Raw genomic sequence first — 51590 nt, 5'->3', positions numbered from 1 at the left:
AGATAGTAGGAGCTCAATAAATATTGGTCGAAGGCATCAAGGGGGATTTTTACTTTCTGTCCCTCCTAAGCTGTCACAGGGCAGAAACTCCAGGGTACGCAGCTGCACTCACTGTGAGCCAAAGCTCATTCTGCCTCTGGTGCCTGATGGCACCCCAGCACTCCCGCCCCCTAACTGCCCCCCCACCCCCCAGTCTTCTGGACAAAATGCAGCTTGCACCCGTCTCCAGCAGGGGGCGGGGTGAGTAAGCCTCACCTCTTTCACTGCCCCACCCCTTTATTACAAGCTGGAATGGGAATTACAACCTGAGGAGGGAAGAGATCGCTGGCCTCTGCATGCGACCTTTCCCTTAGTGCAAGGAAAAGGCACCCTAAATAGCACTTCCTGGAAAAAAAAAAGAAAAGGTGCACACAGGAATTGCCGGTACTGCTTTTTCAAAACAGTTTCATTTCCAGACTCCATCCCCGGAGATTCTTAGTCATTTGTTTGGGCTGAGGACTGTTTTTTGTTTTGTTTTTTTTTTTCTCCCCAACTCTTCTAGTGATTCTAATGTTGAACCAGGGTAGGGAATCAGGGCAATTGCCTGGGAAGCCAGGCAATACCCTGGCTGGGTTCTGGTATCCCTTGATGTCCCAAGTTTTGCCGAGCACCCAGAGTGAGCACAGGTGCCCAAGATGCCAAATCTTGGCAATTCACTGGGGGAATGGTGGGTGTGAATGGATATTCCTCAGCTCATCTCACAGGTAGCTGTTCGTGAGCACACACACACACACACACACACACACTGTGCTGCCAAAGACCAAACTAATTCTCAGACAGGGCACAGCCACAACTAGGATTTACAAACTCCAATGCCGACTAGAACCACGCAGGGAACACAACTGGCTGTGGCAAGTGTGTTGTTGAGATTTGGAGAGCCACGGACTTCTCGTGAGGGCAGCTTTTTTTTACTCTGTTATGGCCTGTTGTCAGGAGTGGATGCAGGCTTCGTGGTGCCAGATTTTGTTCTTTGTCTTCCTCAAGAGAAATTAAAATTCAGGAATTAAAAAAAATTTTTTTTCTTAATGTTTTTATTTATTTTTGAGAGGGAGAGAGAGAGCCAGAATGCGAGCAGGGGAGGGGCAGAGAGAGATGGAGACACAGAATCTGCAGCAGGCTCCAGGCTCTGAGCTGTGGGCACGAACCCCATGTGGGACTCGAGCTCGTGAACCACGAGATTATGACCTTTAACTGACTGACCCTTAACTGACTGAGCCACCCAGGCACCCCTAAAATTCAGGAATTTAAAATGAAATAGCCCGTACTATCATGTAAAAATCCTGAGGCTGCCAAATGCGTTGCTAACCCCAGTTATAAGGTTGTTGGAAGTCCATTATTTTGCAAGGCTGACCCCTCTTACAACGGGCTTGGGATTTCACGTGATTGCTTTGGGGCAGGGTCCACCCTCCTTCACATTCAAGCTGGCAGGAGATGGCTGCTGGCTCCCGAACCACACGACACACGACACACGACGACGCTTAACGGCTGCTCCCTCAGCTCTGCCAGGACTCCCCTGGAGTTTTACAATAAAGGCTTGTGGCGGCAGTGTGCTGGAGTCAGTTCCCACTGGCTCGCCAAAGTCAATTGTGCCCATCTCTCTTTTTTTTTTTTAATGTTTATTTTTGACAGAGAGAGAGAAGCAGAGAATGAGCAGGGGAGGGGCAGAGAGAGAGAGAGGGAGACACAGAATGCGAAGCAGGCTCCAGGCTCTGAGCTGTCAGCACAGAGCCCGACGTGGGGCTCGAACTCACAGACTGCGAGATCATGACCTGAGCCCAAGTCGGACGCTCAACCGACTGAGCCACCCAGGCGCCCCTATTGTGCCCATCTCTTCCCAACTCCACGCCCAGTGACATGTCACATTAGCAGCTTAAAATCAGTCACAGCGAGAGTGTTTCCACCTCATGCATTCGGCAAGTGCTACAAATCAGAATGTTTTTCTTCCTAGAGGACCAGTTATTAAACTTACCAGCACAGGATTACATACGAGGATTCAGATTCTGCCAAGGGCTGGTAGGGAACAGTGGAGAAGGGAGTCGTTTTGTTTTCTAGTTACACAAGAATTCGTGTGAGTGTGTGCAGTAGACATTTTGATGGCACCTTCCCCTGGATACCCACTACGAGGAAACAACAATCTTAGTCCTGAATATTTTTTCCTCAATTAAGAAATAATGGTCACACAATAAAATGCCCGGGTTTTAAGAGTACAGCTTGTGAGATTTTCCTAGCGTAGCCACGTGTGTAATCACCATCCCAACAAAGATAATGCATTCCTACGCCCCCAGAAAATTCTTCATGCCTCTGTCCAGCCATTCCTCCCCCAAAGGTAATCACTGTTCTGATTTTTATCTCCAGAGATTAATTTTGCCTGCTTAAGGACTTTATATAAATGGAACCATACAGCAGGTGCTCCTTTTTTTTTTTAATGTTTATTATTATTATTATTTTTTTTTTGAGAAAGACAGAGAGTAAGCAGGGAAGGGGCAGAGAGAGAGGGAGATACAGAATCAGAAGCAGGCTCCAGGCTCCGAGCTGTCAGCACAGAGCCTGATGTGGGGCTTAAAGTCATGAACCATGAGATCATGGCCTAAGCCAAAGTCAGACACCCAACCGACTGAGCCACCCGGGTGCCCCAATGCTTATTTATTTTTGAGAGAGAGAGAAAGTGCGCATGTGAGTAGTGGGGGGAGGGGCACAGGGAGAGGGAGACAGAGAATCAGAAGCAGGCTCCGTGCTGTCAGCACAAAGCCCGAAGTGGGGCTGGCCTGACACGGGGCTTGAACCCATAAACCGTGTGATCATGACCTGAGTGGAAGTCAGATGCTTAACCGACTGAGCCACCCAGGCGCCCGTCCTTACTGCCAGTTCTTATTGCAGACCTGGGGAAGCCGAGGTTCAGAGAGGCCATCAGGGCCACACAGCTGTGAGCGACAATGACAGGATTCAGAGCCAGACATTTGACTCCAGACTGCATGCTTCCTATACCAGGTAGGCTCTTTCTAGAGAAGTCAGCAACTGTGGAGCTCCAAGGCTGGAGACGGCCCGCAGAGAGGGTAATCCCAGGGGTAGAGTGATGACCCTTTAAGGAGGGGCTGTCTCTACACCAGGCATGAATAAATAAAGAAGGAGGACGGGAGTGAGCCTGGCACCAGCCTGTGAACCCCTCTGGTTCACATGGGTATGGTGACTACCTCGGTATCGTTAGGAGCTGTGAGCTGCCAGAGTGTGTGTGGCGAGTGCTGAAAGCTTGCTCTCTCCTCGGACCATGGATCCAGAAGGCCTTCACGCCAGCAACACCCTTGAAGTGACCGGCCTGCCGGGGGCAGCCTCTGGAGGCCCAGGGTCATCACTCTGGACACCTGTCCATTTTCTGCGTTTGACCTCTGTTTAAGAGCGTGTGGTAGCAGACTTAGGCAGATTCCGACCTGAATCCTGGCTCTGCTTATTAGCTGTGTGACCCTGGGTGAGTTAACCTCTGGGTCTCTGTTTCCTCATCCGTGGAAATAATCATCTGAGGGTAATTATCATAGCCCTGGCCTCATATCGTAAAAACAAATGGAGTTGATACTTGGAAGCCAGGAGCAACAGTGTCTGGTGGGACCTTTGGAGGTACGGCTCACTTCCCTTTGCAGAGGAGTCCCTGAAAAGGACAGCTGCTTGAATTTAGCTCTTGAAACTGCTCAGTAGAATCCTACGTGTTTTGGGGCAGGGTGGGGTGGGGTGCCAGAACTTAAATTGGGCTCCTTTTGTAGCTTGGCCTCTGGGTGGGGTTGATGTCTGGGTATGGCTCCCCAGGGATCCATGACAGAAAAGAGGCCGGGGCTCCCCACTCCCACCCAGAGTGAAGAGAGTGAACAGAGACAGTAGCCAGAATGTTCTCACCCAGAACTAGTAAACCAGCCTGCGTCCAGAACAAGCCCATCTTCTTTACAGCTGCATAAATTCTCCAATATCTGGTGTGCCTTGCCCCTCGGATGTGAGGCCTGAACTCTCATGCTGACCTTGGCATGATCACCTCCAGTTCCCTCCTAGCCTGTTTACTGTGATGTCAACCTAGTTACAACTAATGGCTACTTACTATTTCGTATTCTCTTTTCATTGTAACATTAGTTCCCCACAGGACTCCAGGGATTGGTGGTTTATATACTTGGCAATTCTCAAGGTCTACAAGGCTTATTTCTTATTCATTTTCTGCTGTTTGATCCTTCTTTGGGGCATATGGGTCTTCCTAAAGTTTTCATTCTGTACGCGGTGCTACTGTAAATAACTACAATTTTTTAAAAGTACTTTTGCTTATTCATTCATTTTCTAGAAAATATTTAGTCGGTGTCTACCATGTGCCAGGCACTATGCCAACATGAACAGAACGGCCCTGCTCTCAAGGAATTTACAATCTGAGTGGCTCAGTCGGTTGAGCATTTGACTCTCGATTTCATCTCAGGTCATGATCCCAGAGTTGTGGGATTGAGCCCCGTGCCAGGCTCCACACTGGTCATGGAGCCTGCTTGGGATTTTCTCTCTTTCTCTGCTCCCCTCCCTGGCTCACTCTCTCTCTAAAATAAAACAAACCAAAAACAGAATTTACAATCTAACAAGGGAGACTGACCAGAAAGCAGGCAGCCCCCGTACAATGTGGTAAGTGCAGATGGTAATGAGACCACAGGGGGGCCACTAACCCAGCCCAGAGCTAACTGAAGTACTATTAAGTAGAAGTACTTAAGTATAGTTCTAAGTACTACTGCTAGGTTGCTCAGTAGAGGGAATGCTGAGCAAGATTTTCTGTCATTCAATCATTTCCACGAGTATACTTCTCATTTCTAAATGATTTGTTTGATTTGTTCAAATATACCTGTTTTTTTCACACTGTCCTTTTTTCCAGTACTTTCCATTCTTTATTTTGGCCACCACGTGAAAACTACATTTCCCCCCTTAAAGTTTCTTTCAGATTGCCTCATTACATCAAGTTCCCAGGAGTATTAACCCTCCTCTTTTCCCCATTCACTTTCACGATGGAATGTGGTTTTGAGTGGTTCATAATTTTTTCTGTGTGATTTTCCCCCCTCTGGGTGTCCCTATGAGCCATGGGTTGTGGAAATATGGCTTTGGTGCAGTTTACATTTGTTGCTCCTCAGTGTCCTAGAGTTATAATTGCTTTAGTTGATCTATTTTTACTTTAATTTCCTCGCTTAGGGAAATTGTTCAGTCACTTATAACCAATGTACTGTACGTACATCCCCATATTTGGTGCAAGATAACAATGTAGCTGCCTTATGGAACCACAGACTCAAAGGACCCAAATACACACAAAAAGTTAGGTGATCATGTAAATGAGACAGAGTAAAAGGCCTAGTGGTGAACACCCAGTCAAGTTCAGAAGGAAAACCAGGTGGAGAAAGATGATGAGGAAAAACCCAGAAAAGGAGAAGGTTTGTGTGAAGAAGTTTCAGAAGTAAAGTGAAGTAAACTGCCCGCCCCCCCACGTCCCCCAGAGCCCTGACTTCTTCTGGGTGGAGAGTTAATGTACTGCAGTTATCATAGGCTGTGGGTGAACTTGACTTTAAAGCTTCCCATAAGAAAGTGAAATCAGAATCCAGGCAAAAGGAGGTCCTTTAAAGTGCTCCTGGGGGCTAGAGGTAGGCTTGATGAAGGTTATGTTTCAAGGGGGAAGCACATACCTTGAAAGGGCTAGAAAGCTTTGTATTGACTGAGACCACAACAAGCCTGGGTTAGTGAGCCCAAGGAAGGAAGAGAGGAAGGGAGGGAAGCAGGCAGGCAGGATTTCAACGTGGGCAGTGTATGAAGTATTTATTGTCAGGAGTGGCAAGGGGAGAGTTGACTATTTAGGGGGCAAGGCAGGAAGGGAGTCAGGAAGGGCAGACTGCAGGAAACCTGGTCTAAGTGGTCAGAAGGCATGTGTCTATTCTAAAGAACTTTCTCACAATGAACACAGGATAAGTACAGGCAAAGGGACAGGTGCCCCACTGCTGTGTCCCTGCAGACCCCGGGATACTCTATTCTTTTCCATATAAACAGAAACGTTTATTGAGCACCTCCACAGCCAGCAGGGCACTGTTCTAGGTGTTGCTGGGGTGAGGGTGGGCACGTTTACAAACAGGGACAAGGCAATTGCTGTAGTAAGTACCTTCCTCGCAGGGTTGTCATGAGGATTGTTCTTAACACGTCGTCGCAAAGCACTTGACCATGTCTGGCACATAGTAAGTGTGACTGAAGGGCCAGTTATCACTACCCATTTAACTATAAGACTTTCGGAGCCTAGCCCAGGACCTGCGTATGCTCCCAAGAAAAGACAGATTAAAACCCTCACCATCTAGTGAGGGAGATACGCAAATACTTTAGGGCCACTTTCCTAACCGTGGGCTCTAAGGGACGTTCGCAAAGGCTCAGTTGCAAAGCAGGACGGCCACAGTCGTTAAGGGGCGCCTGGATTTGGTCTAGTGAGGAGGGCAAAGGGATAAGACACGACTGGAGACCGCGGAGGGGCTCAAACTGGGGGAGGAGGTCTCGCAGGCCACAGTGTCTGCGCTCTGGGCCGCAAGGAGGCGGGCCCAGGACTGCGGAGAAAACTCCCGAAGCCGGGGAGGGGGTTTGGAAGCGTCTAAGACCATATTGGGGGCGTCTGGCTGGCAGAGCCGCCGAGCCCCGCCCCCGCCGCCTTCCTGGGGGCTCCCGGGGGAGCGCCCCGGCTGGCGGCAATCTTCACACTCTCCGAACCTGCGGCTCGGGCCGCTCGCGACCACTGACGCCCGGCCTGCAACCCAGCGACGGTCCAGGCCCCAGTCCCGCCCCAGGCCCACATCCGGCGCGTACCACCTGCGGCGCCACACAGCCGCGCTCCCCCGCAGCCGCGAGTGGTATGGCCCGGCCCCGCCCCCTTACGCCACTAGGGGCGGGGCGTCCCCCGTCACGTGACGGGGAGTGACCTCGCCGCCCGGCGCCATGGGGGCTTCGGACCCGGAAGTGGCGCCCTGGGCTCGCGGCGGTGCCGCGGGGATGGCGGGAGCCGGAGCAGGAGCGGGAGCTCGCGGCGGAGCGGCGGCGGGGGTCGAGGCTCGGGCTCGCGATCCGCCGCCCGCGCACCGTGCACACCCGCGCCACCCTCGACCCGCGGCGCAGCCTTCCGCCCGCAGGATGGACGGCGCGTCCGGGGGCCTGGGCTCCGGGGACAACGCCCCGACCACCGAGGCTCTTTTCGTGGCGCTGGGCGCTGGTGTGACGGCGCTCAGCCACCCGCTACTCTATGTGAAGCTGCTCATCCAGGTGGGGGCCAGGGCGCCGTCGGGAGATGGGGGCTGCTGTGAAGGTGACAGGCCGGGATCTGGAGGAGGATGGGGGCAGGGAGCCTATGGTGACGGATTTGGGAAGAGGGGCGGAAGACGGCAGGTTTGGTGAGCTGAAGGAATGGGACAGAAAGGAAGCGTTGATGGGTCTGGGGGTGAAGGGATAGAAGCCACAGATTTGGGAGAGGATGAAAGGAACAAGGCATTTGGCGGGTGCAGGGGAGGGGTCGAAGGGATGAAGGAGAGGATTTGGAGGTTGAAGGAAGGGAGGTGATGAACTTGGAATTGGAGGAAAGGGGCAGCATTTGGGGGCGAGTAAAGAAGCAACAGAATGGGGGAGGGGCGGGAAGTTTTGGCGAATGGGCGGGGAGGAGGATTGGGGGGCCAAAGCAAAGTATTTAGATGAAGAGCACATATTTAGAGTAGAGGGGAGCAAGAGCTCTGGATTTGATAGAGATGGATTTAAAGCTGTTTGAGGGGACAAAGGACTGGAGGCCAGGGCCAAAAATTTAGGAGAGAAGGAAGAAAGAGCATCAGCCTCGGGGGAGGGAGGTGGAGAGGAGAAGGTGGCGTTGGATTTAATGGTGAGGGAATTTGGTGGGACAGGGCGAAGGCAGAGGATTTAGCAAGGGAACGCTATGAGTTTGATGGCGACGACAGATTTGGTGGGAGGAGGGGACAAGGTGACGCGTTTTGAGGGAGGGGAACAGATAGGGCGACGCAGTGGGGGAGGGGTGTGATGGCGATTCTTATGGAGAGGGGAGCCAGAAGGAGGCTTTTAGGGAGAAAGGGATGACGCACTTGGGAGAGAAAATGAAAGTCACAGTTGGGGTCGGGAGGTGGGACTCAACAGTCCTTGTATGGGGGGGATGGGTTATGGAAGTATTGGAATTAGGCAGGAGGGGCGGTTGGGACTTAAGGTGGCAAGATTGGTAGAGGCTGGCAGAAACTGAGGCCAAGGTGGGGATGACTCTGGAATGGAGCCATGCAGGGGCACTTGGCATATGGTGGTGGCCAGCAAGACCTTGCAGATGAAGTGGACTGCTTGAGAAAGAGAGAGAGATTGAGCTGGAAGGAGGCTGGGTGGAGGGGGTGCACTTGGCAGAATTAGGTGGGTGGCTAAGATAGGCACTGTTTAGATGGGGGTGATTCCAGCCTGGACTGGAACTGAAGATTTAGCCTAGAATTTTCCAGTTAGGGGAACGGCGGCAGGGCGGGGGTGTGAAAATTGAGATGGAGACCAACCAAGATTTGAGGTTTGAGTCGAGGCGAATGGGTGTTAGATTTACTATCTCTTTAACTGGGCTGAGAGATTGGTGGGGGGGAGGGGGACGTTCGGTTGGAATGGGAGCAGTTGGAATCTGGGCTCTGAGGAATGGGGCAAGGGGTTTTTAGGTGTGACCGGGAGTATGACAAGGAATGAGGAGATTCGGTCGGGGACATCAGGGTGCCTGACTAGCGTCTAATTGTGACTGAGATTTGGAAATGGCTGGTGGGGGGAGATTGGGACTGGCATTTGGTTGTGTTTTGGGAGTGAGGGCTGCTTGATTTGGGGGATTAGGATTGTATTTTCAGCAATAGAGATTACAGGTTTGGGAGAGAGAGTGGGGCTTTGGAACTGGTTGTTACCCGAGATGAGAAGTAAGGGTCCCAAGAGCTGAGTTTTTCCTCTGACGGAGTGAGATTGGGTGAGGGTTGTGTTTTTAGGGTGGGAGATAGGAGAGTCTGTAGAGTGGAGGGTGCTGAAATGCATAAGGAAAGGGGCGGGGGGAGGGTTCATTGTTTGGACCTTGGTAGATGTGGTTTACTGGTTTGAGGAGAAAATTGAAATACAAGCGATTCGAAGAGGGAATTGGGAATGAGGAACACCAAAGCACTGGGTGGGGGAGGATGGGTGAGCCCACTTGGGTGGTCTATCTGATTTGAACCCAGCTGGTGCTGAGTGTAACGTGTTTCAGGGTGAAACCTTAGTAGGTAGAGCTCGGGAGTCAGCAGCAGTTTGCAGAAAAGGCAGAACCTGTTTGAGGGGGCAGGTGGCAAGATTGGAGTGGCAGGTCTGGGGGTTGACTAGATCAAGTGACTAAGAACGCAGGGCCTCATATCAGGGTTCGTCTGTGTTAAGTTTCGGGAGTTCGGGATTTGAGGGTGATGAACTGGCCCCACCAGTGCCTGATACAGAGTTACAGCTTTGGCTGTGGTTGGGACTGGGGAAACAGATTTGGGGATGAAATAGGGTGAATGGGACTTGGGCACAAATAACGAAAACTTGAGAATGAGGGGAATAGGGCTGCGATGTGTGCCTTTCATAATCTCAGGTGCAAGCACAAGAAATAGACTCAACAAACTGGGGGACTATGGGGTGAGGGGACACAGCAGACTTAAAGGTGCGCTTGGAATTACTCGGACTCCCAAGTTGTGACTAGACGGAGACAGCAACAGAATAGTAGCTCACGCTTGGGAGTTGAAGGTGTGAAGGGAATACCGCCTATCGAAGAGAACAAAATCAAAACTTAAGTCAGAACCTTTGAACGTTTATCCAAGCAGGAGAAAGGTCTAGCAGGGGAGGGCTCACTGCACGGGTCAGCTGGCTCATGTCTTTCCTTCAACTCCCCTGGGCTGGAATTTGTTTTTTAAAGAAGGTCACCGTCGTGGAGGGTTTTTCATCTATAGTCCGTAATCTCTCCGGTAGCTCAAAATCACATCGACAGGGGACAGCCAGAACTTTCAAAAACACTTGACTAAGGTGAAGAAGGGAGGAAATTAGCCTAGGAAAGCCCTGGAAGCATACCTAGTCCAGTTTTTAAGACAGAACATCCCAACTCTGCCATCCCTGCTCCCTTCCTCATCCTAAAGGAGCTGCTGTGGTGCAGGGGCTTGGCTGGCCTCCTTTGAGGGTCACGGCTTGTGTCCTGGAAGGGGCCTTCTCCTATTCCACTCAGGTGCTGGTCTCCCAGGCACCTTGCTTTCTCCCTGACAGCAGAGTCTCTCTCCTCATCAGTTGGCAGCATAATAAATGGCCTCACCCTTCAGGAGAGAGACCCCACCTCCTCAAAGGTGTGTGGGTGGCTATGTCCTTCCCTCCCCCCGGCACCCCCCATCGTGCCATGAGTTTAATGGCTACTGTCATCATAACCTGCATCTATACAGCAAGAATTATGATAGCCCTACAGAAATGAGGGGGGTCATTCTGTCACAGGGCTATGAAGTGATCAAGATTAGAATACAGATGAGGAATTGTTTGAGGAGCAGCCGAGTTTGGAGGTAACGGTTTGCTCGGCCTGGGAGCGAGAGCGACTGATTTGTCAGCGTCTGCGTTGGGTGCAGAAAGGAACCTGAGTGTGGGCCGCACTCTGGGGTGGAGCTGAGCTGTCCTGAAGTTCAAGACCGAGGTGGGGGTGGGATGTGTTTTGGAGTTGGCACACTGGGGATTGAGGTTGGACTGAAGTTTTAGCCCAGAGATGGGACTTAACTGAGATTTATTCTGAGATGAGTGCAGGGTTTGAAGCACACAAAAACACTGGAAATGTCTGGCATTTGAAGGTGAGAATGTTGGGGGATGGGGTGACTTGGATTATGGTAGAGGGTAGGGATCTGGGACTGTACACTTCCGTTCATTGGGAGCTTACATGATGCTGACGGTTCTAGATTCTGATGACGTTTCTGGTATGTTTTGCTGGGGAAACCAGCAAGAGCAGCATTGGAATTTGTAGAAGAGGCAGAGGCCTGGGGTATGAGAAGCGGTGAGCCGGACCACCATAGAATCTGACCTTGCTTTTGTATTTGTTGATTCTGAAGGTGGGTCATGAGCCGATGCCCCCCACCATCGGGACCAATGTGCTGGGGAGGAAGGTCCTCTATCTGCCCAGCTTCTTCACCTATGGTGAGTGTGCTTTCCAGGCAGGAGGGCCCGCGCCGACAAAAAAAGCGCGTCACACGTCACAGGGGGAGCAGGCCCAGCTGGCCCCCCGGGAACACACAGGACAGCGCGACACCCACGCTCAGAACTGGCGGGGATCAAAGAGTGACCAGAGGCAGCAGGGTTGCTGGGGCGGGAGCAGGTGAACAATGCAGCTTTGGGCCAACTCCTCTGCCAGCAGCTGCCAGCCGTCAGCCCAGGCAGCAGGAGGGGCCGGGCCAGGACACTGGTCCCTGTCATCCCTGCCGCTCCAAGTTGTGCCTGGAAGTGTTGAGGGGGGGGGGGGTCCGGGAGGTTTCCTTTTGATTTCTGAGCAGTCTGGGCTGTTACCAGTTTTCCTACTTTCCTTTTAGTCCAGGAGGAGGCCTGTCGGGGGCTTCCTGGGTTCTTTTCCTTCTTCCTCCTCTTTCCCCTGCATCCCTCAGGCAGTGGACCCCACTCAGGCACCTCCACACAGGGGGCACAGGGCGGCCAGCACACGCTGCATTGCGCTTCACGTCTGGCATGCCCCGACCCGCTGCACGAGCTCGGGCAGATCGCTTCACTGCTCTGGCCTTGTGCTTCTAGTCTGCAAAGCTGTGTCTGCTTCTTCATCCGGGCCCCTCAGGCAAGCAGCCCCCAGCCCCCTCCGTGGCTCTGCTGCCTAGGAGGTCTGTCCACCAGCGGCCCGCCACACTGGAGCTTGTCCAATGCCACCTGAGCCCACCTGGCCGCCTCCACTGCTCGTCCCCAGACCCCCAGGCGCCAGCTGGCCAAAAGCCTTTCAAACCCATTATCGCTGCCTCTCTCCCAGTCCCTACCCTCCTTAGACTTCTTTAAACGTGCCCTTGCTTCTCCATGTTCCCAGCTGGCTGATACCCTCAGGCTCCCTCCACTTCAGCTCTTCTTTCTTGTTTGGTTAGTCTAGAATGTTCTCTGAAAATCTTTTTCTAATTAATTAATTATATATTTTTAAGCATTTATTTATTTTTGAGAGACAGACACAGCGCATGAGCAGGGGAGGGGCAGAGAGAGAGGGAGACACAGAATCCGAAGCAGGCTCCAGGCTCTGAGCTGTCAGCACAGAGCCCGACGCGGGGCTCGAACTCACAGATGGCGAGATCATGACCTGAGCTGAAGTCAGATGCTCAACCGACTGAGCCACCCAGGCACCCCACCTTTCTTTGTGTGTGTTTTGAGAGAGAGAGACAGCTTGAGTGTGCATGCGTGTGTGAACGGGAAGGGGCAGAGAAAGAGGGGAACAGAGGATCCGAAGCAGGGCCTGCGCTGACAGCAGAGAGCCAGATGTGGGGCTCCAACTCAGTATGAGAGTACGACCTGAGCCGAAGTCAGATGCTCAACCGACTGAGCCACCCAGGCGCCCCTGAAAATCTTGCTGCTGAATAACCTGTGGTTTTGCCTCCTGTCACCTTTTTTAAATTTCACACACTCTTGGCAGAATCTGATGTCCTGTTTGTCTTCCATTTTTGCCACCATGACATTGAGTAGTCTAGGGCCAGGCAGAACATATCATTTTGTGGGGAAGTGTGTCCGTATTTGTTTTTATTTAAAAACCGTCAGTGAAGGGGGGAGGGAGAAGGCCCAGAAGTAGGCACAGGAAAGCCAGTGTACAAAGCTAACACTGGGTTTGTGGGAAGCCAGCGTGGCCGGCTGCCAGCCCCTCCATTGTGGCCTCTACGCACGCTCTAGCCGAATGAGGGACCTCAGGTCAGAGCCCAGACTGTCTCTACTTGTGTCACACAGTCATTCCCGGAAGGTCTCACGGTAGAGGGGTCTTGACCCACATTTTGCCTCTTGCAGAGATGAGCAGAGCTCTGAGGTGCCCCTGCTCACGCCGCGTGTGTAAATGTTGTTTCAGTCCAGATGTTGTAAACAGATGCCCGTTAAGCCGCTTTAGACACCCTGCCTGCTCTCCCGTCAGGGAGGGGGCTCAGCTGTCTGCATGTCTAGATGCTGTCTGGACAACATCTACTCCTCCCCATGTCATGTTGGAAAGTGCCATAGCTGTCGTGACATTCTTTGGTGTAACAATGAAATTCCTGGAGAGAAACCATGGCGTGACGGAGCCCCTGGCCGGCTGTGGGACCTTCTGGGCCCACAAAGGCCCCTGGAGGAATTTTTGCCTGCCTTCCTCTGCTCTGAGAAACAGGAGTTCCTGCTCCTTTTTTACTGGTGGGCAGATCAGCTAGAAAGAGGTTAAGTGACTCACTCATGATCCCTCTAAGACTTTTTCCTACCTGGCTCTCTCTTGCTGGCTGGAGCTCCCCTCCCTCAAAATAAACCTTTCTTCCCCTGGTTCACTCTGAAGCAGGGCACCCTGCTGTGTCACCCAGTGTCCTGTCCCCTCCTACTCTTCTCTTTCCAGTCCCACCCCTATCTCAGGAAGCTAAATATGCAGGGAACAGGTGCTCCCGGCCCCACCATGAGCCCTTTCTAGCAGCGACATTGAAATGCTGGGTTGGCAGACATGTTGCAGTGGAGAGAAAGGTGCATTTGCCGGTTCCTGCCACTGCGTGGTGCTAAGGAGCTGAAGTCAGGTCTGGAAGGGGAGCACAGTGAAAGTTCTGCTAGCTTCTAGGTGTGCAGGTTTAAAAAAAAAAAATGATCGTAGTTTAAAAGTTGATACTAAAATAATGACACATTGGAGCCCCTGGCTAGCTCAGTCGGTAGAGCATGCGACTCTTGATCTTGAGGTTGTAAGTTCGAGTCCCACGTTGGGTATAGAGATTACTTAAAAACATAAAATCCCGGGGCGCCTGGGTGGCTCAGTAGGTTAAGCCTCTAGCTCTTGGTTTCAGCTCAGGTCATGATCTCACAGTTCGTGAGTTCAAGCCCCGTGGCCGGCTTCATGCTGACAGTGCAGAGCCTGCTTGGATTCTCTCTCTCCCTCTCTCTGCCCCTCCCCTGTTCGTGCTCGCTCGCTCTCTTTCAAAGTACATAAAAAACTTAAAAAAAAATAATGAAACATTAAGAGAGGTATCCTTTTAGAGATCCTAATGAAAAAACACTGATTCATACAGGTAGGGTCTACCTTCCCTGACTGCTTAAGTTTTTTCTCTAGAATAGTTCATTGGTGCCTGTTACTTCTCCACTAGCTATGTTGTTTCCCCACCTCATCCCCTGCTGTGAGTCATAAATGCTAACAGGTACTAAGGTGGGGCCTGGGTGCAGCACAGGGTAAGGGTGGTCCTCTTCCTGGTATGCTCAGGGGACATTCTTGAGCCTTTCTTCTGGGAGTTTTTCCTTTTTCCTCCCTTAAGTTGCAAACTTCATCATTGCCTGCGGGCACTCTTTTTCCTTTTTTTCTCTCCCCCAAGAAAAACTGTTTCTTAATTAATGATTTAGTCATCTCTACACGCAGTGTGGGGCTCGAACTCACAACCTCTAGATCAGAAGTCGCACGTGCCTCCAACTGAGCCAGCCAGGCACCCCAAGAGAAACATTTCCTTTTATAAGCAACAGAATTGGTTTGTGGGTTGTAGCAGTTAAGTTGCTGAGTTGAAACACTAGCTGAGTTTGCCAAGTCGATTTTTCAAACTTAAAACAAAAATTTGTGTCTTTGGCAAAAATACATTTTGAAGGTTTTACAAAAAGAAATGGGCTAGAGAAGACTCTGGGGTTGGGGCCTGATTGCTTGTGGGCTTTGGACAGCTGCCCCCTTCCGTGACCCAAGTCAGCATGTGCTGAGGGACAGGCTGCATCTGGTCTGGGTGTGACTGTGACCGGGGGTGGGTCTGTCGGGGCAGGGGATGTGACACTGCCACCTCTGCTTTCTTGTAGCCAAGTACATCGTGCAGGTGGATGGGAAGATAGGGCTGTTCCGAGGCCTGAGCCCCCGACTGATGTCCAATGCCCTCTCCACTGTGACCCGGGGCAGTATGAAGAAGGTGAGCCTGGGGGGCAAAGCCAGGATCGGTTGCCTGAGGTTCTCCCCAAGCTCCCTGGTGGCCTCAGAGGCAGCCATGTGCACTGGTCCGGTTTCTCCTTTCCCAGGGGACACCCAGGCGCCATAGCCAGGCTCCAGACCCTGGTGCGTCAACACCTCCTTGATTGGGAAGTTTCCCGTCCCTATTCCTCCTGCTTTCCCCCAGCTGTGACAAGCTGTGACCGCAGGTGGGGGGAGAGGGGTCCCCTCCCCCACCCCCGCCAAGCTCCAGCCCTGGGGTTACCAGAGGTGAACCTAGCTGCAGGGAAAATAGTAGGAGCTGATTCCTGCCATTCCTGTCCCTTAAGAGTTACATTGAGGAGGCATAGCTGAACTTTGCTTTTGGCAAAGTTTTTTGGGTTTTGGGGGTTTTGTTCTTGTTTTTAATTAAGTAAGCTTTATGCCCAACCGTGGACTAGAACCCACGACCCTGAGATCAAGAGTCACATGCTCCACCAACTGCGTCAGCCGGGCGCCCCACTCCTTTGTTTTTGTACCTCAGGTTTTCCCTCCGGATGAGATCGAGCAGGTCTCCAACAAGGACGACATGAAGACTTCCCTGAAGAAAGTGGTGAAGGAGGTGGGCATCTGGGGTCGGAGAGGGACAGGCCCCGGAGGGGAGTCTGATTGTTTCTCACTGCCGAGTTGGACAGGTCATTGAAGAGACAGGGTTGGCTCTTCACTCCGCATGGATAGGGTGGGACATGGAAGGAGCCCCGACATGGCCATTGCAAGGAATCCCAGAAAGCCTGTCAGCCATCATGGGGCCTGGCCTGAGACCCAGCCGCACCCCTGGGCGGAGGAAATGGGGGGTGGGTGACAGGTGGGGCTATCCGAGGTAGACTGGCCCCATCGGGGGCTGTGGGATCCCAGTTTGTCCATTGTAAGAGCTTGTGTTCCCCTTGAGGGCCCATTCGAGAGAGAGGCCAGACCAAGTCCCTGCCCTCTGCTCTCTTCCAGACCTCCTACGAGATGATGATGCAGTGCGTGTCCCGCATGCTGGCCCACCCCCTGCACGGTGAGCCACCCCTTTAGAGACTGCCTCTCACCTGTGGGATAAGCCCTTGTGGACTGAAGCTGGCGGCGGTAGAGCCCTGGGAAGTGTAGTGGGGTGGGGTGTTCCCCCGGAACCGCACTGAGGAGAGATTGGCAGGGAGTCCTGGCCACAGGGAGCAGGGGCCCTTCCCGGGCAAGAAGAAATGGGATGCTGTGGTCACGGGGTACGACGGGGAAATCCCAGAGGCCCTCCTCCCCTGCTGCGCTCTGACACAGGCCTTGGGCAGCGGCCGCTGCACCGGGCACCCCACAGCTGGGTGCCCTGGGTTTTGGCCACGACATTACCTGCGTGTGTTTCTTTTTCCTCAGTCATCTCAATGCGCTGCATGGTCCAGTTTGTGGGACGGGAGGCCAAGTACAGGTGGGTAATTCTTCCAGGACTGGCAGGAGTGGTCCTGTCACCCTTCAGAGTCTGCCAGGACAGGCCGTGCTGGGGTCAGTTGCTGTCCCTTCTCTACTCTCGTTCTAACGTGCTAGCTTCAGAGGAACATGGCAGTGGGCGGCCATCGACAGTGTCCAGGGGCGTTTTCTCCCCTCCATCCCATGTCCGGGGCTGCCCTGCAGAGGGGTGAGTGGGAGTGGAGTTGGCTTGGACCGTGCCACCTGGGACTGCACTAGGGTTCCATCCTGGACCCCCTAGTTCTGCCCTAACCATTTCTCCAGCTCTCACAGAGCTGACTTGTAGGTCGTTTCATCTTCTGCTAAGAGGTGGTTCCACCCTGTGGGCGGGGGCCCACTCCATTGCTTGCTTACCGAATACCTCCCGGCATCTGCCGGGCCCGCAGTGAGCTCAGTGCCGTGGGGGCAGAGCTGTGTGGACAGAGCTCTTCCCCGGGACGGTTATGCCCTCCTGTCCTCCTTGCCCCACGAAACCCCGTGGAGGACAGCAGGCAGATCCTAGAGGCACGTGGCAGGAGGACACATCTCTGTTACCCTTCCCAAGACTCTTATCTCCTGGCTTCAGTTGTTTCCGGCAGCTGTCCTGTGGGGCCGCTTCCCCAGGCAACTCGGCTGCCATGGCCTCATTTGAGGTTCACTAATGGGAGGTTGGCCCATTCTCCCAAAATGAAACCGCGAGGTTGGTAGACACGACCAGGAGGGGATGGTCTGGCTCAGAGCCCCAGTGGCCAAGAAGAAGGGCTGGGGGCCTGGCAGGGCTGGGTGACTTGGGAGCAACCTCGGCTCCCATCGTCTCTCTGTTAAACTTCCCCTGCCACTTAGGCTTTGTAGGGCCTCTGCTCAGGATAGGCCACTTCGCATTGCGAGCCACAAGTCGTAGAGATTGCTCTTAAGCCTGCTTTGCGGCTCTTAAGCCTGCTTTGCGTTTCATACCTGATGCCAGCCTGTCCTTTGATCTCCAAGCGCCTGCTGGGGAGGGCCAGGTGACTTTTCCCAGGCTGCATCGGGGCCTTCTGCTACAGGACCTTCTGCCTCAGGTTCCTTCTCTGCCCTCTGGGCAGGTGGTTCCCCGCTCGCCACCCCTCCTGCTCTCACGCTGTCAGGCATGCAGTCTTCTCTGCTGGAAGGCTGCTGAGCCAGGGATAGGCACTAGGGCCAGGCAGGAGAAGGTCCCGTTACCTTTGCAGCAGCCCAGACTGGAGGCCAATTCCCAAATTCCAGATCCACAGCAGGCAGTAGTAGAGAACCGTTAGGCTCCTATCCTGGGGTGAGTGGGTTTCCCATCCCCGTGAACTGTGTCAGTGCCCCTCACTCCTAGACGAGAGCTCTCTCTAATCTTCTCCACTTGGTTTCTGCCTGGTAACACAGAATCTCCTCTCTGCATCCCAGCCCGGACTGGATGGCTTTGAGCAGGGATGGTGGGCTCTCCTCTCCTCTCCCCCACCCCCCCCCACCCCCCAGGGGTGGTCTTCTCCACAGTGACTGGGTGACCTCGTACCCCTGTCTTGCCTTCTTCACAGCGGCGTGCTGAGCTCCATCGGGAAGATTTTCAAAGAGGAGGGGCTGCTGGGATTCTTTGTGTACGTGAGTTTCTGTACCCCATAGCTGGCCACGTGGCGTGGCTCTACTAACAGACACGTTCTCAACCTCCCAGGCTGTAGCTGCCAGGCTCAGACTAACCACTGGGCTCCGTCCTGCCTGCATAGCTGCATTCTGGCTCCGTGCAGCCCTGGGGCTCGCGTGAGCCAAGGATTGTCAGGACCGATGCCATCCCGCCCTTTGCAGATCACGGCTCACACAGAAATGGTACTGCGTGTCCTGCACGCTGCGGAGAGGGACTGACGGGCCCCTCCCCCAGACCCCGTCCATTTGCCCTGAGGCCGATCTTCAGGAGCCAGGGCACTCTATCTAGGGTATTCCACATGGCAATCCATACTTCTGGCTTCTCCTGAAAAGTCGGGAAACCCGGCTCTGCTGAGCCTGTGTTTGTGCGGAGCAGCCAGAGGCAGGGCACGTGATCTCCCGAGGACCGCGGATCCCTGCCCTCCTCACTGTCTTGCCTCCGCCTTAGTTCACATGTAAAAGAGAAAGACCAAAAAGACTGTGTCCAGACAGAATAAACCACAAGCAGACCCAAGAGCCAAGCCTGACATGTGGCTTTTGTTTGGCCTTGTTAAGACCTTGGCAGTGACATACGTGTCTAAGCACGGAGTCCTCTGTTCATTGTGGCTTTATAGTTGGTCAGGAGTTTTTATGCAGGATCTCTCATGTAACCAAGAGACGACCATGTAGGTGTGTGTGTGTGTGTGTGTGTGTGTGTGTGTGTGTGCGCGTGCGCGCATATGTAATATATAATAAATGGTTCTCACCAGGGGTGATTTTTGCCTCCAGGGGACATTGGTCATGTCTGGAGACATCTTTTGCTTGTCACAGTTGGCATCTAGTGGGTAGAGGCCAGGGATGCTGCTAAAATAAACATCCTGCAACGCAGAGATCGGCCCCCCAAGACAAAGAATTATTTGTCCCTAAGTGTCAATAGTGCCAGGATTGAAAAACCTTGATCTATACACACACTCACACACTCCTATATTCAGGTGTGTGTGTGTGTGTAAGTAAAATGAATATTTGATTGTGTGACTGGTACATCAGACCGTAAAACTACATGGCCCCACCTCTGGCTGTTTTCATACTCACTCTGTGGTCCTCTTCTGGTGTGTGAAGAGCTTCTGACACAACACACGCTTGCTCATTGGGTTCTTCTGTTTATCACATATTTGCAGACCAGGTGATACATATGTGTTACAGGACTGAGGAGGCACCAAAGCTTATGTGAGTGGTTAGTCTGAGCACAGGTCGGGGCAGCAAGATTGCAGATGGCATTCTTGAAGTTCATTTTAGTCACGTCCCTTCAATATACATTTTTTTGAGCTTTGCAAATATTTTTTGAAACATTAAAAACATTTTTTTAGTGTTTATTTTTGAGAGAGAGACAGACAGACCGTGAGCAGGGGTGGGGCAGAGAGAGAGGAAGACACAAAATCCGAAGCAGGCTCCAGGCTCCCAGCTGTCAGCACTGAGCCTGATATGGGGCTCAAACCCACGGACCGTGAGATCATGACCTGAGCCAAAACCGAGTCAGATGCTTAACTGACTGAGCCACCTAGGTGTCCCTGTCTTTTTTTTGTTTTTAACTTGTGTTTTTTTTTTTTAACGTGTTTGCATGTTTAGATATTAAGGACATTATTTCAAAATATTTGAAAAGCTTGGATTCGAGCCCCACGTCAGGCTCTGTACTGATATCACAGAGCCTGCTTGGGATTCTCTCTCTTTCCTTCTCTCTCTGCTCCTCTCCTCACGTTCGCATGTACATGCACTCTCTCTCTCAAAGTAAATAAATAAACATTAAAAAAAAAACCCCACAAATAGCACGCAGGACCTATTGATCTCAATCTGGCTTTTTGCCCTCTGCACCGTATCTTAGGAACCTTCCATCACATTTTGTAGAGCTGTTTAATTCTAAAGGCCATCATTTTAACTGTCAGTCCTCTTTGCAAAAGCTTGTATGGAATGGCTTCAATGGAACATTCTAGGGGTGAAGACAACAGATGCATGGAGCAGAGTGCTTTGTGAGAGTTGATTAGGTAAAGAGGCCAGGAGAAAACTATCAATGTGTAGACCCTGTTTCATAATCTGCATTTGAAAATCCCAGATTTAGCAACATTCACATCTTGAGGCCGCGCCTCTGTAGTTTGAAAACCACTTGTGAGACCGCAGACTTACTGGCATCAGATGTGGTGTGTGACACCCCCACGGAGAAAAGCACACTGCCTTCCTGGCGTGGGTAGCCACTGGCCCACATGGCCCCTGCGGGCTGTTGTCCTGAGGCGGTACTTTTGGCTATGCTGAAGTTTTCAGCTTGGAACATCCCTGCCTCCTTCTTGGGCGTGGAGCCCCCAAGAAATGTTCCCCTCCCTCCCCTGCTCATCTTTGCTCACCTTGTTTTTTAGCGGCTTAATCCCTCACCTCCTTGGAGATGTGGTTTTCTTGTGGGGCTGTAACCTGCTGGCCCACTTCATCAATGCCTACCTGGTGGATGACAGCGTGAGTGACACCCCAGGGGGGCTGGGAAACGACCAGAATCCAGGTTCCCAGGTTGGTTGGAACAAGGACTTGTCAATCTTTCCGTGTACTGCTGATGCCCAGGGTCAGGGGCAGACTCGAGGACTCTGGGATCTGAGCACCAAGGTCCTGAGGGCTAGGGATTCTCTGGGGAGTGGCCTAAGAGGGCCTCTCATTGTCCCGGGGGCAGCTTTGCTTCTGGGGAGAGTGGGCTCCAGAGAGGAGATTCAAGATCCGCAACCAGACCTGGAGGAGTTCATGGAATGCATGTCCTTGGGCAGTTTTAGAAATAAAACGGATCCCAGCTTATCCGAGGAAATGATCCAAGTAGGAATCAGGAAATCAGGACACAGACCAGCTAATAACCCTCTAACTTTTGCTTCATGTTTCATGCTTAACGTTCACTCTTTTGTGAACATTATGGTATTTGATCCCAACAGCACCCCATTTGTGAAAGGAACAGGGCAGGTGTAATGTCCCATTTTACTGGTAGAGAAGTTGAGACCCAAAGATTGAGAGGCTCTCCAGAGGCACTGGGCTAGGACTCAGCAGGGCTGGGACTGGGTCTTTCCCTGTGCTCGGCTGAGGGTGCTTCCTCCCGCCTCGAGGTTTTTTTACTTCGGCTAGGAAGTATACCTTATAGGCACACCCCACTCTTTTGTTAGCAGTGGTCCATACAGCCTGGTCTGCACAGACCTCAGCAGGCTAGGTCAAGCATGAGGAGGCTTTGATCCTTGTAAAAGGCGCTTGTTTCAGAAAGGTGTCTGGGGACCTGGTGGGTTGACAGGTTCTGCCTGAACCAGGTTGAGCTGGGGAGCAGTGATGGGCAAGTAGCCAGACACGCTAAGAGCAGGGATTGCCAGCCCCAGGAGGATAGGCGGGCTGGGGGCCTGTCTGTCAGAACCACCTCGTGGTGGGGGTGGGGGTTCATAGCCTGCATATGTCTGTGTCTGGGCGTGTGTCGTGTGGTGAAGAATGTCCCGCCCCAGCTGAGAGCCTCTGCTCAGGGAAACCAGGGCTGGCCTTGGGTAGGTGAGTCTCGCTGGCCTTTCAGCGTAAGCAGGTTCCTAAAGCTCCCTGGAGGCCAGCTCCCACTTGCAGTCAGAGTGGCACACACCCAGGGCCCTGCCCTTTCTCAGGGCCTTGGGGAGAGGGCGGGCGTCGTGTTGCTGCTGTCACGTGCAGAGCAAGGCGGGGACAGCCGGGGCATCTTAGTGGGGGGGAGGGGTGGCCCACAGCTGGAGGGTTTCCCCCGAGTCCAGGTGGGCGGGTGTTTGACCAGGGGCTGCCGCACTTACCACCAGCACAGGCAGTCACCAGCGTCGCGGGAAGGGCTTTGCGAGCGCTCTTCTGCGTGTGGCTTAAAGGCCAAGGCGAGGTTGCCTGTGAGGCAGCCACGCAAGCATCCGCCTGGCAGTATGGCCACGCCCCAGGAACCCTAGGCACAGGTAGTCACCCTTCCTAGCGAGGGGCCGTCCCCTGGGCAAAGAATTCAGGTGTTGGGACTCGGAAGAGGGTGAGACTTTGCTAAGGTGGGAGGGTAGCAGTAGGCTTCGAGTTCCCCCTCGCCTTTTGCTGCAGGACCAGGATTCTGTGTCTGGGGAGTTCAGGGGGGGTGTCTGTCTTTTCGTCCACCTGCTGACCACCGACTGTGTGCCAAGCCCTGGACACTGATCGAGGCAGACCCAGGCCACGCCCTTGGAACTCACGGCTCGTTGGGGTGCACAGGCCAGTGGCCAGTGATCCCATTTACGTGGCCTGCACCTGTGCTCCTCACCATCCCTGGTGGGCTCTCCAAAGCCTTGTCAGTCCACTTACCCCACTTCTGTCTCTCAGAGCTGCCCTTGGCTCTGACTACAAGGCCACAGAAGCCACTGGTGGGCCCTAAAAGGGAACACTGTGCAGCAGTGTGCAAGGAATCGAGCCCAGAGGGTGTGTGAGGCCGGTGTGCAGGGTGAGGTGGGGGGGCCGCAGACCAGGTAGCATGGGGCGAGGGTGCTTGTCTGAAGTCTGCATCCCGAGGTACCTGTAGCAAACCGGTCTCCCTTTCTTGTCCCTCCAGTTCAGCCAGGCCCTGGCCATCCGGAGCTATACCAAATTTGTGATGGGGGTAAGTCGAGCCAGCTGCTCAGCCCACTGCCCTTTCCGCTGCCCTGTGGGCCTGGGTTGGGCTTGGGAAGCCAGCTCTAATGGTGGCTGGAGGCAGGCCTGGGTGTAGGGTGTGGGGACAGCGTGTCCTCGCTCCCTGGGCCGGGGTACGGGCTGGTGGCGGTGGTGGGGTCGCTGCCATTCATGTCTCCCCGGATCTCAGATTGCGGTGAGCATGCTGACCTACCCCTTCCTGCTGGTCGGTGACCTCATGGCTGTGAACAACTGCGGGTAGGTGTGCACCCCTCCCCCCGGCACCCTGCCAGGACCGTGGGGGTGGCGGTCCAGCTGAGGCTGTCCGGTGCTCTGCTTTCTCCCGACTGCTCTGTGTGTAGGCTGGGCCCCCGGTATCCTGGCGTCCTCTGGGATTCACTGCCCCCCTTGGGGATGAATCTGGGATTCAGGAGGTGGGTGGTGGCAGCTCCGGGCCACCCCTTGAGACCTCCTGTCCCTTGGCTGATCCGTCTCCCGTTGTTCAGTGGGGCTGACGTGCTCTCCTTCCTGGGCAGGCTGCAGGCCGGGCTCCCCCCGTATTCCCCCGTGTTCAAATCTTGGATCCACTGCTGGAAATACCTGAGTGTGCAGGTAGGCAAAGCTCCTAACAGAGGAGGTTCCCCCCGCTCTTCCCCCACGTCAATCAGGTGAGACGGTTTTGTGGACTTGACGCTGTGTGGGAAGACAAGGGATCGTCCTGGGGTCCAGTGTTGTCAGTAGGGAGGATAAAGAACGGAGACCTTTGGCGTAAGGCATCTTCGTTAAATTTTCACTTTATTTTAGAAAAGATGTGAGGTCATTAGATCTGAATTTGCTTATAGATTTTACTTTAGACACCGTCTCCTTTTCTTCCTCAACTTTTAAAGACTCATTCTGTGAGGGAGCCCATGGGGTAGGTGGTGAACCTGAAGCCCAGGACCTTAGACCTCGAGTAACACGGCTGACAACGCAGCGGCCAGGAGCACTTCTGACGAGCAGCTGCTGTGTCCGAGGCTGACCCCTCCCTTCTGTGGGTCATCCCTGGTGTCCAGGAGAACCCGAGGCTTGAACTGGGCCATGCGGCGAGGGTGCCCGTCTTGGGATTTCATGTTCTCTGCCCAGGCACCCTCTTGCTGGGCTGCAGCCCTTGGGCCCAGAGGTCAAGGATCCAGGTGTCTGGTTCAGGGCAGATCCTTGCCTTTTCCTAGCCTTGGTTTGCCTCAAAGCAAAGTGGGGCAGCAGTCTGGGGAGGAGCCGGCACACTGACGGGCCTCAGGATCGAGAAGAGGACAGGTGGGAGGAAGCAAGGGAGCAAGAGACACAGTTCTTCCCAGCGGCTCCCGTCAGGTCTACGTCACATCGCATGGGCATTAGGGAGTCCCCGAAGTGTCTGAAGCCAGAGGGCAGCGAGTCTCCTCTATGGGGGTTTCCTGCTGAGTAGCCCCAGCGACATTGGACACCCTGTGACGTGAGGCAGTCCGCTCCCTCGTGCCTCAGCACGTGGCATATTCTGACACTGCCCTCTAGGATTGCAAGCCTGCGCCCTCCACCCCTGCCTGACCCTGGGGTCTCTGAGCTGCTGGACCCTCTCTTGTCCCCTGCTGGCCTTGCTCAGGGGCAGGATGAGAAGCTTGGTGGCCCCTTTCACTGACCTGACTGTTGCTTCCAATCCAGGGCCAGCTTTTCCGTGGCTCCAGCTTGCTTTTCCGCCGGGTGTCCTCAGGATCGTGCTTTGCCCTGGAGTAACCTGAATCGCCTGAAAAAACATGCTGCGTCAGCCTGGCCACCGGGGGTGGGGCCTGACCGTGTCGGGCACCTGTCAGATGAGTCCAACCCAACAACACCTAGATGTGCTCCAGCCAGCTGGGCTTCGGTTTCCGTATTTACCGTGCGTCTGTCCAGAAGTGGGGGTTGGGTGGGGGTGAGGCTGCACCCAGTGGATTGGTTACCTGTTAGGTCCGGGGAGGGTGGGGCAGGCCTAGGGCATTCGGGCACAATCCCCTTCCTTCGCTCACGTGCCAAGTCTGCCTTGTGAAGGGGGCCAGAGAATGGCTAGTGGAGGCCCAGGTAGGATGGGAAAAGGCTCACGGGGTCAGCTCCCACCCCCCCACTCATACCCTCGTCTGCCCCAGCCTCATCCTGCGCCTCAGCTGGGAGCGTTGCCCCCCCTGCTTTGTAAATACGGCGGGATCCGCTTTCATGAGGCCGCCATCATGTCTAGGCCTGTGCGAGAAAGCCCTTGCCACGTTCTGCCTTCGTTCTTCTCAACACTACTTTTCTGATGCCGAGGCGGGCACCTTCTGAATGGGAAATCATGTGACTGCTCAGAGTGTGTCTCCCTCATCAAATGCTCGTCGGTTTAATGGTGATGCCTCACATGCAGGATCTGGTTACCTGTGCAGTTGTGAACACCCAGAAGTTAGGCAGGTCAGTGTCTCTCGTACTATTCGGTTTAAAAGTTCCCGGTAAGATTTGACCTTTTCTCCCTCAAATAAATGTATCGGTGGTGATTTGGAGTTTTGTGGAGAGTCCGTTCTTTTTAATTTCTTTAATTTTTATTTACTTTTGAGAGAGTGTGAGCAGGGGAGGGGCAGAGAGAGAGCGGGACACAGAATCCAAAGCAGGCTCCAGGCTCTGAGCTGTCAGCACAGAGCCCGACGTGGGACTCGAACTCACGAACGGTGAGATCCTGACCTGAGCCGAAGTTGGACACTTAAGCCATCGCCTGGAGAGGCCCTCCCAGCTTCAGAAAATGTTCCACCCAAACCCCTGTCGCCTCAGCACGGTTTGCGGATGACATTCTTGGGTTTTATCAAGAGTCATTTGGCGTGGTTACAGCAGAAGGGGTAGACACGGGCCCAGCTAAAGCGCCAAGCTCTGTCTTCTCTGGTAAAGGCGGATCTCCCTTCAGTTTGTCTGCCCGGTGCTGGGGTTTATAAACCCCCAAAACTTACAAATGGAACCTGCTGGCCTCTGGGGACCATGGGCTTCCATCTGATGGGGCTTGAATACCAGCTGAGTTCCCCGAGTGTTTCTCTGCCCTTGTTCTAGAGGACTGGTTTCAGAGAGTTGGGGTCTGGTGACCGTGGTCCTGCTTCTCACAGGGACGGGAAGGCCCCTGGGATGTTTTTGCAAAACTGGTTTTCCCCAGTGGTCTAGTAACAGTTGTCTTGTGGGCAGTTTGCTTTATGTATCCCTGTTCCCCAGGAATTCAGGAGCATGCCCGTGTGGGTGTCCTGTAAATGTCCGGTGGCTGAGGCCACTGAGGTCTCTTACTCCCTTCAGACTGCTAAAGCGGCAAGGAAAGGGAGCACAGCGGGCCAGGCCTTGCTGGCACCATTTCCTTCCAGAGAAGGAAGGCCCTTCAGAGGCACGTCTGCCTTGTGGCACGTCACCTGTCTCCAGCCCGGTGTGGTTTCCCCCCATGGCACTGACCACTGTCGCGGGGTGACTTTTCTTCCTGTTGCTTCACCTTCAGCTCCTGTGTTTGCATTGATTACTTCCTAAGGCCCCTGTGGATTTAGGGGCACTTGGACTTGGGCATTTCAGGGTCCGGACTACGTTTCCCAGGCTGTCTTCTGCACCCAGAAACAGCAAGAAAATCCCCCTTGGATGCTCGGTCTCAGGTTTTAGGTGAGCAAAGTACAGGTTCTGCCCTTCCTGTTTTTCAGGTCAGTATTCAGATGTAGGTGTTCTGTATGTTAACTTTGTTTGCTCTGTTCCGTGTTTGAAGGCTAACGTCTCACCCACCATCCGAGCCCCTGGTATTTCCCTGTCCGTCCTGGAAACTAAAGTGCGACCAGGTTTTTAGCTGAGAAAGGAGATTGGGTTGGATTGGGGCACAGCTGGGCTGTCAGCGAGAGGAGGGGTGACAGGGAGTTAGTCTCCATCCTCTCCTCCTGGGAAACCTAATTATGAAGGACAAAACCGGGAAGTCCTCTTCTAGGCCTCCCGAAAGGCCTGAGTTGGTAGTGGTGGCCTGTGCTGGGTCCTACCAGAGCCCTCGTTGCTTTACCGGTCCCCGGGGCCGTGCAGCATAGTGCTGGAGCAGAGTACTCCCCACCCCGCAGAGGCCTGGAGGCCGCAGAGTGCCAGTCAAACTTCCTGTCATGACAAAAACATTCAAAAACCGTAGAACTTCCTCACCCTGATAAATGGCATCTATGAAAAACCCATCATTGACATTAGACTGAATGGTGAGAAACCTAACGTTTTCCCTCGACGCTCGGGAAAGACAAGGATGTCTGTCTTGCCATTACTCAACATTGTACTGGAGGGTCCAGCCAGGGCAAGCAGGAAAGTGAATTAAAAGTTATCTGGGGGGCACTTGGGTGGTTCAGTGTCCAACTCTTGATTTCAGCTCAGGCCACGATCTCACAATTCATGAGCCCTGTGTCGGGCTCTGCGCTGACAGCATGGAGCCTGCTTGGGATTCTTGCTTTCCCTCTCTCTGCCCCTCTCAACCTCAAGTGCTCTTTCTCTCTCTCTCTCTCTCTCTCTCTCTCTCTCTCTCTCTCTCAAAATAAACTTTAAAAAATAAAGTTATTTGGGTTAGAAAGAAAGAAGTAAAACTATGTCTATAGACAACATGATCTCGTACATAGAAAATCCTAAAGAATCCACCAAAAATACATATAAACACTTCAGTGTTTAAACACATAGAAATAACATAATTCAGCAAGGGTACAGGTTATAAAATTGATAACACAAAAATCACTCATACTCCTTTACACACACAGTTGAAGAAAGAATGAAATTAATAAACAATTTCATTTATAATAGCATCAAAAATAATAAAATGCTTATGAATAAGTTTTACCAAAAAACCGTACAATTTATACTTTGAAAATTACAGAACATTGTTGAACAAAAGTAAAGTCCTTAAGTGGAAAGACAGCCCATGTTCATGGATTGGAAAACTTTAGATGGCAGATTACACAATCCCTATCAAAATCTCAGACGACTCCTTTGCAGAAATTTGACAAGCCGAAACTAAAATTCATGTGGAAATTCAAGGGATCTAGAATAGCCTAAGCAGTCTTGAAAAAGAACAAAACTGGAGGGCTCATTTTGCAGTTTCAAAACTTACTACAAAGCTATGGTAACCAAGATAGTGTGGTGCTGGCATAAGAGAGACATATAGATCAATGGAATAGAATCGAGGGTCCAGAAATAAACATTTACATTTAAGGTCAGTTGGTTTTGGACAAAGGCAACAAGACAATTAAACGGAAGAAGAATCGTCTTCCACGAAAAGTGCTCGGACAACCGGATGTTCACATGCATGAGAACGAAGTTGGACTCCCACCTCACACCACATAGAAAAATTAACTCAAAATGGATCAAAGGCTTAAATATAAGAATTGAAACTATAGGGGCGCCTGGGTGGCTCAGTCGGTTAAGCGCCCAACTTTGGCTCAGGTCATGATGTCGCGGTCCCTGAGTTCGAGCCCCGCGTCGGGCCCTGTGCTGACAGCTCAGAACCTGGAGCCTGTTTCAGATTCTGTGTCTCCCTCTCTCTGACCCTCCCCCGTTCATGCTCTGTCTCTATCTCAAAAATCAATAAATGTTAAAAACAAAAATTTTTTTTTTTAAATTGAAACTATAAAACTCTTAGAAAAAGACATAGGCATAAATCTTTGTGACCATGGATTAGGTAATGATTTCTCAAATATAACACCAAAAAACAGCAACAAAAGAAAAAAAAAAGATAAATTGGATATCATCACAATAAAAACTTGTGTTCAAAGAACATCCTAAAGAAAAATTGAAAAGACAACTCACAGAATGAGAGAGAATGTTTTAAAATTGTATATCTGGAAAAATAAAAAAATAAAAATAAAATAAAATTGTATATCTGGTAAGGGACTTATCTAGACTGTGTAATTCCAATAGGGGCATTCTGGTGGCTCAGTCGGTTGAGCATGTGACCTCATGGTTTGTGAGTTCGAGGCCCACCTAGGGCTCTGTGCTGACTGTGCAGAGCCTGCTTGGGATTCTCTGTCTCTGCCTCTCTCCGGCTCACCCACGTGCAGCTCTCTCCCTCTCTCTCTCTCTCTCAAAAATAAGTAAAGATAAAAAAAAAAAAAAGAATTGGGGCGCCTGGGTGGCTTAGTCGGTTGAGCGTCCGACTTCGGCTCAGGTCTGTGAGTTCGAGCCCCGCGTCAGGCTCTGTGCCGATAGCTCGGAGCCTGGAGCCTGTTTCAGATTCTGTGTCTCCCTCTCTTTCTGACCCTCCCCCGCTCATGCTCTGTCTCTGTCTCAAAAAAAAAAAATAAATAAACGTTGAAAAAAAATTTAAAAAAAAGAATTTCTACAACTCAATAATAAAGACTTGAATAGACCTCTCTCCAGAGCTAAATGGCCAATAAGCACCTGGAAAGATGCTTGGCATTATTAGCCATCAGAGAAATGAAAATCAAAACCACAATAAGATACTGCTTCACACTCACTAGGATTGCTATAATTTTAAAAAGATAAGTGTTGGCAAAGACGTGGAGAAATGGAAACCCTTGTTGCTGATGCAAATGTGAAATGGCGTGGCCGCTTGGGAAAGCTATCCGGCAGTTCCTAAAAAAAGTTAGAGTGACCACGTGACCCGCAGTTACCTACCATACGATACTGCTCCTAGATAGATACCCAAGAGAAATGAGAACATACATCCACACAAAAACTTCTACACGCATGTTGATAGCAACATCAAAATAGCCCCAAACTGGAAACAACCCAAATGTCCACCAACTGACAAATGGATAAATAAAAGGTGTTCTGTTCTAGGGGATATCACTGGGTGATAAAAAGGAATGAAGTAACTGCTTCATGCCACCACATGGATAAATCTTGAAAATGTGTTACGTGAAAGAAGCCAGACCAAAAAAAGGCCACCTGTGTGTGATTCCAGTTACACCAAATGTCAGAACAGACCAATCCAGAGACAGTGGATTAGTGGTGGCTTAGGACCTGGGGTGTGGGGCTTCTTTTTGGGGTGATGAGAACGTTCTAAAATGTTCTGATGGTTGCACCACCCTGTGAGTAAAAACCACTGAGCGGTCACTTCAAATGGGTGAATTTTATATGAGTTATATATAGTTATTTTAGAACACACGCGACGGAGAGGGACGGGGGAGAGAGAATCCCAAGCAGGCTCCACACTCAGCACGGAGCCTGATGCGAGACTTGATCCCCTGACCCTGGGATCATGACCTGAGCCGAAATCAAGAGTCAAGACGCTCGCTCAACTGACGGAGTCACCCAGGCGCCCCTATATGAGTTATGTCTTAATTTATATCTTTAAGATATCTCAATATATTGTATCATATATACATGTACACATACACATAAATACGACTATATAATATATATTTACAGTCACCACACAGCCTGACTTGTATGCTTCCTGTTTTAACTGCTCACACTCCAGACAGGCGCTCTCCCCCTCCCCACCAGCCCCTGCTTGATCCCAAGCTGCCCTGTCACCTGCTGCTAGCCGCACCCCCCCACCCCCCCACATTTGCACTTTCCTGCCGGACAGCGCTCTGCACAGTCCTGCCGTTGTCCCCTGGGGGAATGTGGCTGAGACTCCAGAACCCTTTCTCGGGATTCCTCCAGGCACCGAGGGCTGGCAAAGCCTTCCGATCTTGTGTGCCAGACGGGCCTGGGCGGCAGCACCCTGCAAAGAGGTTGTATGCCACTCCTTGCTTCTGCGTCTAAAACCCAACTAGCCTCCACTGGTGACCCCTGGAGCTGGGGGATCCAGCCCCTTGGCCCTTTCTCCTTCCCGCGGGCTGCCTGAAGATTTGAGTTGTGGAGGGGGACGGTTTTTAGGAAGGAAAAGAAAGACGCCCCGAAGGACTGGATGGCGTGTGTGGGGACAGGAGGTGTGGGAGAAGGAACCGTTGCCAGTGGTTGGGAGGGGAACCTCCTCAGGGCCTCTCAGAGAGCCCTCCTTTTGCCCTCCACCCCTCACAAGCACAGACACTCGGTATTCTTACACAGGCTTTTATTCAGGAGTCAGGGGCTGCTTCCCTTCCCTGGTCCCTGCCTGGCCCCCCCCCCCATAGAACCCCATTCAGGTGGGGCTTGTCCTTCATCTGCCCCTCACAAACCCCCCTCCGGGGCTACACCAGCACGTAGGGGGAGGGGGCGCTCAGGAAGAACCCCCTACCTGCAGAGGCAGACAGTTCTGGCAGGGCCGGTGGGCAGGGATCTCTCTTGAACCCCCACCCAGACCCAGGATTGAGGTGGGAGGGGCAGGAGGGGTCCAGGCAGAGGGTGCAGTCATAGGTGGCAACCTGAACTCATAGCCAACCAGGCCTCGCACCCCAAAGGCATCTGTGGATGAGGCGTGCCCTGCAGCCTTTCCCTTCCAGAAGGCCTTCAACCAAGAAGCATCTTGTTTGGGGGCGGGGGACAGGGTGGGGGAGATGGCAGGAGGACAGCTGATCTCTTCACCCTGGGAAGGCAGAAGGTCCTCCTGGAAACAGTCTCAGACTCAGATGGCTTAAAGAAGAAGCCAGGGGACTAGGAGGGGTCAAGGGGTCTCTGGGAAGCACCGATATCTTCTGTCCCTGGAAGAGCAGAAACGTGACCACAGGACAACGGGAGAATGGGCACAAGTGGCCGCAGGAACACTGCCCAGCACGGTCTGCAGCTAGCTAAGGGGAGACCCCCACAGAGGCAGAGGCACTCCTGGGGCAGAGCCAGGAGTTGGCCTTAGGCCTCCCGAGAGCACAAGGTTACTGGCTTGGCGTCTGGCCAGAAGCTGGGGTCAAGGCTGGGGGGCCGGGGGGCGGCTACTGGGCCACAGAGCAGGACCTTCCCAGGAAACTGTGGCCTCTTGCTTGGAGAAAGACCATCTGGAGCGGGCACGAGGCCAGGGTCCCCCCACCAGGCCTTGCCTTTGAGTGATGACCCCTTCAGAAGATTCCAGCCAGCACCAGCAGAGGCAGGAGCAGCAGCCCCAGAAGGGGGCCCCAGATGTGACCAGGGCCCGACTTCAGCCCTGACTTGACGCTAGGCTTTTCAGGGCCCTCTGCGCCTGTGGGGAGGGAGAGGGCCTCAGCCTGGAGACAGCTCTGCCCGACCTCCCACCCTCCCTGCCAGGCGTGCAAGCGGGGGCCCAGCAGCCAGGGAGGAAGCTCTGACTCAGAGGGTGCATGCCCCGCTACGGCTATAACACCCACGCTGGGGGCAGGGCGCCGACATTCTAGAGGAAGACGGGGAAGTGGGACGAACACTACAGGTCTTACCTGGCAAAGATGACTGCAGGGCCAGGGTTCGCCCACCCACGGCATTAGAGGTGGCAGAGGTATTGGGGGAGTTAGACAGGGACTTGGAGGAGGTGTGCCCCACGTGGTCCAATGTGGCCGGCAGCCCACCTGTCTTGTCCTGGACCGGAGAAACTGAGGCCAAGACCTCACTGGAAGGAGACAACTCGGCCTCGGCCTTGCCTGCTTTCTGGGAGTGGGGTCGTGGCTCCCGTGTCCCTGTCAAGAACATCTTGGGGTGCAGAGAACTCTCTGGGGCCTTGGGGGGCATTCTTGTCCTGCTGGCCTCTTTGTCTGCCAATTGGGAGATGGGATCATTGGTCGATTTGGGGAAGGTTGCTGGCCTCTCATCCAAGGCAAAGGGGCTGTGAGTTGCCAAAAAGGAAGGGACCTCAGTTGTTAAGGAAGGTGGAGCCTCTGTTGCCATGGAGGGGGAATCTTCCGTTGCTAAGGGAGACGGGGCCTTGGTTTCTACAGCCGGAAGAGCCTTGGTTGCCAGGGGGCCCGAGACCTCTGTTACCAAGGAGGACGGATTTTCCGTTGCCAGGGAAGAAGGGATACCGCTTTTCCTAGAACTTGAAGCTTCCGTTGCCAGGGAAGATGGGGCCTCAGTTACCAGGTAAGGCAAATCCTGAGCCTCCTCCGGGTCTCTGATGAGTTCTGATAAGAAAGAAGGCTTTGGCATTAGTGCTGTGGCAGGATCCCGTGTCCGGAGCCCCCCGGCAATCAAGATGAGGCGACCAAATGTCTGACGATGACACACAAACACATCCTCTCCAGCAACTATGTCCTTCATTCATAATAAATGATACTTATTTAAAAAATATTTTTAAATTTTTTTAAGGTTTATTCATTTTTCAGAGACAGAGCGTGAGCGGGGGAGGGGCAGAGAGAGAGGGAGACACAGCATCAGAAGCAGGCTCCAGGCTCTGAGCTGTCAGCACAGAGCCCGAGGCGGGGCTCGATCTCACAAACTAAGAGATCATGACCTGAGCCGAAGTCGGACACTTAACCGACGGAGCCACCCAGGCCCCTAAATGATACTTTTTTATAATCTTGTTGTCTTATTATAACGTTGTAACAGTGGCTTCTCCATCCTCCTCCTCCAAATCCTCTCCGCGCTCACACAATCACTTTTTCAGGGGACTCTCCAGCTAGGTGCCTGTGCCCGACACAGGCCGGGTCCCTTCAAGTCCACGCCCACCGCCAGGCTCCGCCCACATGGGGGGGGAACATTTCCCTCTGGTCACGCCCACCTCGCCCGGCGCTCGGGAGCCGCCAGACTCTCCTCTACCCTCCACTTGGGGGGTTGAAAACCGGTCACTTTGAATGACAGGGGGCCAAAGTGGCTGAGCAAGGAAGGCGAATTGGGCTTGGGAACCCGCATAGGGTGGGCCCGCCAAGGGCCCCCGGAGGTCGCATCCCGCCAGGCCCCTCCCCTCTTGGAGGGTGCAGGCCCGTGCACCTCTTGGAAGTCCCGAGAGGCTCTAGGACCGTCCTGTAGGAATCCCTTCCCTCCCCTTCTTTCTCCTCCCCACTCCACCCCCAACTCACCACAGAGGGAGTTCTCGCAGCGGTAGCCGGAGGGACACAGGGAGCACGGAGTCCCTTCCTGGTAGGGCCTCTTTCCCTTCACGTTCCCCCTGCGGGAGGCGAGGACTGTGCTGGGCGCGGGGGGGCGGTCCCTACAAACCCCTGTCCTTATCCCTCATACACACACCTAGGCCGGTAGTACCCCTGGGTCTTACTTGCTCCCAACTAACTTGCTGGGTCAATGAGAGCAGACTCCCATCGGTGCCCTCACAGCTCCCCCAAGGGCCCCAGATTGGCCCCCTCCCACTTTCTTAGACTGCCAACTCAACCCTCCCCTTGGCCCTGCTCATCCCCTACCCCCAGGACTCCCTGGGCACTCACGGAGGCTCATAGTTGCAAACCAGCAAATGGATATTGGTCTCCTCAACACCCTGGAGCTTCTCACAGAAGTGGGAGCCACAGCCAATCCTCTCTGTCTTGGCCCAGACCACCTGAAGGAGGGCAAACTCAACAGTTTAGTCTGGGTGGGATTGTCCCTAGCTAGTGTCTCTACACCAGTCTTCTATGGATGGGAAGAAGAGGATCCCTACAACCTGTGAGATCCAAGTCTGAGGACATGCAGCTTCAGGACAAAACTCTAAACAGGGATTTTGCTGGGGGGGGGGGGGGGGGGGGGGGGGGGGGGGGGGGAGGGGGCGGTGGTGTGGAATTTGTTCTGAACAATCTAGTTCCCCCTGCCAACCACACACATTGTTTGGGCAGGCCTCTCTGAAAACTTTCCCTTTGTATATACCCTCATAAATTCTTCTTGTGCTTTTTTTTTTTTTTGCAATTTCCTGTGCATTTTAAACAGGGTACATGCAAAGGAATGAATCTCAAATGGGAGAATCTTGGATATCAGTAACAAGCAAAATCCAAGAAACAGAAGAAGCCATTTTGGAAGCAGAGCTTCCCCCAAATCACAAGTAAGCAGGGATCTGCTCTGCTGTTTCTAAGTCTGGGCCCCCTACCTGCTAGAAGGAATTCTGTCTTAAGTATAAAATTTTTAAATTCAAAACTTTCGGGCACTGCCATGGGCCGAGACCAGCAGCCTCCCCTTGTTTCTAGGCCCACTCTGCTCGGGAGTCGCTCAAATGGAGGCCAGTTTTTGCTCTGAGATCTAGCTCTGGCTATTATCCTACACACAACCCCAGGATTGGGGTTGTTCTACTTAAGTCAGCTGAAGGTACCAGTATGGAGCATCTCCCAAGCAGAAATGACCCCAGAGTTCATGTGCACTCAGCCCTGGAGAACATGGGGCTGGAGGTGGAGCAGCCCCACTCCCGCTGGGCACTGATGGTAATCCTTGCAGGAAGATCCCGCGCGCGCACGCGCGCGTGTGCGCTGTCGCGCGCGCGCGCGCTCATGCTGGGGGTAAGGGAAGTGTGAGAAATTGCAGGGGACAGAGGGAAGGGAACCAGGGGGGTTGCTGGGCACTTACAACCTCTCCATCTGGGTGGATGATACTAGGATTCCCTTCCCTAAAGAGTAGCACTAAAAATACCACTCAAAAGAAGCCCTGGAAAGTGGAATTCGTGGATATGGGTGGGAAGATGTTTATTTTAAAAAAAAATTGTCATGGTATTGTTTGAACAATGAGCATTGGGTGGAGAAAATAAGAACTCAAGAACACTAATGTTAATTCCTCTACACACCCATACACACACCCCTACAGTACCCCCACCCAACACCTCTTATCTGCAAACTCCAACTTTCAAAGTGCAGTGAGAACCCTGACGTAAGCAAAATGTGACTGTGAGGAGCAGGAAATGCTCTCGGAGTCTCCCTGGAACCTTCGCTCAGTGACGATTTGCTCTCATTTACACATAGTTTTCAAAAGCAGAAGAACACAATAGTCTATTTGCTTTATCGGTCCCTGGCAGAGTAGAAGCAGCAACTTAGACGCTATGAGAAATGACAGAAGAGGGACAATGAGACAGAAGACCGCGGGCACAAGCAGCCCTGCCTAACTTAGGTCGGACAGGACCGCTTAGACGTCGGTCAGGATTGCCTAGAATAATTACCGTCCACGAAACTGGCTCTGCGACACTTAACTTAGGTCCCCTCAGTCCGAGGAGGACGGGAGGGGCCACATAGATTTTCAAACGACTAGTGGGTTTTGGAGTCAACTGAAAATGGTTTAGGCAGTTTAAGAAGCGGACTCCCAGGCGGTGAAGGGACAGGTGGCCTCTGCCCCGCCCCGCCCCGCCCGCTGCTCGTAAGCCCCGCCCACTAGCCATGTAGCCCCGCCCAGTGCTCTTGTGGCCCGCCCCCGCCCACCAGCCCCGCGGCTTCGCACCTGCGTGTAGTGGCCGCACATCTGGCCCTGGTCGCAGGTGGCTGCGCTGAGGTTGTAGTGTTCGCGCTCGTGGTGCCACTCCTCCATGGCCAGCGGCACGTCCAAGCCCTCGTCCGTGATGGCAAACAGGTTCTCCCCGCGCCGCCCGCGCTCCTTGTTGTGGCCCCACACGCACTTCTGCGCGTAGGCCTTGGCGAAGGCGGCCAGCTCCTCGTCCCACCTCTGCGGGGCAGGTCGGAGAGGGAGGTGAGGAACGCCTTGGGCTCAGTGGAGGTGGGAGAGGATTGCGGGAGAGAGAGGTGAGGATACCCACAATTCTGGGGATCAGAGAAGAAGGTTGAAGGTGTCCTGGGGGCCTCTGGGGGCCGGAGACCCTCCCCTCCTCCAGGGTGACTCTTGGCCAAGATCAGGAACAGGTCTGTGCTCCTGGCGGGCTTCTGTGGGGGTGGGGGTGGGGGATGGGAGGGTGCCACCCCAGGCCATGGAGTGAGCTAAGCTTGGGACCATTTACCAGCTGTGTGATTTTAGACAGAGTGCCTGACCTTTCTGAAGTCTCGTGGTGCTTTGGGAGGAATAAATGAGATGATGTTTGTGACACTGTTGTTATTAATTAATATTAATATCCTCCTGTGTGAAAGGTGGCGGCTGTGCCCTGCCTACCTCCCAGGACTGTCTGCCTGCTCTGAAGACCACAGAACGTCCAGTGAGATGTTCAAGGGCTGCACTGTTGATCCAGCCCCTCCCAACCCCTCACCCTCCCACCATAAATATGATACTCCCCTCTCAGGTCCCACTCTCCCCTTGGGGTCGCCCAGCCTCCATGGCTTTACCAGCTCCAGGCTTCCCTCCCAAGTGCTATTCCCAGGTGCTCTCAACTCTGGTCAACTGACAACCCCTTTCCCCAAGAAAATTAAGTGTCCCTGTGTGACCCTTACGGAGAGGCCTAGTTTCAGAACCTTGGTGTCTCAAGGAGCTGTCAGATCCCAACGTCCCGTCCTTCAGGCGGGACTTCAGGTGAGGCAGCGGGAGGGGGCATTTTAGGTTAAGGGACCTCTGAGTTCTCTGGGTCCCCAGCCAGGAGGACAGGCCCAGTGTGGGTGGGAAGACGGATTAACAAAGGATTGAGGAAGAAGGCCTGGATCCCATTAAACTTTGTCTTTGGCCTCTCCTAGAAATGGATGGCCTGGCGGCAACTCCTGTTCCACCCTCTGGGGGCCCAGCCAGCTGTGGGAGCCAGACGGCCTGTAAAGTGTCAAGAGCTTGGGCGACCCTGAGAGGAGGGGGGGATGGGGCTCCTCACCCACACAAGGTTCTCAGGAGCAGCTGCCTGCGGGGCGGGGGGGGGAGGAGGGGTGGTCACACTGGACTGGGACCCCCCCCACTTTGTGACTATGGGTGAATCCCTTTCCCTCCCTGGGTGTTTTTGTCCCAAATCACTGGTCCCGGAGCGTCTTCAGACTCTGGGAGTAAGTAAGGGCGGGTAGGGAGAGGGAAAGGGCAAGGTACGGGGAACCTGGATCTGGGTGTCTGGGACGATGTGCGGGGCTCCAGACTAAACTGCGACCTCCTTCAGGGTATGTCACCCCAGTGTCTGGCACAGTGCTGGCTCATAGCAGGTGCTCGATACGCATGTGTCAACTGTTGATGACTGAGACAGACCCTGCTGAAAAGCGGTCTCCCTACTGAGCCCGGCTGTGATTCCTGTTCGGGCTGGCTGCGTGGAGTTCTGCCAGTAGAGTTGTTCCTGTGGGTCTCAGGTCTTCTCAGTCTTCCAGAGACCCCCGTGGGTATTTGAGAGTCACGGCACCCACCCACATTGGCCACATGGTCACCATCTGAAAGCAAGTCCGTTCATTCATCCACTCATTCAACACACAGTGTTGGGCACTGTACCAGCCTGGAGGTGAGAGCAAGGACCTAGAAGCCCAAGTTCACATTGTCATAAACTGGTGATTGGGCCACCGTGTGCTAAATGACACATATGCAATGGGTACTATAGAGGCACCAAAGAGGGCCATTTAGAGGAGACACTAAGCTAAGTGATAAAACTGAGGAATTGGTCAGGTGGACGGGGAAAGACATCCGAACCGAGGCACAGCACGAGCAAAGGCATGAAGGTGAGATACAACGTTTTGGCTGGGGAAGGAGAAGCTGTTCAGGTTACTGAGGGAAAAACTGAGCAGGAGAGGAGGCTGGAGGTGTAAGCAGGGGTCAGACACACAGAGGGAGCCTTCTCAGGAGCTGGAGGTCTATCCCGAGGCGGTCAGGAGCCAGTGGGAGCCATTGAAGGGTTTTGAGCAAGGTCAGGCCCATGTGCTGGATTGTTCATTCTGGAAGCAGAGGCCGGAGGCTGGGGGAGCAGGCCGAGACTGTTTTAGGAGTCCTTGGGAGAAGTAATGAAACACTGGATCAGGGTTGTAGGAAGGAATGAGGATGGGGAAGTAGGGTTCAAGGAAAATTGAACCCTCTGGGAGGTAAAAGCGGTGATGATTAGATGTGGACGCTCAGGGAGAGAAAGGCGTCCATGATAACTGCCACCTGCGTCATCCTGGATTCATTCCCTCTTTGGTTAATCTAACACTTATGAGCCCTTACTGTGCGCCACACGCTGTTCTAAGTGCTTTATAAATATTCACTCATTTGATCCTGGCAACCGTCTTACAAGGGACTTGCTATGTAGTCATCATCTTCAATTTACAGATGAGGAAACTGAGACGCAGAGAGGTTAAGGCACTTGGCCAAGGTCGCACAGCTAATACATGGCAGAATCAAGGTTTGAACCAGGCCATCTGTCTCCAGAGTTTCTGTATATACCGCGTGCTGAGGTCGAGCCTGAGCCTTGTCCCAAATTTATTCCGGTGTCCCAGGCCATCCCCTCCTCCCATCACTTCGCACCAGACAGCACCGTATCCCCTGAATATCCAAACTGCTTTCCAGAATGTGGCCCCACCCCAAGGTCCACCTCTGTCCGCAAAGCAGCTCCTGGCTTGGGTAGCCAACAAGACTGTAGGGCATCAGGGATCTACAGACGGAGAAACTGAGGCTCAACAATGAGTTCCAGGCCTCAATCAGGGAGCTACTGACAGAGCAGGTGCCAGCCTCCCGTGCTCCTCATCTATCGTCTGCAGTTCCTGGTTGCCAGGCCGACAGGGGTTGAATGGTCCTGCTGTGTGCATTTCTAGAGGCCTTCCTTGACCTCTGTCATACATCATCCCATCTGACCCTCAGGGTAGGAATTGCCAGTCCCAAGTGATAGATCAGGAAATGGAAGCCTTTGAAGGTAGAGGGACCGGTCCAGAATCACTTCGCCAGATTGAACGGAGGAATTAGAACTCCAGTCTCGGACCCTCAGGCTCACTGCTCTCTTCCCCAGGTGTGACCTTGCTCTGGGCCACTAACTGTGGCGTCCCTGGACACTGCCCAGGAATCCTCCAGGTTGGCCCAGAGGACGGCCAGTTCAGCCCTCAGAGAGGGCAGGAAGGGGGTGAATTTCTCATTTTATCTTTTTTCATCTTGAGCATAAACACCCTGCCTCCTGACCCTACCATCAAATAACTCTCCCTCTCGACAGAGGTTACTGCCACCCAAAATCTGGCTTCCATCATCTATAGGAACGTCCCTGTATGCTGACAATATTTGCATGTGTCCCCACCAATATACAATAGTATTTTTTACATGTTTAAAACCTTCTGTAAGTATGTCCTACTGTATGTATATATATATATTTTAGATTTCATCCCCTCCCAGTGTTATATCTGTGAGATTCACTGCATGTTGATATATATGTAGCTCTAATTAGGATCCCATTTTACAGATGAAAAGCTGAGGGTCCCTACCAGTTTAAGGGACCCAAATCGCGGGTCTTGTTGCGTGACCGAGACAGGATTTGAACTGTGTGATCCGGACCGCTTCCGGCTCCTGTTCTCACCCACCTCCGTAGACCATCCCTCCTCCCTAAGTGCTGGGGCCCTTCCTGCTGCCCTTGTTCCTCCTCTCATTGTATTAGGAACTTCCTGTGTTCCCCCAATCAGGGGCACCTGCATTTTAGGAAGTGCTGGGAAGGAGTCACTGGAGTGGGAAGCTGGGGCTCCCAGGTCTGGCTCTACCGGCTGTGGGACCCGCTAGCCCCACTGAGCCTCAGTTTCCTGATCTGTATAATGGGGCTGCCTCTGGGGACGTGTGAATTGCATAGTATCAGGAATTCTGTCACTGACCAGAGAGATGAGTCTCTGAGGGAGCTTCAACCCGGGGGTGGGAGGGACTGGGGGGGTCCTGGCTCAGCGCCCCTTCGGTCTGGGCAGGCGAGCGCCGCCCCCCGCCCCGCCAGCCGCACTCACCATTTGCAGCATGTCAGCGGCGGGTGGGGACGCCTGGGCCCGGTAGAGGTTGTGCAGCTCCACCATCACGCGTTTCTCATCATCACTGAGGGCGCCGGCGGGGCCCGTGGTGGCCGCCAGCAGCAGCAGCAGCAGCAGACTGCCGGAGCTGTGCATGGTGGCCGGTCCTCTCCGCCTCTCCCGGCCAGGGGTCTGGCGGCCGGATTTAAAGTCCTCCCCACGCAAGCACCACCCTGGCTGGAGCGGCGGGAGGGGCTGTCTGCAGGGCCGGCCCGGCTCACACAGTGTCTCTGGGAGGGCTGGGTGCTTGGGTCCTGACCAGAGTTGAGTCCACTCCCGGCATTTATGTCCCCTCGGAGTCCTTGGCAACAGCCTCCTTTCTCCCGTAACCGGGGCTCAGGCCAAGAGCTCTGTGCGGTCCACAGTCCCTCCTGAGTTGTGGAAAGGTCCCCCCGGGGGGGCAAAATAGAGCAACCCAAGTCACACCCACTGGGCGCCCGAGGACAAGCAAGAGGAAGAAAACCACACGGACCCCGTCCCTGAGGATTGGGGAAGATGAGGAAACTCTATTTGACTTACGGGAGCACGGAGGAAGCCAAGATGTGTTCGGTAAAAGGAACGAGCCAACTGAAGCCTAAATCTTGACTCTGCTCCTCTGCCAGCTGAACTGTTGGCAGTTTTGTCAATTGAATCAGTGGCCGTAATAGTACCTACCTCATCGGGCTGGAAGGAGGAGTAAATGAGATCAAATGTATGTGAAGCATCCAGTAGAGTATCTGGCACACAGTAGCCCTCAGTAACCGTAGCCAACGATTACTCATATGGCACGGCCTTGGCCAGCCCCCAGCCCCATGGTGGGGTGGGAGTGGGGTGGGGGGGGGGTGGGCAGGACTCCTGCCCACAAGAGAAGAGACTGAGGTGTTCCCACTCTAGCTGTATCCTGGAATTGCGCTTTTCACTAGGGAGCAATGTTGGCTTCTGTGTGCCTGTTGAATGCATGTGCTTGAGGCGCTCATTTGGAAGTAGGATGTTGGGACCTTTCCTGCTCTGAATATCGAGAAAATACAATGTGTCTGTTTTTGAAATCAAGAGAGAGCAGAAAAGCAGAGGCATGACTGAGCTGATGCAGCAGGAGTTGGGGAGCGTGGGGTGGGGGGGTGGGGAATTGGAGGGGAAATGGGCCCGGTGGCCAAGCACTTTGATGGTAATGACCATGCAGGGGCAGGGACCAAGGTCTTGGCCTTCCTGTGGCAGGAATCTGGAACCAGTACTCTTGAGTTCAGCTGGGATTCTTTTTTTTTTTTTTTAATGTTTATTTATTTTTGAGAGACAGAGTGCGAGACAGAGTGCGAGTGGCGGAAGGGCAGAGAGAGAGGGAGACACAGAACTCAAAGTGGGCTCCAGGCTCCGCGCTGTCAGCACAGAGCCGGGTGCGGGGCTGAAACTCACAAGCCGTGAGATCATGACCTGAGCCGAAATTGGACGCTTAACTGACTGGGCCACCCAGGTGCCCCTCAGCTGGGATTCTTAAAGGCTGCCCTCTCAGGGAATGGGGACCTAGAAAAAGTCTACTCTTTGGCATTGGAAGATGTCAAGAAAATCTGTTACTGCTCAGGTCTCTGGGTAAAAACAAAAGCAAAAACAAACACAAGTTGGATCACACACACAGACACACATACCTGTTAGAACTAATTTAGGAACTCAGCAAAGCTGTAAGATACAAAAACAACACACAAAACAAGTGGTATTTCTATACACTAACAATGAATAACCCAAAAGGAAATTAAGAAAACAATTCCATTCATAATAACAATAAATAGAATGAAATTAGGAGTAAACCTAACCAAGGAGGCAACATACTTGTACATTTATTTATTTATTTATTTTTTAAATTAACGTTTATTTATTTTTGAGACAGGGAGAGACAGAGCATGAACAGGGGAGGGTCAGAGAGAGGGAGACACAGAATCTGAAGCAGGCTCCAGGCTCTGAGCTGTCAGCACAGAGCCCGACGCGGGGCTAGAACTCACGGACCGCGACATCATGACCTGAGCCGAAGTCGGCCCCTTAACCGACTGAGCCACCCAGGCGCCCCAGACTTGTACATTTAAAACCACAAAACACTGGGGTGCCCAGGTGGCTCAGTTGGTTAAGTGTCTGACTCTTGATCCCAGGTCATGATCCCAGGGTTGTGGGCTCGAGCCCTGCATCGGGCTCTGCACTGAGCATGGAGCCTGCTTAAGATTCTCTCTCTCTTTCCCTCTGCTCCTCTCCCCCACTCATGTGCATGCTCTCTCTTCCCCTTCTCGCTAAAACAAAACAAAACTAACAAACAAAAACTACAAAACATTGCTGAAAGAAATTAGAGAAGACATGAATAGGTGAAAAGATATCCCATGTTCATGGATTATAAGTTTTAATACTAAAAGCAATTTATAGAGTGCAATCCCTATCAAAATCCCAATGATGATATTTGCAGAAATAAAAAAACCCATCCCCCATATGATTCTAAAATCATATGGAATCTCAAAGGACTCCAAATAGCCAAAGCAATCTTGAAAAAGAAAAACATAAAGTTGGAGGTCTCACATTTCCTGATTTTTAAATTTACTTCAAAGCTACAGTAATCAAAACAGTGTGGCATTGGCATAAACACAGACATGTAGACCAATGGAGTAGAATACAGATCCCAGAATAAACTCTTGCATATATGATCAAATGATTTTTGACAAGAATGCCAAGACCATTTAATGGAGAAGGGATAGTCTTTTCAACAGGTTGTGTGGGAAAAACTGGATATCCACATGAAAAAGAATGACGTTGGACCCTTACTTTGCCCCATATACAAAAGTAAAAATAATCAACTCAAAATGGATCAAACACCTACTCGTAAGAGCTAAAACTACAAAACAAGAGAAGGAAACATGGGGGGAAACTTCATGACATTGGATTTGGCAAGGATTTTTTGGGTGTGACACCAAAATATAGGCAACAAAAGAAAATATAGATGAATTTCATCTCAAAGAATGAAATAAACACAGTGAAAAGGCAACCCATGGAAGGGAAGGAAATATTATCAAATCTTATACCTGATAAGGGATTAATATATATTAAAAAACTCCTACAATTCAAGAACAAAGCAACCCAAAATTTCTGATTAAAAAATGGACACAGGATTTGAATAGACATTTCTCCAAAGATATACAGGTGAGCCAAAAGCACATGAAAAGATGCTCAATGTCTAGTCATTAGGGAAATGCAAGTCAAAACCACAACGATGGGGCACCCGGGTGGCTCAGTCGGTTAAGCATCCAACTCTTAGTTTTGGCTAAGGTCATGATCTCATGGTTCTTGAGATGGAGTCCCACGTCGGGCTTTGGGATGACAGCACAGAGCCTGCTTGGGATTTCTCTCTCTCCTTCTCTCTCTGCCATTCTCTCTCTGCTGCTTTCCCACTTGTGTGTGCATGCCTGCGCTCTTTCTCTCTCTAAATAAATAGTTAAATAAACTTAAACACACACACACACACACACACACACACACACACACACAATGAGATATCACTTCACACCCATTAGGATGGCTGTTATAACAACAAAACAACACTCCTCTGAAAATACCAAGTGCTGGCAAAGATATAGTGAAATCGGAACACTTGTGCATTGCTCCTGACAATGTAAAATGGTGCAGCCACGTGGAAGACAGTATGGTGGTTACCCAGAAAAACGAAACAGAATAACATTATGATCCAACAATTCCACTTCTGAGTATATATCCAAAAGAATTTAAAGCAGAGATTTGAACAGATATTGGCACATCAGTGTTCATAGCAACGCTATTCACGACAGTTAAAAGATGGAAACAACCCACATGCCCATCAAAGAACAACCGATAAACAAAATGTGGTATATACATACAATGAAATATTATCCAGCCTTAAAAAGGAAGGATATCTATTGGGCACCTGGGGGCTCAGTCAGCTAAGCCTCCGACTCGATCTCAACTCAGGTCTTGATCTCAGAGTCGTGAGTTCAAGCCCTTTGTCGGGCTCCATGCTGGGTGTGGGGCCGACTTAAAAAAAAAAAACAAAAGGGGCGCCTGGGTGGCTTGGTCGGTTAAGCGTCCGACTTCGGCTCAGGTCATGATCTCACGGTCCGTGGGTTCGAGCTCCATGTCGGGCTCTGTGCTGACTGCTCAGAGCCTGGAGCCTGTTTCAGATTCTGTGTCCCCCTCTCTCTGCCCCTCCCCCGTTCATGCTCTGTCTCTCTCTGTCTCAAAAATAAATAAACGTTAAAAAAAAAAATTAAAAAAAAAAACAAAAACAAAAGGAGTGGATGAAACTTGAAGACATTCTGCTAAGTGAAATAAGCCAGACACAAAAAGATAACTATTGTATGATTCCACTTATATGAGGGACATAGACTAGTCAAATTCATAGAGACAGAAAGTAGAACAGTAGCTTCCAGCGGCCAGGAGGAGAGGGAAATGGAGTTATTTTTTTAATGCATACAGTTTCAGTTTGGCAAGATGAAAACGTTCTGAAACTGGATGTGGTGATGGTTGCAGAGTGTGTGAATATGCTTTAATGCCACTGAACTGCACACATGAAAATGGGTAAGAGTAAACTTTGTTATGTGTATTTTACCACAAACAAAACTTGGTATTTTATTTCATTTATTTAGTTTTTATTTTTTTTAAACGTTTTTTATTTATTTTTGAGACAGAGAGAGACAGAGCATGAACAGGGCAGGGGCAGAGAGAGAGGGAGACACAGAATCGGAAGCAGGCTCCAGGCTCTGAGCCATCAGCCCAGAGCGTGACGCGGGGCTCGAACTCACAGACCGTGAGATCGTGACCTGAGCTGAAGTCGGACGCTTAACCAACTGAGCCACCCAGGCGCCCTATTTTTTAAAGTTTATTTATTTATTTAAGAAAGAGAGTGTGAGTGCGTGTGAGGGGAAGGGGGAGAGAGAGAGAGAGAGAGAGAGAGAGAGAGAATCCTAAGCAGCACAGAGCCCAACGCAGGGCTCAATCTCACAAACCCGTGAGATCATGATGTGACCCAAAATCAAGAGTCGAACGCTTAACTTAGGTGCCCCAAAACTTAGGAATTCTTAAACTGGTCCAAAGGAGGATGGATATTGAGTAGTGGTGGTGGTGGTGGGAGTAGTCTCAGCAGAAATAAGGGAAAATCATGTCTGGAGGGAGCTTTCACAACCCAGGCCACTTGGGTCATCCACGAGGGAAAACAAACCCCCACTTTAGCGCACAATCAGAAATTATAAAACACACAGGGAACTGAGCTATGGTGAGCAGGAGCATGCAACACAAATGGGAGGGTTTCTGTCCCCCAAATTTGAGATAATAGAACAGTCTGGAAGACTTTCAAATAGCTATGCTTAAGATGATTAAGGAAATAAATAGGTTGCTGGAAAAAGGAGAAGCCAGGTTTAGGAAGTAGAGTGGAGCGTGAGAATTTGAAGAGTTGAGGAAAGTGGGTCAGTCTGTCGGGAGGAGGAGGGAGTGGAGGAGAGAAGGGTATGAATCACCAGATTCCACCACAGCCCAGCCCGAAAGGCAGCTCTCCCAAGGGGCTTAGCTGATAAAGCTGTGAGATGGTATCTTTCCTCTAGGGACAGGAGAATGTGGCAAGTCCCTGAAAGCTGCTTGGGCTTGAGATAGAAATAAGGGGACTTAGAAGAAAACTTCCCAGGGAGTAAAGTGTTGAAGACCCCGCCTGGGAGGGGCTGGACAGAAGTGGGAAGGACACAGTTCTCAGACACTGCCTGGGTGGAAGCAGGCACCACACTCGGGCTGCCCTGTGTGACAGGGAAAAACGGCTTTGTATTCGTTCACTCGTCATTCATTCATTCATTCATTCAACAAAGATTTGCAGTGTTTCCCCACTGTGCCAGGTGCTGAGCTGGGTGAGAAAGATAGACCCAGTCCCCACTGTCATGACGCAGGAGATGCACCAGGAAACATGGATAGTGTTGTGGGTAAGAGTGTGGGGCTTTCCAGGTCGGTGACCTTGGGCAAGCTATTTCCCTGCTTGTTAGCCTCAGTTTCCTCATCTGTATATTGGGTTTAGAACAGAACCTACCCCATAGGATGGTTGTCAGCATTAAGTGAGTTAATACATGGGCTTGGGATAGTGCCTCACACATTCTAAGTGCTCACTGAGTTAGCCAATATGAAAGTATCTATTATTATTATTAATTATTATTATTATTACAGGTGGGAGAATTAACAGGGCCTCAAGTTGTAGCAGGAAAAAAAATACAGCAGCCTAGCCTGCCTTTTCCCCTGAGCAGCTGCATGGGGAGGACACGGGGGCAGGGGCGCTGGTGTGAGTTGCGAGGGGGGGGGGGGGCGAGGGGGACAGAAAAAGAGGAGCCTGATTTGCCGGAGAGGGGAGGTTGAGATGGGAACAAGGGCTGGGAGGCTGACCACGGCCAGTCTCAGTGTCTGGGGACAAGGGCGTGCCGCTCGAAAGGCCCATTCTGCAGGTGCACATTCCCAAGTGGTTCTCGGAGTCCCTGCCACGTGGGCGATCTCATTTATTCAGAGGACAGCTCTGAGGTGGGTCTCAAAATCACCGCACACAAGGGACCTTGCTCAGAGAGATAATGTCCTTACAAGTGGGGGGCGGGACCAGAGCCTGGGACCTGCCGCTAGGGGGAGCTGCAGAGCGGGAGAGCAGGAGAGTCAGAGGCTGAGGGCCAGCAGCCAGGAGAGCAGAGTGGAAGACAGGAGGTGAAGTTCCAGGAAGTGGATAGGGAAGGAGAGGGGGTGGGAGAGGTGACAGAATCAGGCACGTGGAGGATTGGCTGCGGTGTACATCAGCTGTGTTTTTATCTATAAACCATGATCGGGAGGAAATACGTATTTTCTTCATTGCTTTTAAGTTTTCATTAATATAAGAGGGAGGGAGCCAAAGCACAAGAGACTCTTAAAAACTGAGAACAAACTGAGGGTTGATGGAGGGTGGGAGGGGGGGAGGGTGGGTGATGGGCATTGAGGAGGGCACCTGTTGGGATGAGCACTGGGTGGTGTATGGAACCCAATTTGACAATAAATTTCATATTAAAAAAAAAAATAAATAAATACCAAACTGTTAGCTCTGTATGGCTAACTTGTGGACAGAATATCAAGCACTTTCTCAAGGGAATATTAGAAATATAAAGAATATTGTTCTAAGATAGCATCATTTAGACTTCTTTATGGAATCGATTGAGTTTCCACTGTTCTAAACTTGATGGAGGAAATCTTTCCCGGTAGGTGGCTAACACTTGTCTGGTATGTTAAAAAAAAATTTTTTTTTTAACGTTTATTTATTTTTGAGACAGAGAGAGACAGTGCATGAATGGGGGAGCGTCACAGAGAGAGGGAGACACAGAATCTGAAACAGGCTCCAGGCTCTGAGCTGTCAGCACAGAGCCCGATGCAGGGCTCAAACCCTCGGACTGTGAAATCATGACCTGAGCCAAAGCCGGGCGCTTAACCAACCGAGCCACCCAGGCGCCCCGTTGTCTGGTATGTTTTGAAAGGAAGTCTATGTGTCTCCTGTCACCTGGGCTTATTTTACCAAAGAGAAAATAGTTGTGAGCTAACCTTTGGAAAACCTCTAGATTTCTATTTCTTTTCCAAGGAGTGTTCTGCTGTTTGTGAAAAGGAAAACTAAAGAGCCCAAGTCACTTATGTGTTTTAAATAAATAAATAAGTAAATAAAATAAATAAAAAAAAATTTTCATTAATATAAATTTATACATATATTTATTTCTAAGTAGAAATGTATATAAATATACATTTATTATTATTTCTTTATTATTATGGGGTTATTATCCACACATATTTTAAATCAAGTTTCATTTCATATAGCGGTGTCACTCCACCATGAAAAAGTTAAGCCAAAGAGGAGGAAAAAAATTCCACCTCTAGTATTTTCTTTTTATCTCTGAGCAGGTGATACTCAAAGTGTGGTCCATGGCCTGATGCCATGGCGCCAGATGTTCGTTACAGCTCGTCAGCACAACACGTGCAGAAGACAAGAGTGAGCATTGAGAAGCTCCTACAGCAGTGTAGTTGTTCTATGCCTGTGGAATCTGTGATTTTTTTTTTTGAAGTTTATTTATTTATTTTTGAGAACGAGACCGTGTAAGGCTGCGTGGGGGAGGGGCAGAGGGAGAGGGAGAGAGAGATCCCTAAGGGGAGCGCCGAGCCCAGTGCGGGGCTTGAACACACGAACCATGAGAACATGACTCGAGCCTAAATCAAGAGTTGGACACTTAATGGACTGAGCCCCCTAGGCGCCCCTGGAATTTGTGATTTAAAAATCGGGGCTTGTGGGGCATGTGGGTGGCTCATTTGGTTAAGTGTCCAACCCTTGATCTTGGCTCAGGTCTTGATCACATGGTTGTGAGTTCAAGCTCCTCTTTGGGCTCCATGTGTGAAGCCTATTTAAAAAAAAAGAAAAAAACTAAAGTAAAAATTGGGGCTTGTATTTTGTATATCTTTTTTATTTCATTTTTCTTTTTAAAAAAATATTTATTTATTTATTTATTTATTTTGAGTGGGGGTGGAGAGAGAGGGAATCTCAAGCAAGGCTCCACAACATCACCGCAGAGCCCAACATGGGGCTCGATCTCACAAACCTTGAGATCATGCTCTGAGCCAATATCGAGACTCAGGTGCTTCTCTGTCTGAGCCACCCCGGGGGCCCCCATTTCATTTTTCTAATAATTTTTATCTTGAAATAATCATAGACTCAAAAGAGTCACAACAAGAACACAGAGTTCCATGAATCCTTTGCCTAGTTCCCCCTAATGGTGACACCTTCTATAACTGTGGCACTATATCAAAGCCAGGAAATTGATGTTAGTACGGCACAGTTAACTGAATTACAGACTTTAGTCAGATGTCACTTATCTGTGAATGTGTGTACGTGTCTGTGTGGGTAGTTCTGTGCAACTTGATCTCAGATCGTGTAGACCTCCCGACAACCAAGACAGAATTTAAAGCAACCCTCTCCCGCTACCCCTCTAAAGTCACACACTGCCACCTCTAACGCTGTCCCTGGCAACGGTCTCCACATGTCCCCGTAGCTATAGTTTTATCATTTTAAGAATTTGTAAGTGGAATCATATAGCAGGTAGCCTTTGGAGATTGACTTTTTCACTGAGCGTCAATGCCTTTGGGATCCATCCACATTGTTGCAAGTATCAATGGCTCGCTCCATCATATGGCTGAACAGTAGTCTGTGGTCTAGAAGTACATGGTTTAACTTTTCACTGGCTGAAAAACAGTTGAGTTGTTTCCATGTTTTGGTTATTATGAATAAGGCTGCTATGAGCATCGTGTACAGATTTTTGTGTGAACATGAGTTTTCGTTTCTTTGAGATAAACGTACAAGGCCGTGATCGCTGAGACTTATGGTAAGTACACATTTACTGTGACACTTGATTTCGACTCTCACGGTTGGTGAGATCAGGGCCTGCGTCGGGCTCTGTGCTGAGTGCGGAGCCTGCTTGGGATTCTCTCTCTCTCTCTGTCCCAACCCCACAACTCACTTTCTCTCACCTTCTCTCAAAATAAACGTTAAAAAAAACTGGGCACCTGGGTGGCTCGGTCGTTTAAGTGTCTGACTTCAGCTCAGGTAGTGAGTTCTTCTGTCCCCCCGCCAAACTCAAAAATAAATTTAAAAAAAAATTTAAAAAATAAGTAAATGATTTAAAAAACCCTTTCACACTGTTCTCAAGCTGCAGTGTATGAAGGACCCAGCTCCTCACATCCTTGTCAGCATTTGTAGTTAACTCTATTTTCTATTTTAGCCACTGTTGTGAGTTGAACGTGCCCCCCCTAAAAGATATGTTCAGGTCCTAACCCCCAGGAGGGGGTGAATGTGAATGTGAGCTTATCTGGAAATAAGGTCTTTGCAGATATAATCAAATTAAGGAGCAGTCATACAGGATTAGGGTGTGCCCTAAATCCAGTCACTGGTGTCCTTCCAAGAAGGCCATGCCAAGGCACAGACAACACAGGGAAGAAAGCCATGTGACAAAAGAGGCAGAGTGATACAGCTGCAAGCCAGGGAACACAAGGATTGTTAGCAGCCCCAAAAGGCTGGAAAAGCAAGGAAGAATTCTTCCCTAGAGCCTTCAGAGGGAGCCCAGCCAACACTTTGATCTCAGACTTCTAGCCTCCAGAACTGTGAGGGAATACATTTCTGTTGTTTTCAGCCACCCGGTTTGTGGTGATTCGTTATGCAGCCCTAGGACACCCCTGCACCCATTCCAGTAGGTGCTGGTGAGGCCTCAGTGAGGATCTCATTTGCATTTCCTTTTTTTTTTTTTTTTTAATTTTTAAAGTTTATTTATTTATTACTTGTGAGAGAGAGAGAGAGAGCACGAGTCGGGTAGGGGCAGAGAGCGGAAGAGAGAGAATCCCAAGCGGGCTCTGTGCTATCCGAGCAGAGCCCGACCCGGGGCTCGAAATTACAAACCGTGAGATCATGACCTGAGCTGAAACTAAGAGTCGGACTGAGCCACCCAGATGCCCCCTCATTTGCATTTCCTGGTGGATAATGATAGCAAACATGATTTTATGTGCTTCCTTGCCATCCTCTTTGGTAAAGGGTCTGTTCGTGTCCAATGCCCATTTCCAGCTTGGATTGGTTTGGGTTTTTTCACTGTTGGATTTTGAGAGTTTTTAAAAGTATCGGTCCTTTGATAGATGTGTGTTTGGCATTTGTTTTTATGGTATTTCACCAAACTGTTGGTTCGTGGTGGACTGGAAATTTTACAAAAACAAACTGGTCCTTCACCTGGGATGGTTTGAGAAGCACAGCCTTGGTATGTTTCCCTTCTCTTTCCTTAACGCAACGGCACACATACAGTGTTGCCTGCTGACGTTTCCCCCCAGATAATTTGCTGTAAATAATTTCTCCAGCTTGCTCTGTATCTTTATGATTACCATTTTCAGTGTTTGCAAAATATGCTGGAGAAGGACCGCGCTGCAGCTTACCCAGTCAGGTGTCACGGTGAGACCACTGGGGGACTCAGGGACAGCTGCAAGCGACTCACCTTTGGGCACGGGGCTTTTTCTTATTTATCTTTATACATAACTGTTTGTTTTGTTTTAATTTTTTAAATGTTTCTTTATTTTTGAGAGAGAGAGAGTGACGGAGTGTGAGTTGGGGAGTGGCAGAGAGAGAGGGAGATACAGAATCCAAAGCAGGCTCCAGG

At 51.5% G+C, this 51590-nt stretch overlaps 2 protein-coding genes across 5 annotated transcripts; one reads left to right on the top strand and one right to left on the bottom strand.

Annotated features, from left to right (window-relative positions):
• The first annotated feature begins 6970 nt into the window (after positions 1-6970).
• MTCH1 (mitochondrial carrier 1) lies at positions 6971-25389 on the top strand. Of its 2 annotated transcripts, none has more exons than XM_015538882.2 (12): positions 6971-7317; positions 11133-11217; positions 15034-15140; positions 15681-15758; positions 16139-16196; positions 16544-16595; positions 18154-18213; positions 20641-20734; positions 22815-22862; positions 23064-23131; positions 23410-23485; positions 24548-25389. In XM_015538882.2, the coding sequence occupies exons 1-12, from the start codon at positions 6997-6999 to the stop codon at positions 24617-24619; spliced, it is 1119 nt and encodes a 372-aa protein (XP_015394368.2). In that variant the 5' UTR covers positions 6971-6996; the 3' UTR covers positions 24620-25389. The 2 variants fall into 2 exon arrangements, with proteins under 2 accessions (XP_015394368.2, XP_042842170.1); XM_042986236.1 differs by having other exon boundaries at positions 20641-20785.
• A 5361-nt stretch (positions 25390-30750) lies between these two features.
• Positions 30751-40927, bottom strand: PI16 (peptidase inhibitor 16). Of its 3 annotated transcripts, XM_042986233.1 has the most exons (7): positions 40348-40927; positions 36011-36232; positions 34054-34163; positions 33694-33782; positions 32122-32799; positions 31771-31910; positions 30751-31440 (listed from the first exon to the last, which is right to left on the bottom strand). In XM_042986233.1, the coding sequence occupies exons 1-6, from the start codon at positions 40501-40503 to the stop codon at positions 31789-31791; spliced, it is 1377 nt and encodes a 458-aa protein (XP_042842167.1). In that variant the 5' UTR covers positions 40504-40927; the 3' UTR covers positions 30751-31440; positions 31771-31788. The 3 variants fall into 3 exon arrangements, with proteins under 3 accessions (XP_042842167.1, XP_042842166.1, XP_042842169.1); XM_042986232.1 differs by having other exon boundaries at positions 30751-31910; XM_042986235.1 differs by having other exon boundaries at positions 30751-31910; positions 32251-32799.
• Positions 40928-51590: the final 10663 nt, after the last annotated feature.

This window comes from Panthera tigris, chromosome B2, assembly GCF_018350195.1.
Source record: "Panthera tigris isolate Pti1 chromosome B2, P.tigris_Pti1_mat1.1, whole genome shotgun sequence".
NCBI lineage: Eukaryota > Metazoa > Chordata > Mammalia > Carnivora > Felidae > Panthera > Panthera tigris.
Note: the sequence above shows the minus strand (reverse complement) of the source record. Positions and strands in the feature narration are given on the sequence as shown.

Excerpts from the sequence above, each read along its gene's own strand:
- MTCH1 (XM_042986236.1), top strand. The coding sequence starts at position 6,997 with ATGGGGGCTTCGGACCCGGAAGTGGCGCCCTGGGCTCGCGGCGGTGCC. Across the intron at positions 15,759-16,138 it reads TGAAGAAAGTGGTGAAGGAG|ACCTCCTACGAGATGATGAT; the intron begins GTGGGCATCTGG and ends GCTCTCTTCCAG. Across the intron at positions 20,786-22,814 it reads ACCAGAATCCAGGTTCCCAG|TTCAGCCAGGCCCTGGCCAT; the intron begins GTTGGTTGGAAC and ends TTGTCCCTCCAG.
- PI16 (XM_042986232.1), bottom strand. The coding sequence starts at position 40,503 with ATGCACAGCTCCGGCAGTCTGCTGCTGCTGCTGCTGCTGGCGGCCACC. Across the intron at positions 34,164-36,010 it reads TGTGCGGCCACTACACGCAG|GTGGTCTGGGCCAAGACAGA; the intron begins GTGCGAAGCCGC and ends GCCCTCCTTCAG. Across the intron at positions 32,800-33,693 it reads CTGCGAGAACTCCCTCTGTG|AACTCATCAGAGACCCGGAG; the intron begins GTGAGTTGGGGG and ends CTTTCTTATCAG.